At 46.8% G+C, this 63,068-nt stretch overlaps 1 protein-coding gene across 1 annotated transcript; it reads right to left on the bottom strand.

The window, feature by feature from the left end:
- Positions 1–16,064: 16,064 nt before the first annotated feature.
- Positions 16,065–48,344, bottom strand: CTNNBL1 (catenin beta like 1). Its single transcript, XM_040437051.1, has 16 exons — positions 48,227–48,344; positions 35,713–35,883; positions 34,063–34,169; positions 33,808–33,947; positions 30,358–30,455; positions 30,163–30,256; positions 29,783–29,874; positions 27,516–27,588; positions 27,179–27,237; positions 24,309–24,457; positions 23,325–23,506; positions 21,339–21,436; positions 21,141–21,221; positions 18,364–18,501; positions 17,638–17,710; positions 16,065–16,366 (listed from the first exon to the last, which is right to left on the bottom strand). The coding sequence occupies exons 1-16, from the start codon at positions 48,254–48,256 to the stop codon at positions 16,278–16,280; spliced, it is 1,674 nt and encodes a 557-aa protein (XP_040292985.1). The 5' UTR covers positions 48,257–48,344; the 3' UTR covers positions 16,065–16,277.
- Positions 48,345–63,068: the final 14,724 nt, after the last annotated feature.

Below are 63,068 nucleotides of genomic sequence, written 5' to 3'. Positions count from 1 at the left end.
CTGGTCTGTATTGTACATGAAAATAATAATTTATATTGACAGGAGAAATATATGGTAAGCAAAAGGAAGGTTCCCCGTATTTTGCAGGTCCGTCGTTTGCCAACCGAAATACGGATACAGTCGCGTGCTCTCTCTGCAACTGCCGCACCCTATCAACTTTGATTGACAGGGCTTGGCAATGAAATTTTCAGTGCCTGGCCCTGTCAAGTGCAGAGGGCACAGCATTTGCAGCGAGAACTGAGCCTCTAGGTGCAACAGCAACACCCCCGTTGCTCCTAGTTGCTCATTTACATATATTAAACCATAATATCTCTCAGCAATGCGGGCACATATGAACATGGGACCAACGATGCCTTCAGCTGCCAAGCGCCCATGTAACCGGTCAGCCAGTTTCATAGGTACAAATCTGCTGACATACTGTATGTCCTTTAAAGGGGTTGTCCGGGTTCGGTGATTATTAGTAAATAGGCTGCTTTTCACTAACAGCCTACATATATGTGGGTTCTACCTTTATTTCTTTATTCTGATGCCCCCATTCCTCAGACTGGATTTGCGGACCGGAAGTGTTATTTTTGTTCAGCTGGTGACGTACCGGGCTCTTTACTGGTGTGCTAAGCCTCATCTTCTGCTTACCAGAGAACCCAGTGACGTCACCGGGCACAGAGAGGCGTTATTCTGGGCTGAAGGAGGTTGATTTGGAGGCAGGGAACACTGCTGTTTAGCATAGTGCACGCCTCTCATCTGCATGTACACCGCATGAATTCGGTAAGCACGCCTCCCATGTCCTGTAGACACGCCTCCCATGGTTGGGATTGAGACGTCAATCTACAGAGTCGCACTGCCTTGTGGGACCCATAAGGCAGTGCGGCAGGAAATGACATAGAGGGAGCGCTGCAATGTAAACATTACCGAGCGCAGCTTCGGGGACCCGGAGGAGTGAAAAAAATAATCTGCAAACCTTCAGGGGGACCTTACAGATACATTTAACGGTGAATACTAATGTTAGTTAAAAAGATTGTGATCCCGGACAACCCCTTTAAGTAATGACATATTGCTAGGATACAAAAAACAAAATGGCTGCACACCATTATATATACAAACAATAGAGCTAAGAAATGGGGGTCATTATAGATAAAAGTGGTACAATACCGACTATAAATGAGTATACAGTCGTGGCCAAAAGTTTTGAGAATTAGATAAAAATTGGAAAAGTTGCTGCTTAAGTTTTTATAATAGCAATTTGCATATACTCCAGAATGTTATGAAGAGTGATCAGATGAATTGCATAGTCCTTCTTTGCCATGAAAATTAACTTAATCCCAAAAAAAACTTTCCACTTCATTTCATTGCTGTCATTAAAGGACCTGCTGAGATCATTTCAGTAATCGTCTTGTTAACTCAGGTGAGAATGTTGACGAGCACAAGGCTGGAGATCATTATGTCAGGCTGATTGGGTTAAAATGGCAGACTTGACATGTTAAAAGAAGGGTGATGCTCGAAATCATTGTTCTTCCATTGTTAACCATGGTGACCTGCAAAGAAACGCGTGCACCCATCAATGGCTTCACAGGCAAGGATATTGTGGCTACTAAGATTGCACCTCAATCAACAATTTATAGGATCATCAAGAACTTCATGGAAAGAGGTTCAATTCTTGTTAAGAAGGCTTCAGGGCGTCCAAGAAAGTCCAGCAAGCGCCAGGATCGTGTCCTAAAGAGGATTCAGCTGCGGGATCGGAGTGCCACCAGTGCAGAGCTTGCTCAGGAATGGCAGCAGGCAGGTGTGAGCGCATCTGCACGCACAGTGAGGCGAAGACTTTTGGAAGATGGCCTGGTGTCAAGAAGGCCAGCAAAGAAGCCACTTCTCTCCAAAAAAAAACATCAGGGACAGATTGATCTTCTGCAGAAAGTATGGTGAATGGACTGCTGAGGACTGGGGCAAAGTCATATTCTCAGATGAAGCCTCTTTCCGATTGTTTGGGGCATCTGGAAAAAGGCTTGTCCGGAGAAGAAAAGGTGAGCACTACCATCAGTCCTGTGTCATGCCAACAGTAAAGCATCCTGAGACCATTCATGTGTGGGGTTGCTTCTCATCCAAGGGAGTGGGCTCACTCACAATTTTGCCCAAAAACACAGCCATGAATAAAGAATGGTACCAAAACACCCTCCAACAGCAACTTCTTCCAACAATCCAACAACAGTTTGGTGAAGAACAATGCATTTTCCAGCACGATGGAGCACCGTGCCATAAGGCAAAAGTGATAACTAAGTGGCTCGGGGACCAAAACATTGACATTTTGGGTCCATGGCCTGGAAACTCACCAGATCTTAATCCCATTGAGAACTTGTGGTCAATCCTCAAGAGGCGGGTGGACAAACAAAAACCCACTAATTCTGACAAACTCCAAGAAGTGATTATGAAAGAATGGGTTGCTATCAGTCAGGAATTGGCCCAGAAGTTGATTGAGAGCATGCCCAGTCGAATTGCAGAGGTCCTGAAAAAGAAGGGCCAACACTGCAAATACTGACTCTTTGCATAAATGTCATGTAATTGTCGATAAAAGCCTTTGAAACGTATGAAGTGCGTGTAATTATATTTCACTACATCACAGAAACAACTGAAACAAAGATCTAAAAGCAGTTTAGCAGCAAACTTTGTGAAAACTAATATTTGTGTCATTCTCAAAACTTTTGGCCACAACTGTACATGAATAATGGAAGCTCTTAGCGCACATACGTGTCGGGTCCATCTACCAGGCGTTAAGGTGGCTTCCGCAGATGGGTCCCTATCACTAAAGAATCTGCCTCACTTTGGACTTACTTAAGCCTACAATATTCAGGGCAGTGTAGGAACCAGCTACAAAAATATTCTACACTGCCCTGAATACTGTAGGCTTAAGTAAGTCCAAAGTGAGGCAGATTCTTTAGTGATAGGGACCCATCTGCAGAAGCCACCTTGACGCCTGGTAGATGGGCCCGACACGTATGTGCGCTAAGAGCTTCCATTATTCATGTATACTCATTTATAGTCGGTATTGTACCACTTTTATCTAGAATGACCCCCATTTCTTAGCTCTATTGTTTGTATATATAATGGTGTGCAGCCATTTTGTTTTATGTTTGCTTCATGGATATGCACCTATATTGCTAGGATATACACTAAAACACTTTATGACTGGTGAGGGTCTGACCCCTGGGATCCTGAGAATTAAAATGCTCCACCGTTGCTCTAGCACCGATCCCCCTGGTAGGTTTTCACAGCCGCTCTCCTAGCCAGTTTGCTGTGCAGGGAAAAAGTGCTACAACCCCCTTCATTCTCAGGATCGGTGGGGGAAGGTCACACAAGTCAGACACCCTCCCCCACCGATATATGGGGATAGGATATGCCGTCACCGTATGAATGGAATACACCTTTAAAGGGAAGCCTTTATTTGGTACCAACACAGATGTCTTCTGCTGCCAAGCGGACATGCAACAGGTCAGCCAGTTTCCTAGGTACAAATCTGCCAGCCACCCTTTAAGCCATCTTGCCATGGTGCACTTTGAGATCTTCCTTCTCGAAAATTGGCTAAACAGATTTGGATCCTCTCTCTAACTTTCCATAGTGTTTAGGTGTCTTATCACTGATCTGACATCCAAGGAATGGAAGTATTGTTCTTGATAATTTTTTTGGAGCTGTACAAAATGAGGGTAAAACAATGTCCTGACTCCAGTGATACGTAGAAGAAACCTTGGGAAAGACGGCCGGATCCACTTTCAGGATGATTTTATAATCTCTGCTCCGTAGTCTCGCGCAGGCGCAGTGGACACTGTAGTCTGCGCCCGTGCAGACTACTGGCACCGGCTTCCACTTGTCCACTGCGCATGCGCCGCCTCCCTGACCAGCAAGACTACGGAGCAGAGATAACATGACGTCAGGATAGTGCAGTGAATAAATTAAGTAGTAGGCGGTGCTGGGCTCCAGGAGATCGTGGGACAACCCCTTGGGCTCCTGACAGAGGTAATTTACATATGAATAAGATCGGTTTTTATAACAATATAAGGCACACAGAGCATAAACAGAGGGATCATTGTAAACACTGCATGAAGACTAATGGGCACATATAAATATCTACATATCGTTAATCCTGGCGACAGAATCCCTTTAACTAAGGCCCCAGTTCCAGCTGAAGAAAAACAGCCCCTTGGCATGATGCTGCCATCGCCATGCTTCACTGTAGGTATGGTGTTCTTTTGGTGATGTGCAGTGTTGTTTTTGGGCCAAACATATCTTTTGGAATTATGGCCAAAAAGTTTAACCTTGGTTTCATCAGACCATAACACCATTTCCCACATGCTTTTGGGAGACTTCAGATATGTTTTTGCAAAATGTAGCCTAGCTTGGATGTTTTTCTTCGTAAGAAAAGGCTTTTGTCTTGCCACTCTACCCCATAGCCCAGACATATAAAGAATATGGGAGATTGTTGTCACATGTACCACACAGCCAGTACTTGCCAGATATTCCTGCAGCTCCTTCAATGTTGCTGTAGGCCTCTTGGTAGCCTCCCAGACCAGTTTTCTTCTCGGCTTTTCATCAATTTTGGAGGGACGTCCAGTTCTTGGTAATGTCACTGTTGTGCCATATTTTCTCCACTTGATGATGTCTTCACTGTGTTCCATGGTATATCTAATGCCTTGGAAATTCTTTTGTACCCTTCTCCTGACTGATACCTTTTAACAATGAGATCCCTCTGATGCTTTGGAAGCTCTCTGTGGACCATGGCTTTTGCTGTGGGATGCGACTAAGAAAATTTCAGGAAAGACCAACTAGAGCAGCTGAACTTTATTTGTGGTTAATCAGAGGCACTTTAAATGATGGCAGGTGTATGCTGTCTCCTATTTTTTTAAACTCGTTTTATTGAAGTTTAACGAGAGGCATGAAACATAACATGACAAAGCAGTCACAACCCACGCAGGGGAGTCACAAGCTTCATAGCATTCTATACAGTAACATGTAAAAGAAAGGTGGGTACACTACACATGAATCCATCATATCAAAATTTACAGTGAGGCCTGATACAAAGCATGATATTCAAAGAGCGATCAAATCATGAGAATGTACAATACAATGGGATATTACGGTCTGAGCTCCCCCGCCACAGAGTGCATATGCAGAGGGTGCAGGGTTTGAGGAGAAGAGCACCACTCCCCCCATACTTTCAGGAACTTCTGTGGGCACTTCCGATGTATATAAACCACTTTCTCCATGGACATAGCATGATTGACCAATGCTTTCCACTGGTTAATTGATGGAGTCCTATCAGCCATCCATCTCAAAGCCACCGCTTTCCTAGCTAAGAACAAGGTCTCCCTCAGAAACACCCTTTGATGGTGTGTCCACAGGTCCTCGTCCAACACTCCAAGGATACAAATTTTGGGGCATACTGGTATTGGGGCAGGGACCATTGTCGACAGGACATCTACCACACTCCTCCAAAAAGGTCGGTAAATGGTCACAATCCCATATCAGATGCCAGAAGTCTGCCCTCTCCTTGTGACACCTGTGGCATCTACTGTTAGACAATCTTCCCATTTTGTGCAGTCTGAGTGGAGATAGATATATTGCACAGAAGCTAAACAATTGAGTTAGCCTATTATTTATCGAAGGGGAAACCTTAGTGGGAATCAGCAGAGCCTCCTCCCAGTCCTCCGCATTGAGTGAAGGAATGGAAGCTTTCCACTTCCCCTCCACCTCAAGGGGCTGGAGTAGCATGCGACCGCCTAGTAAATATGTATATAGCACAGATAGGATTCCCCTGGGCCCTTGGGATCTCAACACCCCTATCAAAGGGTATTTGGAAATGCTGCGGCCGACACCACTGAACTGAGCGCCTAGGGCACGTCTCAATTGGAGGTACCGGTAAAAGAAAGTGTGAGGTGTCTCAAACTTCTCCTGGATCTGCTGAAAAGAGCGCAGTACTCCTCCCTCGTAAAGATCCTCCAGGGAGATGACCCCGCTTCGTCTCCAAACAGCAGAGCCCTCCAATAAAGTGCAAGAACATGGGATTATCCCAAAGTGGAGCAGCATCAGGCACATCTTTATAGGAGTTTAGTTTGGCAGCCTTCCATACCTGATTAGCCAGCTTATGGATAGGGAGTAATCTCCCAGGTACTAAACCCAGGCATTCTAACACCGGCCATAAGGTAGTCAAGTGAAGGTACTCTTTTAGCCAATACTCCGGTCCCGGTAAGTCCCCCCGTGCTACCCATGCAGCTACAGTTGCAAGAAAAAGTATGTGAACCCTTTGGAATGATATGGATTTCTGCACAAATTGGTCATAAAATGTGACCTGATCTTCATCTAAGTCACAACAATAGACAATCACAGTCTGCTTAAACTAATAACACACAAAGAATTAAATGTTACCATGTTTTTATTGAACACACCATGTAAACATTCACAGTGCAGGTGGAAAAAGTATGTGAACCCTTGGATTTAATAACTGGTTGAACCTTCTTTGGCAGCAATAACTTCAACCAAACGTTTCCTGTAGTTGCAGATCAGACGTGCACAACGGTCAGGAGTAATTCTTGACCATTCCTCTTTACAGAACTGTTTCAGTTCAGCAATATTCTTGGGATGTCTGGTGTCAATCACTTTCTTGAGCTCATGCCACAGCATCTCAAATCGGGTTGAGGTCAGGACTCTGACTGGGCCACTACAGAAGGCATATTTTCTTCTGTTTAAGCCATTCTGTTGATTTACTTCTATGCTTTGGGTCGTTGTCCTGTTGCGACACCCATCTTCTGTTGAGCTTCAGCTGGTGGACAGATGGCCTTAAGTTCTCCTGCAAAATGTCTTGATAAACTTGGGAATTCATTTTTCCTTCCATGATAGCAATCTGTCGAGGCCCTGACCCAGCAAAGCAGCCCCAAGCCATGATGCCCCCACCACCATACTTCACAGTTGGGATGAGGTTTTTATGTTGGTGTGCTGTGCCTCTTTTTCTCCACATATAGTGTTGTGTGTTTCTTCCAAACAACTCAACTTTGGTTTCATCTGTCCACAGAATATTTTGCCAGTTCTGCTGTGAAACATCCAGGTGCTCTTGTGCAAAATGTAAACGTGCAGCAATTTTTTTTTGGACAGCAGTGGCTTCCTCTGTGGTATCCTCCCATGAAATCCATTCTTGTTTAGTGTTTTACGTATTCGCTAACAGGGATGTTAGCATATGCCAGAGACTTTTGTAAGTCTTTAGCTGACACCCTAGAATTCTTCTTCACCTCAATGAGCAGTCTGCGCTGTGCTCTTGCAGTCATCTTTACAGGATGGCCACTCCTAGGGAGAGTAGCAGCAGTGCGGAACTTTCTCCATTTATAGACAATTTGTCTTACCGTGGACTGATGAACAGCAAGGCTTTTGGAGATACTTTTATAACCCTTTCCAGCTTTATGCAAGTCAACAATTCTCAATCGTAGGTCTTCTGAGAGCTCTTTTGTGCGAGGCATCATTCACATCAGGCAATGCTTCTTGTGAAAAGCAAACCCAGAACTGGTGTGTGTTTTTTATAGGGCAGGGCAGCTGTAGCCAACACTTCCAATCTCATCTCATTGATTGGACTCCAGTTGGCTGACACCTCACTCCAATTAGCTCTTGGAGAGGTCATTAGTCTAGGGCAGGCATCCTCAAACTGCGGCCCTCCAGCTGTTGCAAAACTACAACTCCCAGCATGCCCGAACAGCCTACAGGTATCGGCCTACAGCGGGGCACTGTGGGAATTGTAGTTTTACAACAGCTGGAGGGCCGCAGTTTGAGGATGCCTGGTCTAGGGGTTCACATACTTTTTCCACCTGCACTGTGAATGTTTACATGGTGTGTTCAATAAAAACATGGTAACATTTAATTATTTGTGTGTTATTAGTTTAAGCAGACTGTGATTGTCTATTGTTGTGACTTAGATGAAGATCAGATCACATTTTATGACCAATTTGTGCAGAAATCCATATCATTTCAAAGGGTTCACATACTTTTTCTTGCAACTGTATATACTTCAGCTGACCAGCAATGTAATATAGGAAAAAGTCAGGAAGGGCTGCCCCCCCTTGAAGCTTAGATCTTTGTAGTACACTAAGGGAAAGCTTCCTTCTAGCCGTACCCCGAACAAAAGCAGCTGTCAATGAGTGCAATCGCTCAAAAAAGGCTTTGGAAACTGGAGCACATGCATGTGACAGGAGATAAAGACCCTTCGGAAGTAGTATCATTTTGACTAAGTTTAATCTTCCCATTACTGACAGCGGCAAAGACTTCCAAGTTTTAAACTTATCAATAAACAAAGACTCTAAAGGGTCTATATTTCTCGCCAACGATGTGGAGGGATCCCTTGTGGTTATAACACCTAGGTATTTAAAGTGATCCACCACAGGCAGATTGTAAAATCTTGATGGCCAGTCATGTGCCCATAGAGGCATAATAGCAGATTTCGTCCAGTTTATGTGTAAGCCCGAGTAAGTGCCAAACTTCTCTATCACATCTATCGCACTCGGGAGGGTTTGCTCAGGCTCGGCCATAAATAGGAGATCATCAGCATATAGTCCTATTTTTTTTCTTCTCTATTCCCCCTAGATATCCCCAAAAAAGACTCATCCTGTCTAATTCGCAGGGCCAAGTGTTCTATCACCACGGCAAACAACAGTGGGGAAAGGTAGCAGCCCTGCCTGGTGCCCCTGTGGAGCGTAAAGGATTCAGATTGCGTTCCGTTAACAAGTATGTTAGCTGTAGGTCTCTGATACAAGATCTCCACTCATCTCACAAACTTAGGTCCAAAGCCGAAGCCTGCCAAGATCTGCAGGAGGAAAGGCCATTCTACAGAGTCGAAGGCCTTGGCTGTGTCAAGGGACGCCAGGGCCCATTTTCTCCCCTCTGCCGACCCTATCTGTGCCATGACCTGTGCCCTTCTAATATTGTCGGAGGTCGTTCTGCCCGGCATAAATCCGGCCTGATCCTGGTATACAATGGAAGTTATAACCTTGTTTAGGCGGGTAGCTAGGAGCCTAGTTAAGATCTTGTAATCTAAAATTTAATAGTGAAATCGGCCTATAAGAGCCGCATTCACCCGGGTCTTTATCTGGTTTCAGAATTACTACATTAGTAGCGTCATATAAAGTTTCAGGGAGTTGGTGTCGCTGGAGGGATGCTGAATATAGTTTAAGGAGTTGGGGTCCTAGAATCTCTATATATCTGGAATACACTACCTCTAGCCATCCATTCTATCCTATTCGCTTCCGTGGGGATCAGAGCAGAAGGAGGCCTCAGCTTCCCTGCATTTTGCGTGTAAGTCCATCTCTTGGCGGGCAGTGTTATTTTTAACATAGGAAATGGAGGACTTTAAGCAGCCTCTCAGGTAAGCTTTCAGGGTGTCCTAAAGTAGCAGAGCCTCCGTCTCCTCACCCTGCATGTCTAGAAAAACCTGTAACTGATCAGGGATTCTATCACCAGGAGCCAACAGAGAGAGCCAGAAGGGATGAATTCTCATCTTACCCCCCCTAGAGGCGGTCCCAGGCACTTTCAGTCGCGCCAAAACTGGGGCGTGGTCAGAAGAACCCTGCGGTTCATACTGAATATCAATCAGATCCGTGTAGACTGCAGCATTGCCCAGTACATAGTCGATCCTAGAAAGCGTGCCTCTAGCGGGTGTAAAACAGGAGTACCCTCTCAGCTGCGGATTTCTAAGTCTCCATATGTCCAACCATCCCATCTCCGTGGCAAGTCTAAACAGAGTTGTAACTGAAGAAGATCCATCTATCCATGACCATATTAAAGTCCCCCATACAGAGCAAACGGGCCGTTGGATATTGAGCGGCGAATCCCAACATTGTCTGGAGCAGTGAAACCCTATCTGGAGGAGGATTACGGTATATAGATTAATTATAACATTGGGGACATTGTTGATAAACCCATATGCAAAAGTATATTGCCCCTCAGGATCTGCTGCAGATTGCTGCATCTCCCATTTAAGATTCTTGTGAACAAGTATAGCCACTCCTCTAGAGCAGGGGTACTCAACTGGCGGACCGCGGTCCAAATACGGACCGCGGCCGCCAGTTGCCCGGACCCCGGCCATCCTTCAGAGCGCTCCTCCTCCTGTACCGTGCAGGAGGAGGAGTTTACCGGCGCACTTCCTCCTTCCCAGGGGCACAGTGAGAGACGGCTCACTCCACATGCAGGCACCAGCGCTTTCATCCGGCACCTGCACGTGGAGGGAGCTTTCTCCCTCAGTGCGCTCACAGGTCCCTCCTCCCCTGCAGCAGCGGCAGCAGTGGGTGGCCAGACGTCCGGTTTTAGGCCTCCCTGTGGCTGACTGAGGGGAAAAGAAGCACCCCGGCTGCCCCCAGCTTACCTTCCATTCAGAAAGTTCTTTTCTCTCCTCCCCCGTGTTTTTTTTTTCCAGCCGATGGTGGGGGCATGGCTTCACTGGCATGGGGGCGTGGCTTTGTGGTTTGGGTCATTGTGGGAGTGGTTTGGGCTGGTCTGGCTTTCTAGGGTGAAGCCAGTGGCCACCCTAGGCAGCACGTAAGGGAGCTTCAAGCTCCAAAGGACACTTACCAGCTGCTGGAGAGGGGAGGGACATCACCACTGCCACCAATGAAATAAAGTCACATTTGGGAAGGAAGAGGGGCGTGGAGAGGGCTACAGAGAGGCGGGAACACGTCACTGACTGCAGGAAAGTGACGTGTGACAGTGTCGTGTTCCCATCTCTCCTGGGCCATCTTCTTTAAAATTAAAGGTAATCTGATTAAATAAAGTGATTAAGCACCATCAAACCATGATAGTTTTGTTCCGCATCCAATTCCCATTATTGGGGCATTGGATGCGGACCCCTTAGTTTCAATAGAGCGGAATAAGATGCAGACAGCACACAGTGTGCTGTCAGCATCTCTTGTGGCCCCATTGTAATTAAGGGGTCCGCATCCAATCCCCCAATAATGGGAATTGGATGCGGAACAAAACTATCATATGTCTGTTCTGTGGCTTGGGTTGCCACCCGGCCAGTAGTTCACCAGCAAGGCTGGTATTTTAGTTCCCTTGCCGGTGTCAGAATTTTCCTGTCAGGACTGTTAGGCGACTTTCACACTTGCGGCAGGACGGATCCGACAGGCTGTTCACCCTGTCAGATCCGTCCTGCCACTATTTCGCCGGACTGCCACTCCCCATTGACTATAGCGGGAGTGGAGCTACGGCGCAGCATGGCAGTGCACGGCGTGAGGCCGCCAGACGAAAAAGTCGGACATGTAGTACTTTTAGTCTGGCGGCCTCTCACCGTGCTGCGCCGTAGCTCTGCCCTCATCCCCATTATAGTCGATGGGCACAGAGCAGCGGCACGGCAAAGTAGTGGCAAGATGGATCTGACAGGGTGAGCAGCCTGTCGGATCCGTCCTGCTGCAAGTGTGAAAGTACCCTTACTAATGAGCGCTTCCATCATGGAACGCCCATTAGTACAGCCTTTACCTCCACCGCTACTTGTGCTAGTAAAAAAATAAATAAAAATTACGGTACCTCCACCTTCATTTGCTGACGCTGTGGAGAACACTCCCTGCTGACTAGAAGCTCAGGACAGGACCTACAAGACATCATCACGTTGGAGCACCGGTCCTGAGCTTGCAGTCAGCAGCGAATGTTCACCGCAGCCAGGTGAATGCTAATTTATTTTTATTTTTTTGCAAAAGCAGAGAAGGGGGGCACTAATGGTGGCATTACTCTTACTGGGGGCACTAATGGGGACATTATTCTTACTGGCCACTAATGTGGCCATTACTAATTCTGGGACTTACCCGGGGCGCTCCACTATAACTTCAGAGCGCCCCAAGCGCATGGATCACATGATCGCATGGCATCTTTACTGTTGGCGTTCAGCTCGGACCTTCACCTGACTGCAGACCCAGGTATGTGGACCTTTAATAAAACTAGTTGAGTACCCCTGCTCTAGAGTGTGAGGTTCCATACGCCTGTAGAGACCACTGCACCCATGGTTTAATGAGTTTCCTGAAGTCCCAGAACGTGAGGGCTATATCTTCTTATGTGCAAAAATACAGCTATTCTCTTGTTCGGAGCCCCCAAGCCTCTCACATTCCAGGACATCACTGTTTAAGACCCCATAAAGCAGGCGTAAGATTCCCACCTGGACACCACAGCATCTCACTACAAAGAGGGTGAAGACCCTTCTGCCAAACTAGTGATCGCCTCTCATCCCCACCTAACTTGCAGCTATTAAATGACCATGCCTTCAACATCAAAAAGAACACGTAACATAACATGTGGTAGACTAACAACCCTAGATACGCATCTAGTGCAAACATTATTGTGTTAGTTCTGTGGCAAAGTATTCGGGGACCTGTACGGGAAAGTAGATGTTAAACCCATTCAGGTGGCCGAACGTTCCCTGTACATATGCAGTAAAAAAGCCGCGGGAACAGAGGAATAGAAATGGGTGCATAGATGAACACCCAGACCCCCCCCTCAGGCTGCATTCTTAACAACACTAACTAGCCGTGAGGCCACAGAGGTCTGGTATCAAAATGTCTCACATTGTGCTATTAACGGAGATATATATAAAACAGAAAATGTACATGTATATAGTAGCAAGGCTCGCACATTGCACTGCGCAGCGCCTAGATATACTTGCGGTGTCGGGCCTAATAACAGAATTAGCGCGGTCTTGGCCGCCTGGATATCCTGTCTTCCGCTTCCTTAGGGTCAGTGAAAAAGACTGGCCGATCTCCATCAATTACGCAGAGACGCGCCGGGTAGGCCATAGAATACTGCAAGTTCAGTTCACGGAGACGCCTCTTAACTGAAATGAAGGTGGCCCTCTTCTTTTGCAAATCCGCAGAAAAATCAGGGAACAGTGATACATTAGCGTTATCATGCGTTGTCACTCCCTTGCTCCTTGCTTGACTGAGTATTAAGTCCCGGTCCTTCCAGTTGAGTAAGCGGGCTAGTAAAGGCCGCGGCGGAGTTCCCGGAGGAGGTGGTCTGGCAGGGACCCTATGTGCTCTTTCAACTGCATACGCTGCGGAAAATGTAGCATTAGGGAATTGGGCCTTGAACCATAGCTCCAAAAAGTTGGCAGGATCCCGCCCCTCCGCTCTTTCTGGTATGCCTAGGATCCGCACGTTGTTACGCCGGGCCCTGTACTCCAGGTTGTCGCATTTCTGCCGCCACAGCCCAACAGACCGCTCAACCTCCTGCAACCTCGAATCCAATGGTCTGGTGAAGTCTTCTAGAGCTGAGACACGATCCTCTGTCTGTTTCACTCTCTCCCTCAGCTGCTGTACGTCCTGCCTTAGCAGTCCCAGGTCCACCCGCACCTCCTCGATTTTACACGTAAGGGAAGACTGGCAGGAAGAAATTGCTGTCAGGAGCTGTTCCGACACCGCTTTCAGTGAAATTTATGGCTCTCCAGCATCCTCAGGCTCCATCAGCTGCGCGGCTTGACCGCTTGTCACGGCTGCACGTGGAGTAGCGGGAGCCGCTGCGCCATGTTGGTTTTCTTGGCGGGCATACTCCTTGAGCTTATCAGCCGCGGATTGCGCCTTGCTGGGACCCATTTCGCGCTGTCTGGGCTTCCTCCTTCTCCTCTGCACTGGCCACTCAGAATTTGGAGTTGGCAGCTTGGCAGGATTAGTCAGGATTCTGTACAGGGAACGGATCAGCTCTTAAGTGCGTGCGCTCATGGCGGCAGTTAGCCACGCCCCCCAACACCTCCTATTTAACATGATTGTGAATGCGATTGCTTAATTCTGAACACAGCTACATCCCCAGTTATAAGAGGGTGTGCACACTTATGCAACCACATTATTATATTTTTTTTTTTTCTTCCCTCCACCTAAAATATTTCAGTTTGTTTTTCTATTGAGTGGTACAGTTTATAGGTCACATTAAAGGTGGAAAAAGTTATGAAATGATTTATCTTTGTCTCATTTTTTTACATCACAGAAACCTGACATTTTAACAGGTGTGTGTAGACTTTTTATATCCACTGTATATTAATTTCACCTTACCTGCCCCCCTCCTGTCGTCTCCCTCTCTTTGCCTGAAAACTAGATCCCCTTGGGAAGTAACTCAGGCAAGAAGCGAATCCTGAACACTGGGACTCCAGTTGCCTCCGGTCCCCAGGGTCAGAACTTGAAGTGACGACAGATGCCCAATGGAGCATCGCTATTCCATAGCTTCGCCATCTTGGAGGCTGGAAGATGTTTCAGCAAACATCTGGAGCTGGTGGGTTTTTTTGCATAGAAAAATGCAGCAAAAACTTCAGAAGAAAAAATGCACCAAAGCCGAAAATCACCAAAATAAGAGCGTGAAACCCATAAACTTACACAAAATGAGATAGGAGGAAAAGGGAAAGTTTTGATTAGTCTCATTTAGCAACTTTTTTATTTGTCTTTTTTTTTTGTTAGTATAATTCTAATAGTCAATCCCAAATACAATATGGTTTTCATATGGGCAGGATTGTAAAATTTACACATCTTCTAAATGTAGTTTTCGAATTAACATATAAAATAACTCTGTCATTAAAGGATTAGGAATAAAGCTTATGTCACACGGGCGCTTTGTGTGCCTGCATATTATAGCCTCATTACATGGCTCGAGATGATACTATGCATTTTTCAGCACATAGCCAGCAGCTATTGTTACACAAGTGATGATACGCAGTAAGAATACTGTCTACACTGGATACAAAAATGACATCTCTGTCAGAGTGTTCAACCCAAGGGAGCAATAGCCACCAGTCCCCTTTATGAGTTTAAGGGTGAAAGGGCATAACTAATAGAAGGCACCACCAATAACGGCACACATAATATTATATTAGCAGATCGTATTTTCTAATTACTCGCAAAGTTCAATGTAATTTTATTTTAGAGATCAAATTAAAAGCTGTTCAACTATTAATAAATCCCTATAAATTATAAAAGTAAAAATGTACATTCTGGATTGTCATTAAAAAAAAAGTGTTAAAAACCATTAAAGGTAGGTTCACACAGTTTTTTTTGGAGGAGGCTTTGGGACAGATTTATTTTCCTGCAGGTTTTTCAGCCAAAGCCAGAAGTGGATCCAGCAGGAAGAAATAAGACCTTTCTTTATATTTCTGATTTGTGTTAAATCCACTTCGGGCTTTGGCTGAAAAACCTGCTTCAAAAAAACGAGAGAAAAAAAAAAAAAAAAAAAAAACACCGCCAGTGTGAACCTACTCGAAGTGCTTATGCACACAGCCATAGCAGTTTTTGCAGTCTGCAAAGTCCAGATCCGCAAAACACGGATACCGGCCACGTGCGGTCCACATTTTGCGGATCAGTATGTCCTGCCCTCTGTTAGAACTGCCTATTCTTATATGCAAAATAGGACATGTCCTATTTTTTTTTTATGCAGGGCCACAGAACGGACATATGGATGTGAATAAGACATCTTTTGGGGCCCCACTGAAATGAATGGGTCCACATCTGATCCACAAAAAATGCAGATTGGATGCGGACCCAGACTACAGTCGTGTGCATGAGGCCTAAGGGTCCCTACACACACATTTTGTATGCAGTTTTTTTTTAACAAAAAAAAGCCAGAAAAAGAAAACACTTTTTTTGCCACCTGCGTTATTTGCAAAAACACCAAAAATCTACCTTAAAAAAAAAAAAAAAGGCACAAATTCGCGCACCTGCTATACTTTTTTAAAACATGCTCCACAAGGGGTATGGAGCTTAGCAGAAAGGGGTGAACCTACTATGCACCATTTTGTGCCAAAATTGTGGCATATAAAATCTGTCTCAAGGGAAGGTATGGAGTAAGAGGAAAGTGTGTATCCCTGCACCAAATTTATCAGATAGCCCCTGTGATAAATCTGGTGCAGGTTTACACATCCTGTCTAAGCTTATACCATCTTCAGGATTGGTAAATCTGGACCAGTGGGTTTGTCCATTAGCATGTTTGGAATAGCGTTTTCCCTTTTGCTAGTATTAGAAATGTGCTCGTGTTCTTAGTTTTATATTTCCCATGAACATTCCCAAAGACATGGATGTAAAATAATTATGGACAGATGGGATTGAATATTTAATTGTTGGCTTTTTATAAAAAATAAGACACATAAAATTGATCTTCAATAAAGTTCCCAGAGAGTGGGAAGAAGCCTGGTGTCTAATCATCCCATCCCAAACTTGTATATACAAAAGCAAACAGATATTTGAGGTCCAGGACTTGTGCAATGCTCTGCAGACTCCTCACTGCTGTGGGAATGAACTAGAGCGAGTCTCTCACAAGGTCTCTATCAGCTCCAGGATTCGCTTTTGTTCACTCTCCCGGAATTCTGCGCTCTTCCCGTCACCGATGTTCTCAGAATATTCTACAAGAGGTAAAATATATCAAGAAACATTCAAGCATAGTCATTTTATTATTGGCTTACCCGTGCAGTCAGACTTCATCCACTATTTGACAACCACTGTATGAGATTATCTATATATCTACACACACACACACACACACACACAGAGGCAGGGTTCACACATAGCCCTAATGGGATATGTTTCTTTTCAACCATTTTTTGTGAGTGCGCTGCCATTTTTCTCTCTATACATTATAGACACATTTTCCCTTTATAAGAAACACTCATTAGTATGCAGGAGGCGCAGGGAGCGGTGAGTGTAGTGGTGCCAGTGCTTGCTGCACTTACTGCTCCCTGGTCTTCCTCCGGGCACCACACTGCACTGTCCTGACTGCGTACAGTATCAGGATGTAGTGTGCACACTATGACCGGATGCTGTACACCATCATGTCACAGTGCAGCGTGGTGCCCAGGGAAGACCAGGGAGCGGTGACTGCAGGCGAGACCGCTGGACCTGCAGAGTAGCAGCAGAGCAGGAGAGGTAAGTTCACCTATTTATTTTATCTCTCATGGGGGTCTGACAAGGAGTTCTGATCTGAGGGTCATATGGGGCTCTGATCTGAAATCTGAGGGGGGGGGGGGTGATTTTATATACATAATATATATGTTACGTGTCTGAAAAATGATAACAGAACAACTGGAAACCTTAAAGGGGGGTGGACTATCTGGGACACTGATGGCATATCGCTTGAATATGCCATCAATGTCAGATAAGGGCAGGTCCCACCTCTGGAATCTGCACCTATCTCCAAAGTGAACAGAGAGCAACCGCGCATGCGCAATCACTGGTTCGTCTTTTTCCGGCAGTCCTATAGCGGTGAACGGACCAGTATCTGCGCTTGCATAGTGCGCTCTCCATTCGCTTCTAAGGGACTTCCTACAGAACTCCTATAGCGATTAATGGAGAGGACACCTCCTTCACTTCAGGGGCCCTGTTCTGGAGATGGTAGCGGGTTCCAGACCATAGCGTCATAAAAACATGCTGGTGGTTAAATGGTTCCAAACCCACTAACAAGTTCCATTAGTTTTTCTGAATAATTTCCCACAAAACTACATATCCATCTTCTCAGCCTGTCCTGCCCAAAGATCAGACTATAAGGACAGTGTGACAGGTTCCCTTTAATGGCTAGTAAAGGAGGGCACCCCCTTTATGGTACAGCATATGGCCAGAAGTTTTTGCAACTGGAATTAATATGAGAAAAGTGTAATACACAGCACGGTTTATCACTCACCCTTCAATATATGTCGAATTATCTTGATGGAGCTGCCCCTCATGTTCAAAATCTGCATCACTCTCTGTCGTACCTATAGCCAAAAAGATGGACATGCTTAGCAACGGGAAGGCATAAGAGCACAGCACAGTCTGTAACTCACAGATAATAAAATGGTAGTGGAATTGCTATTTATGCAGTTCCCTAAGGTCCCTTTCACACGAGCGAGTTTTCCGCGCGGGTGCAATGCGTGACGTGAACGCATAGCACCCGCACTGAATCATGACCCATTCATTTCAATGGGTCTGTGTACATGAGCGTTGTTTTTCACGCATCAGTTCTGCGTTGCGTGAAAATCGCAGCATGTTCTATATTCTGCGTTTTTCACGCAGCCCTGGACCCATAGAAGTGAATGGGGCTGCGTGAAAAACGCATTGCATCCGCAAGCAAGTGCGGATGCGTTGCGTTTTTCACTGATGGTTGCTAAGAGATGTTGTTTGTAAACATTCAGTTTTTTATCACGCGCGTGAAAAACGCATCAAAACGCATTGCACCCGCGCGGAAAAAACTGAACAACTGAACGCAATCGTAGACAAAACTGACTGAACTTGCTTGCAAAATAGTGCGAGTTTCACTGAACGCACTCTGAACGCATCCGGCCCCAATCCACAACGCCCATGTGAAACCAGCCTAATACAGGATATGAAAAAGGAGCGCTCAGGCTCGGGTCCGGTTGGCTAAGGTTACCTGGGGTAAGCTGCTGTTGGAGATCTCTGCGGTGATGTAGCACAGCAGCTGAAGCAGGAACAGACCAGCATCCAGTCTACGCAGGTAGAACTCATCCTCCAAATCATCGTCTAGTATTTCACCACGCCGCACCATGTCCTAGTTACAGAGGATAAGGAAGTAATAAATTCAAGCTTGACAGCATGCTGAATTTAATGGGAACAGTGTAATGCTTAATTTCCCCTGTAGTGGTGATGCAGGGAAACTGAGCAATTGCTGGTGGTTTCCCCTCACAGAATTAGGGTCCATTCACACGTCCGTGTGTGTTTTGCAGATCCGCAAAACACGGACACCGGCAATGTGCGTTCCGCATTTTGCGGACCGAACATCGCCGGCACTTAATAGAAAATGCTTAATCTTGTCCGCAATTGCGGACAAGAATAGGACATGTTCTATTTTTTTCGGGAAAGGAATTGCGGACCCGGAAGTGCGGATCCGCAATTCCGGATCCGGGCAGCACATAGCACGGCCCCATAGAAATGAATGGGTCCGCCATTCCGTTCCACAAAAAGATGTGTGAATGGAGCCAAAAAAAATAAAAATCCAACATATATGTCTTGATTACAAGTTTCTTACCGCTTTGTTTCTACAGCTCCTATGCAGACCGTGCATCTCCATGGTAACAGACTGCACTGTGTGTAGTCAGATCCTGCATTCACATTCCCTATGACCTGTCCACTACTTCTGGCTAAACAATGTACATGTAAAATGTAAATGTGCACCACACACACTGCCTGCCACCATGGAGACACATACGCTGCTCACAGCTGTGCAAAGCTGTTTCATTTTACATTCACTAGGACATGTCACTGTGTGATCAACTTGTCATCAGGGTATGCTCCAAAAAAAACAAAAACACACATGCAGCCCTAAGTGGATAACCCCTTTAAATGGGTTGTCTGGCCTTGTAGCGGACTTAACTATTCCTCCAAATGTGTGCCCAAACTAGCATTCAGGTGGCCACTGAGGCCAGTGATTGGCCACAGCAGTCTGAGAAACATGCCAATTCCAGTCTGGCAGGAACAGGGCCACCGAGCTGGAACAAACGGCGGGACTGTGGACATGTGAGTTTTTTTTCTTCATTTGAGCACACATTCAGAGGAATGGGAAAGTCAGCTCCTAGGCTGGACAACCCCCTTTAAAGGGGTTTTCCGAGACTAATATACTGATGACCTATCCTCTGCATAGGCCATCAGTATTTACTCAGTGGGGGTCCAACACCTGGGATCCCCGCCAATCAGCTCTTTGAGCTATCCCTAGGCAAAGTGATCAGTCACATGGCCTAGGCGCAGCTCATCCCCACTGAAGTGAATGGGGCTGAGCTGTGATACCAAGCACAGCTGCTATACTATGTACAGCGCTATGCTTTGTGAGCTGAGAGAAGGTCGTGGCGCCTTCTCAAACAGCTGATCGGCAGAGGTCCCAGGTGTCGGAACCCTGCCAATTTAATACTGATGACCTATCCAGAGGATCAGTAAGGCTACTTTCACACTAGCGTTTTTGCTGGATCCGGCAGGGTTCAGCAAAAACACTTCCGTTACTGATAATACAACCATCTGCATCCGTTATGAACGGATCCGGTTGTATTATCTTTAACATAGCCAAGACGGATCCGTCATGAACACCATTGAAAGTCAATGGGAGACGGATCCGTTTTCTATTGTGTCTGAGAAAACGGATCAGCCCCATTGACTTGCATTGTGGCTCATGCCGGATCTGTTTTGCTCCACATCTCATGACTGATAGAAAACCACAGCATGCTGCGGTTTGCTCTCCGGTATGGGAACGCACCCATATGTAACCGAATGCATTTTGGAGCATTCCATTCTGTTCAGTTCCGTTTTGTCCCCATTGAAAATGAAGTGGAAGCGTTTTTCTCTGGTACGGAGATCCTATAATGGAGTAGCCCAAGTCTCGGAAAACCCTTTTAGAGCAGTGATAAGGATATATTACTCTACCTTCTATTACTAACTTCTTTAGTATAAATCCACTTAAATGGGTTTTCCATCTTTGTAATCCACTAAGGCTCTGTACAGATTACATTTTAGTCTACAGATGGACGTATACACTCAGAATGTATCGGATAGAAACATGTGACACATGCCCAAAAAAAAAAAATATAATATATATATAAAAATATATTACATACACATATAATACTGCACTATATACAGTTTTTTTTGTAGTGGCCCTCTGTGTTGGAAAAGACAGTATTCTGTGCGTTCCTATTACTAAAACATGCTGGCCAAAAAGGGGAAAAAAAAGAAAAAAAACAACAAGGTGAAAAGGACACACTTTTGGCCCCCATATAGTGAATGGGGATCTATGGAATCATTAATGTATACGCCAAGGGCTTATCCCTTGTATACATTAGACTACATACACAGACGCAGCGTCCCTTACACTCGAGGGGTTGCAGACTCCCAATGATAAGGCTTACACTGTTCAGACAGCTATGGTTCTGATCAGAGATTCCTTGTCAGACATTGTTATGGGGGGGGTTTGAGTTAGCACAAGAGCAGCTACTGCATCTTTTTTTTATGAGCAGAAATCCTCAATTGTGGGAACAAAATGTCCTTTGCAGGGAGCGTACACAGCCCCCGTCAAGGGTAGGCAGCTAGATGAAGGAGGTAGCCCAATACTGCACGGGTAGAGGAAGCCAGGAAAGTCTGTCCATTGTCCAACATTAAGCGCCTTATGTTCCTGTTTAAGAAATTTAGGTCTGCACTGATACTAACGTGCTTCTCGCCTTCAATCTTCTTGTCAGCCACCCGCACGGCCTCTAAATACTTGAAATACAGCTCCAGAAGGCGGTCCACCTGTTAAGATGAAAGGCTTTGGATAATGAGCAGAGGGTTCCCGAATGACGAAGCAAACATCAGTATTACATACTGTGGGGACAGGTCTTTCCCTGGAGACCGAACCTGCACACCGACCTTCTCACTGTCACTCTCGGTGAACTTGTTGAGCAGCCTGGTCCTCTGCTGTCCTTTCAGATTACGCAGTAAGGAAGCCATTATAGAGCAGACGTGTTCTGTGCAGAAAGAGGCGAAAGTTAGAAAATTCATGGAGTGCTTCTTCCACAACCTACTTCATATGGGACACATCACAAGTGATGCTGGATTTCTTGTAGCCTGAGGTATGGTGCCTCTGTCGTGAGACATGATTTTTTTTTTTTTTTTTTTTAACAGGAATGTGTCATCATAAAATCAGCTAACACGTACATATTTTTAAATCATTTTTTGCTGCTTTTCATTTCTTGGTCGGTACAGATCACTTTGCTGCAGTTACCTGCTGATCTGCATTCTAATCCTGCCTGCAATGTAAAACTACCATAGAAGTCAATGAGGTGCTCTCCTGACCATTGTGTCTATAACCCATGGGGCTGCCATAAAGCAATTTTCTTAATGCTGTTAAACAACTCAAGCAAGATGGCCGCCCCCATAATCATGCACTGGAAATAGAATTTAAAAAAATCTGCAATCAGAAAATAAAAATGGATTAGAAGAAAAAAAAAAAAAAAGTGTGTTGCTATCTGGTTTTAACTGGAAGATAAAAAAAAATTTTTCAACATTTCCTTTCATCTTAGTGGGAAACCCACTAAAATAAATATATTGTTTGTGTGTGTGTGTGTGTGTGTGTGTGTGTGTGTGTGTGTATGTATATATATATATATATATATATATATTTTGTAAGAAGGTACCTGGAATCATTGTGGATGGAAGGTATGTTTCACCGAGGTTCCTGGCCTCGGTGAAGTAAGAGCCGGTAATTTTTGTGTCAGCAGCAGCTATTGCTAATTGACACCGTGAGCTTTAGCATGGCTGTCATAGCTGATCCAGGACGGCTCTTACTGGGAGTAGTCAAAGTGCTGGGTGGGCGACTACTCTCCATGTTCGAGGCTGGGTTTTGCCAGGCATAAAAACCAGCCAGCACTGCCAGGTGTGGTGGATTTACCTCCCTCTGACAGTGGAGCTCAGGAGTCTGTGTGCTGTGAACTGAGGGCTGTGCTGGGATTTGAGGTTTGAGCCGGGCTGGAGGACTCAGGCCCGTCTAAAGGCAAACAGGCTGCCTATGGACTTGATGAGGCTGAACTGCTAACAGGGTGTGAATTAACACCCAAGAGAAATGGTGACAGTTATTGTTTATGGACTTTCCTTGTGTGTGAACAAACACCAAGCCACCTGCGTTTTGTGATACACCTTATCTGCATTTTGTTATACACCAATGTGTGAATAAACACCGCTGTTTGATTCAAGAACTGTGTACTTTGCTTCTATACTTTACTATAGTCCTAACTACCAGAGCGAATCCCATATATATACATTATATACACACAATTAGACTGCAGTCTGATACTTGGATCTCTCTCTCTCTTTCTAAATGAACTTTACCCGCAAATAAAATCCAACACGGCAGAGCCTCAGAAAAAGGTCAGAGCCCTGAATGACAGTGAAATTTCTACTGGGAAAATAACCTGAACACTCAGGGCTTTAGATTCCCGTCATAACAAACTGACTAACAGCTTCACATGGGACCGCTGTCTAAAAGCAATGCGTGGCGGGTGCTCCTGGGTAATCAGATGGATTAGACTGCCCCTGGATACTACTCGTCTTAAGGTCTACAAGGACTTCCCACAAAAGACAACAGATATCCAGCTTAGCAGCAGTGATAAGTGTTTTTTTACCGCATATGACAGGACGTATAATTTCCTGTGCTACATAATTTACACTCTCCTTTTAACCTTGCTTGTATGCATGATAAATGGTCTCCAAGAACCACAGCTGACTGTACTGCCGAGGCTCTGAGCATGCTTCTACTCAATGCAGTGGGTGACAGTGCGCTGCCAGTGCACATTCTTGCGTCACTTTTCGCAGGAGGCAGTGTCGGCATTAGTCATGCCAGTCTCTACGGTTTCTTACCTTCGTGTTCCTTCTCAGAGACGCCAGTTTTCTTCATCTTTTTCGGTGATTTCATAAAGAGTGGAAAGATGGTCCTTAGACCCAAGATATCTACAAACTTGTGACAGTTGTCACTGCCTTCAGGCCCAATCATGGCGTGATCCAGCACGCGAAGAGCACTGCAACGGGACAGTTTCTTCTCTCTGCAATGGAGCAGAGAATAAGGGATGTTCTTAGAACTCTGCAACTACTCAGAAATAGTGTTTCTTATGTGTGTTAAAGTGGTTGTGCCAAGACAAACTTAGACCCACAAGATACCCAGAAAATAAAGGGAAGGACCAACACTAGGACACCCATCAAATCAGAAGAATGGGAGCCCTGTGTCCTACAGTATGAATGAAACAATGGTCCATCATGTGTGCTTGCGCGCCACTCATTCTCTATTGGACTGTCAGGGAAAGCACAGTAAAGCACTTGGCTACATCCATCACTCCCGTAGAGAAGAATCAAAGGGGAAATTAATATTGATGACCTGCCCGCAGGAAAGGTCACCAATATCAGATCGGTGGGAGTCTAACACCCGGGACTCACCGATCAGCTCCATGAGTGCCGCAGCCTCTTCCTAGGCCATGTGATGTCACCGTACATCGGTCACATGGCCTAATTGCAGCTTAGCCTCATTCACGTCAATAGGGCTAGGATGCAATACAAGGCACAGCCGTACTGCGCTGTGCTTAGCAAGCTCCCTGGATGCCACCAGGCTCACGATAGCTCCAAAGCTTCCCGAAACAGCTGGTCGGCGGGGGTGCCGGGACTCGGACCCCTGCCAATGTGATATTAATGACCTCTCAGTCATCAATATTATTTCATGAGTAACCCCTTAAGCAGTAATGTGCATGCTTGAGCATCATTCCAGTCACACAGTGGAGGACACAGGACCCATGCTCTCATGATTGGTAGGGGCCCTAATGGTCACATAACAGACGTCAATGGGAAGCGCCTCACCTAAGCATAAGGTTCATGAGCTGCAGGCCTTCACCCTTCAGGAATCGGTCTCTGTTGCTGCTCAGCATTAAACACGAGCAAAGAGCATCAAACAAGTTCTCCATCATTTCCTGCTCCTCCGCTGTGCTAGGATCATGTCGCTTAAACACCTACATGGAAACAAAATGCTTCTGACACTGAAACCACAAAATTCAAAGCAGAACTTCATTAAAAATACATATAATCGCAGCAGCGGGGACATCAGATTCCCGGAGCTGCTTTCTTAGGAGCTGTCAGCAAAAATACAAGGTACCATCTGATCATAAATGGCACTAGTACCACAAAGGGCAGAAAAGAGGAAATCCATGTACTGAATATTGAGACTTTTCATGCATGTTATAGTAATAAGAAGAAAACCAAACAACAAGACTGAAGGCGCCAATGTGCATTAGATAAACGTCAGCTGTACGGGGGTGCCCTGACTCTTACCCAACAGATGGGCATGTTGAAATCGTACATGCCCAATTCCGTTAGGTCACAGATGGAGATGCTTTGCAGCAGCTTACTCCCCTCTCCTCAAGCCTGAACGTGTATGGGAGTGGTCTGCAGGAGTGTTCGGCCACCTTAAAGGGGTTGTCTCACTTCAGCACATGGCATTTATTACGTAGACAGAGTTAAAACAAGGCACTTACTAATGTATTATGATTATCTATATTGTCTCCTTTGCTGGCTGGATTCATTTTTCCATCACGTTATATATTACTTGTTTAAGGGGTTATGGCCATCCTGTAATCCAGCAGCGGTGGCTGTGCTTGCACACTATAGGAAAAAGTGCCAGCCTCCCTGGTGTGTGGGACTGTGGGAGCTCACATGCGCAGCAGATCCCGTCCCAGCATTGTCATATCTGTGCTGTAGCGGTGGTCATAACCCCTGTATACGAGCAGTGTATAATGTGATGGAAAAATGAATCCAGCCAGCAAAGGAGACAATATGGAGAATCACAATAGTAAGTGGCTTTCTCGACATGATAAATTCATTCTCGTCTTGACTACTGCAACGCATTACTAATCGGTCTCCCTCTCACTAAACTCTTCCCCCTTCAGTCTGTTCTAAATGCTGCAGCCAGGCTCATCTATCCATCCAGCCACTACACTGATGCTACTAGTCTGTGCCAGTCACTTTACTGGTTGCCCATCCACCACAGAATACAGTTCAAACTTCTCACCCACAAAGCTCTGCACAGTGCTGCACCTCCATACATCTCCTCCCTCATCTCCATCTACCACCCTACTCGTGCTCTCCGTTCTGTTAGAGATTAATAACTTCCATAATTCGTACCTCTCTCTAACGTCTTCAAGACTTTTCTCGAGCTGCACCTACTCTCTGGAATACTCTGCCCGGAATACAAGGTCAACTCACAACTTCTCCACCTTCAAACGTGCCTTAAAAACACATCTTTTCAGGCAGGCTTATCAAGCTACCTTAAATGACTATTCCCCGACTATAACTCCCCCACCTCCCCCTCCGGCCTAAACTCGATCCTCTAGTAGTCCCAAACCCAAACCATATCGGCCGGCACCACCGCTGTCAGCTCAATAATGGCTCAAATCCTACTTATCACAATCAACTACCTTATGCGTCACCCCCAATTCCTCATAGATTGTAAGCTCTTGCGAGCAGGGCCCTGACTCCTAGTGTTTGCGTTGCATATTAGCCAGTTACTTTTGATTCGTACATGAACCCTATGAATTTGTAAAGCGCTGCGGAATATGGTGGCGCTATATAAATACATTATATTATTATCATCATCATCATCATCATGTGCTGAAGTGACACAACCCCTTTAAGATATAAAATCCAAGAAAGGCAAGCACGCTTGTGTTTGCAGTGAGCTGAAACAGGTCACAAATGCTGTGATCTATGCCTCTATAACAGATCACTGAAAATTCTGCAAACGTGGGAGGGAGCGTGCCGGTCTGCTAAGTTATTGGGGCCCCTACCCTTTTACATAAGCACCACGGATAAGCGGAGTGCCGGTGAGACGATCTTTTAATACTGACTCACCTTGAAGTAGCATTCCCACAAAAATGGTCATTCTGTGACCAGTTAGAAAGGTCCATGATGTAAACTGTAATGAAGGCAACCTTCTTACCAGCGACTGTGTTTGTGAGCTGGTCACATGACACAGCTAAGGATCAGAAGGGAGGTTATAACTCAAAAATATAGTCACTGGTACATTAAGTACCTTTCTAACAGGTCAGAGAATAAAACTTTTTGTGGGAGTGCTTTTTTAAGATAAGGATGGGGCTGGCGCTGGCAAGTTGCTCAAGAGCTCAATTTTTGATCTTATGATTTTTGATCATAAGAAGCATGAATACCACTCCTCGTGATATTCATACCTTTAAAACTACACTGCAGAGAAGATGTAGTAGAGGTTCAAGCTGAAATGTCTACCCTATACAGACAGATATTAGGCCACTTTCACATCTGCGCTTGTCCTTTCTGGTATTGAGATCCATCATAGTCACGGCTATTTTAGAGATAATACAACCGGATCAGTTCATAACGGATGCAGCCGGTTGTATTATCCTAACGGAAGCATTTTTGCTGATCCATGATGGATCCAGCAAAAAACGCAGATGTGAAAGTAGCCTAATCCTGAACATGCTTTGCAGTACATTGAAGGTATCTGTTGAGGAAATGGGTCTTTACCATACTCAAGAAAGTTAACAAGGCTATAAGCAGGGGATGGGCGGCATGGGTTTGGCACTACGCCGTATCACAGGCAGGTGTGCACTGACATTCTCTTGTAAAAGCTGAGGCAGCAGTCTTCCCCCGTATGCTCGGAGAGATGCCAAGGTATAAGCGGGCAGGGAGTGGGAGGTTCTCACCGATAACTGCTGAAGCAGCACGTCTATTCCATCCAGCTCCCCCAGGAGTTCCCGAGTGTCTGAGCGAAGGGAAGATAATGTCAGCAGAGAAGAATAAATCCATCAGCAGAGAGGATCAATACACAGTGACAGAGGGCAAGATGGTACACGAGGCTGAGGAGAGGAATGGGGTGGGGGGGACGGAGAGGGAGAGGCAAGAGCAGTAGGTGTCAGGCGTGGGAGAGAACAGACGAGACGAAGGTTATGGAATACTTGAACGCAGTCGGCTGAGCAGTATATACAATGTAGGCAAACAACAGGAGGCACAAACAATGCAGTAAAACCATAATCCGCTTACCATCGTTATTCTGTAGAATAATGGCCAGAATTTCACTGCAGTACAGCTTGTTGGCATCAAATGGCAGCTTGGCCTATACGCCAGGAAAAAAGTGAGGAATTACTGCGCTGGCAATCACAAGGAGATGCAATGGCCAGGAGGGAAGATAACAAAATGTGTGAGGAATGCTGGGTATGTACAAAGGAAAATGAATGGTCTAAAATTCACAATCTCCTACTTGTTTAAAGCTGGATAACCGTATAATCTGCCTACCATCTAATGGGTATGGGGGCCTTTGAATGTCCCTGATGGCAGATGTCATGGGTGACGAGGATCGGACTGTTGGATTTTAATATGACTAAACCTTTTGTTCTGCGCAAGAAAAGACGTCATCAGAGGAACATAGAAGCAAATTACTCTGTGTTCACAGAATATGCATGTATATGGGGACGAGGCAATGGTCAAGACCTCACTCCTCGCTTGCTAGTAAAATATACAAGTGATGTGATTATAACCAACGGCTGCTCTGTCTCCTTCCACAATTTAAACCCACATTTGCCAAAGCTATACTGTTTATTTGGGGGAGGGGGGGGGTATAAGATTAGTCTGTGCCTACTAAGCAATAGGCAGAAGACAAGGTAATTTTAAGTATTCCCATCTTGTTAAAGGGCATCTGTCAGCAGATTTGTACCTATAAACCTGGCTGATCTGTCTCATGTGCGCTTGGCAGCTGAAGACACGTGCGTTGCTCCAATATTCATATGTGCCTGCATTGCTGAGACAAAATAAAATGAAGTTTTAATATATGCAAATGAGCACCTAAGAGCAACGGGGGCGTTGCCATTAGACCTAGAGGCTCTGCTCTCTTTGCAACTGCCGCGCCCTATGCACTTTGACTTTAGAAGAAGTCAGGGCCAGGCGTGATGACGATTTTACTGCCCGGCCCTGCCAATCAAATTGGACAGAGTGCAGCAGTTGAAGAGAGAGCAGAGCCTCAAGGTGCAACGGCAATGCATCCATTGCTCCTAGAGGCTTATTTGCATATAACAAAACATCATTTTTCTCAGCAATGTGGACACATATGAACATGGGACCAACACAGATGCCTTCAGCTGCCAAGTGCACATGTAACAGGTCAGCCAGTGTCATAGGTAAAGATCTACCGACTGATGACATTTAAGTAATGGCATATTGCTAGGATATACACTAATATAATTTATGATTGGTGAGGATTTCACCCCTGGGATCCTGAGAATTAAAAGGCTCCACCGTGGCTTTAGCACAGATCCCCTGGTAGGGTGGTTATCTGGACTTCGCCAAAGCATTTGATACTGTACCGCATGAAAGGTTAGTATATAAAATGAGAATGCTCGGACTGGGAGAAAACGTCTGTAAGTGGGTAAGTAACTGGCTCAATGATAGAAAACAGAGGGTGGGTATTAACGGTACACACTCAGATTGGGTCACTGTCACTAGTGGGGTACCTCAGGGGTCAGTATTGGAGAGGTCACTGTCACTAGTGGGGTAACACAGGGGTCAGTATTGGAGAGGTCACCGACACTAGTGGGGTAACACAGGGGTCAGTATTGGGCCCTATTCTCTTCAATATATTTATTAATGATCTTGTAGAAGGCTTGCACAGTAAAATATCAATTTTTGCAGATGACACTAAACTGTGTAAAGTAATTAACACTGAAGAGGACACTGACAAATGTAGTTATGCACACGGGAAGGAATAATGCAAGTCACCAGTACATACTAAATGGTAAAACACTGGATAACACTGACATGGAAAAGGACTATAAAAGAGTTCAAGAGGGGCCTGGATGTATTTCTGGAGTGTAATAATATTACAGGCTATAGCTACTAGAGAGGGGCCGTTGATCCAGGGAGTTATTCTGATTGCCTGATTGGAGTCGGGAAGGAATTTTTTATTCCCCTAAAGTGGGGAAAATTGGCTTCTACCTCAGTTTTTTTTTTGCCTTCCTCTGGATCAACTTGCAGGATGACAGGCCGAACTGGATGGACAAATGTCTTTTTTCAGCCTTACATACTATGTTATGTTACCCCCTTCATTCTCAGGATTGGTGGGGGGAGGGGGGGTCATACAAGTCAGAGATCCTCCCTCACCGATCTATTGGGATAGGGATGTGCCATCACTGTATGAAGGAAATACAACTTTAAAACGGAAGGCTGTATTTGGTAGGGGAACATCCTCCTACTGCAAAGTATTGTGGCTTTCGTGTCCAGCAAGGACTCCAAATAGTCTCAGTCATCCCTCCACCTACCTTTAACCTCTTCAGCAGCCACTGGAGCAATCCTTGTTGAGCTGCTTCAGAACATATCTCGGGACGAAATTCTGTCATGTTTTCAATGATTGCTGAAGGGAGAAGGAAGACGTTACTTGCGGCACTTTACTATAGTGCTAGTAATGGTGACAAAATTATACACACTGGAAATAACCGCACGCTAAAACTTATAAAGGCTCCGTCTGTCTGATCTGAAAATTATTCTACTGCGGGAAAGATTCTGCACACTATTAACCTCCCTCCTCTGAAATGTCTCGAGCCGTCGCACTCTAAGACAGACCAGGCATAGCTCTGATAACTGTAACAAGTCAAGCCCCTGTGTCTTCATCACCAGAACCGACTTTTAGCTGCGGTCCTACCGAGAGTATTGTGCACGCCATCTGCTTCCTCCTTCACAGTTTCATCCAGACGCTCGAGATTCTGCACCAAGAGCGCGATCACCTGTCCTTCCACCTGAGGATTAGCAAAGCCAAATACAGGTTTAAAGACAACATAGCATTCCCTCTAAAATTGAAAAAACCTTTCTAGTAAAACTTTCCAGTCACAATACTCACCAAAGCATCTATGAGCACCTGGGCCCCCTCCTCGCTCTCATGTAGAGTGTCTATGTCGGTCAGCTCTTGAAGCAAGTCAACCACAGCAATACATACATGTAACATGCTAAGGAAAAACGCTCTGGCACGGGGTCGCGATGTGAAATGGTGAGCTCAAAGGGGTATGGCAGTATTGGCAATTCAAATTTTTATGCATTGAAAAGTTATCCCACGTTTTCAGTATATTTTCTTCCTCCGCTTTTTTAGGAGATCTCTGCTCGGCATCAATAGGAACCTATGCTGGTATTTTGCAGTGGATAAAAATATGCCCTGGTCATGGAGACACAGGCACAAGGATCATTATAAACTCATAACTGTACCGTGTGCCCGTGTATCCCGCATCCCATGGCAAGGGTGGGTCTGCAGCCACTGAAAGTTCCTATTCAACGACTGCACTAATCCTCTGGGTGCGGTGGCGGATTAGGCTGCCATCACATGCGGTAGAATTTATTGCGGAAATTTCTGCTACTAAAAATCTGTTCCATCCATCTGTACAGGGTTGCAGAAATCCATGTGCTTGCCGCCAAAACAAACCCATTCAGATAAATGGAACTGATTGGAATTTTAAGTCGAAAAAATGTCTGCAACAAATTCTGCCACATGTTAAGGCGCCCGTAAACGGACCACAAGTCCAGGCAGCCCCCCTGATGTTAGCATCGGAGCATGTAATGCTCAGATGTGCTCCCTTGCCCTGCGCAGGATCGCACAGGGCAAGCGATCTGTTATTTACAATAACACACTGCCAGGCTAGCCGTTTTACAGGCTAGGGCAGCGCTAAAGTCCGCCCATCAGTGCCGGTGATGTCAACGGGCTCACTGCTGGGAGGAAGCCTCCGCCTGGCAGCCCTAAGGAGAGCTCGGTACGTCACCGGAACTCCAGAAAATACCTTTGCCCTGCACGATTTAGCCCAGGGCAAAGGAGAGCATCGGAGCATGAACTGCTCCAATGCTCAAGTCAGGGGGGCTGCCGGGGTGAAAATGGGCATATGTCCGGGTTCAACTGGGAACCCGGACAACCCCTTTAATACAGCTTTAGCCTTCATAGACTGACTACACTCAGCAGCAGTAAAGTGGCAACGAATGGCAGCTGGTCAGAAAGGGGGCACAGTAGGACACACAAAATTACCTTCTAGCCTAAGCACTGCTGGAAGAACAGGTGCCTTCTACTCTGATCTCTATCATCAGAAAACCTCATCAATCTGGGTCCTGGTGCCGTCTACTGCTGCAGCTTCTTTCCAGGCAGCCCCACTTTTCGCTCCCTTTCTTGCTCTGATAAGTGCCACTCCGCAGTGTCTCCCGGTTCTCTCCATAGGTGCAGATCAGGAGGAGGATTCCTGTCCCCTCTACAATAGAGCATCACTGCTATGTATCGATCGTCATAGTGCCGACACTTCGCTTGTGTCCCCACTTGGGAACGGTGCTCCTCCGCTATGTACACTGTGCCCCTTCTACAACTATAAAGGACAGCCCATCAGAGAGCAGAAAACAGATAGTAGGAGCTATCATAAGCTTCCGATACCTACATTTTTGCCAACCATGGGACCACCAGAGCCGCCCAGAATGGACAACATCTGCCAATGTACAGATGTCGTAAACTTAGGCTGTCTTGACCTGCACCGGATTTATCACAGGAGCTCAGGCTGAACGATAAATCTGGAGCAGGGATAGACACTTCTATCTGACTAACAACTATTGCTTGGCTTACTTCGAGACAGAATTTTCCACCAGAATTGCGGCGTCGGCTCCCGTACCTAAGGCTACCAGCACACTTTGCGTATTACACGCATTTTTTGGCGTATATTCTTGTGTGGAAAAGCCACAGTGTAATACAGTACCAGCAAAGTATCAGAGACCGGACAGATCTCATGTACACTTTTTGCATTCTGTCTGTGCAGAAATTGACCCGCCGTGGGGTTTATGAAATCCACAGCATGCCAATTCTTTGTGCGGATTTCACACTTTTCAATGCAAGAGTGAGATCCGCAACAGAACCGCTGGTAACACATGCAGTTTTTGGAAATGCACAGAAATCTACATGGAAATTTGTGTGCCACATTTTAAGCATATTCTAGGTGCAGACACATTAATAAATCTGGGCCAATGAGTCGCGTGCAATCCCGTGGCACACCGCAGTCACGCACTAGTTAAAATCAATCAGTAGCGCTATAAAAGCTCTATATGTAACCCAGGAGTGTGGTCATTAAACTGTCGTATCAGAAAGTAAGAATTAGGCTACATGCACACAAATGTATGCGTTTTGCAGTCCGCAAATTGCAAAAAAACCAAAAAAAAAACCACGGATGACATCCGTATGCCATCCGTTTTTTTTGCAGATCCATTGCAACAATGCCTAAAACGGACAAGAATAGGACATGTTCTATTTTTTTTGCGGGGCTACGGAACGGACATACTGATGCAGACAGCACACTATGTGCTGTCTGCCTTTTTTGCTGACCCATTGAAATGAATGGGTCCGCATCCTATCCGCAAAAAAAACCGGAACGGACACAAACAAAATACGTTCGTGTGCATGTAGCCTTAGTCTTACCGGTAATTTTATTTCCAGGAGTCCAACATGACAGCACCACATGGAGTAATACCAGATTAAAATACAGACCTGGGGAGGGACCACGACTTGGAGAACTTTCCTTCCAAACCTCTGGTCATGGTTTCCATCAATATCTAATCTATAGTGTTTGCAAAAGGTATGAGAATTTGACCATGTAGCCGCCTTGCAAATCTGGCCAATAGAAGCTTCTGCGTGTTCTGCCCATGAAGCTGCAACTGCTCTGGTGGAAAGGGCTCTGATATCTTGAGGACAGGACATTCCCTGCAGCTGGTGGGAGTCCCTAATTGCCGATTCTATCCACTTGACTAACGTTGTCTTCGAAGTTTTCTTGTCCTTGTTTCGGACGGAAAATTAAATGAACAGATTAGAATCCCGTCTAAATCCACTGGTAGCTTCTAAATAGATAAGAAGAGAACATCTGACATCTAACAAGTGGAAGCTTTTTTCCCTGTCATTTTATTTTTTTTCCTATCTATGTAGCCTGATAATTTACATAACTGATCAAAAGCCACCACTGCCAATTTGTTCATTATTATACATGATATATTTAGGAAGGAGTCGGAGGTGAAAGCTTGGCTTACAGACTCCACAGTCCTGCTCTCCACACCCATAGACATGATAGGGAAAATTTTGCATGAAGTGACAATCATTCCCGCACATTTTTTTAAGAGACGGAGATCAATGAACAGACAACAATCTTCCGTCATATAAAGGACAAAAAGATTATGGAAAATGCTCTACAGAAGCACTGGATGCAAGGAGCACTCTGACCAGACAGATACATGCCAGACCCAACAACCTCTATATTCCAAATCCACAGTAATCTCATGCACCGTAGGATATCAGTGTTTTCATGCCCCAGCAATCCAAGCAGAGACTGCACCGAATTAAGCTCCACTAGCAGGTGATATAGATCTGGTATGGTGGCGATTACGTGCATCTCTTGTATGATGTCGTTCAGGTCCAGCTCAGACTCCATAAACCTGAGAGTTGACAAAGAAAGAATCTGGTTAGACGAGTAAAAGGCAGCAATCGACATACACATAAGCAGCTCCGTATCATAGTAGTTACAACAGATGATGACGTTGGGTTTCTCACTTCTCTGGGTTGTCGGGGAATTTAATACGCAGCTCCTGGTTCTTATAAGATCTCTTCTCAAATGTCAGGATCATCCTTTTCACTGCTCCTTCATCCAGAGGCTCCACCTAAGCAAAGAAAGCAGATTTCGATCAAAAACACAGAAAAATGCATCAAAAACCTAAAAAAAACATCAGGTGCAATTGCAGTCTAATTTAGGCATACAACAGGTTCATTCTTATACACCTTGCATTAAAGGTACTGTTTTGCTTGTTGGTCATACACCTGTAGATCTTGTTCCTATAAAGGATGAAACTAGTAGATTCCATGACCTCACCATCTATGGCTTCTAGACTGAATATACTTCCCTCCCCCAATCTCAGGTTCTCTGTGGAGTTTAGTGGCAATAGGCTCTTTAGAAAAAGAAAAGCTTAAAGAGGTTGTGCCAAGCTTACAACTTATCCTCTATCCACAGAACAAGGCTTAAGAAGATCTCAGAGTGGCTAACCTGCTTTTTCGGGACCTATGAGGGTCCCAGGGGTTGGAACATCAGCAGGCAGATGCTTAAAGGGGTTATCCAAGACTTACAAAAGGCCTCAAAGTGGCCAACTCACGGGTAGGGTTAAAACTTACCTGGTCCCAGCCACTGGGTTCCGACTCTATTGCTCCCTGGCCATCTCTGCAGCTCCATGATGCTCTGGCATCAAGTATCCACTGCAGCCAATCATTAGCCGCAGCGGTGACATGTCACCCATGCCGCACGTTGCTGGGTCCATTGATGACTGCAGCAGTCACATGGTGCCCATCAATAGGATGTTGATGCCAGAGCATCACGGAGCTGCAGAGAAGGCCAGGAAGCAATGGTGCGGCAGGGACAGGGTAAGTATGAACCCCACTGTGGGCCAGTCACTCATTGAGGTCTTTCAAAGTCTTGGATAACTCCTTTAAGTATCTGCTTGCTGGTGGCTCAACCCCTGGGACCCCCAATGGTCCAGAGAATGGGGATCCCATTTCCCATATGAATGGAGCTTAATGGAGCTTGCATGCTGCGGCTCAATCAATTATTTTTTTGTCAGACCCCAACTGATCAGATCCTTATCCACTAGCCTGTGGGCAGGGAATAAGTTAAAAACTAAGTAGAAAACTCCTTTTTTCATGGTCCTAAAATTGTATTCTAAACTAACATTTATGGCATTTATACAAGCACATGCCATAAATGTGTGACAGGCGGAGAACGAATAGAAAGGTATCTCTGCATATGTGTGGCTCCCTCCATTTAGTTCTATAGAAGTTACAGAAACAGTGAAGTGGTCACCTCACCAGACAGGGCAGAGACCCCTACTTTCATGTAAGTGGTACCTTTAATGGAGTTGTCCCGTCTTCAAACCAAAGCCGCTGAGATTACTAAACTGATGCAGATCTGACCAATAAAATCCACAGCAATCAGCTAATTTATGGGAGAAGAACTTCAGGCTGTCAATGGATGACCACACAAGTTTCTCTAGAGCAGGAGCAGTCCTTTGTAGAGGCTCTCCACCATTCTAATAAAAGGGAGTCTCGAGAACCCCTTGCAGCATTATGGAGTATTTGCAAATCGGACTGTGTAGATGCCATGCACATTATAGCCCTGTGAAGACCCATTTCACAGATAAAGACATAGACAATACTCACATCCTCATCATCAGCACCGGGCACCCCATCAGCTGTGCCCATCGCTTTCCTCTCATCTTCTTGTGGTGCCCGATCCTCATCATGGTGCCAGTTCCGACCTCCCCTCTCTTTTCTTGATGGCTTCACCTCGTCTGGATCCTCCTCTCTCCCTCGTTTAGCACCTTTGTCGGGCTGAAGTAAGAAAGCAAGAAAAAACTATAAATAGGCAGGGGTGGACAAATCCACGGAAGACTTTAGAGGTCACTCAAACCACTTCAAGGGTTGATTATTTTAGTCATTCAGCAACTATAGAGCCCGACAGTGGGAAAGCTGGAAAAACCTCAGTCTGCAAATATATATGGCTCCCAAATGAAGCCTACTATAACAGTGTGAAGACGACGCAAGACTGGCAGCCCCATTCCTCCTGCTCAACATTAAGACAACCTACCTACTGCTCCAGAGCACCCTCACTGCAATGCTAAAATTATGGCGCTGAGCAGCATGTGGTAACGCTAGGGGTTCATAATGTTCACCAACTACTTACCGCTTGTAACAGAAGGGCGAATAAGTAGAGGTGAGTAGCAATGCCCTCAATATGGTGCTTTTTCTATGCAGGCCTGATACTGTCTTGAGTATGAAGAATCCCCGCATCAATGACACAATGCTCACACATGCTCTTCATGCTATGCCCGTCAGCCACAGTACAGTTCACCTCCACTGCGTTGTGGATGGCACAGATTTGGGTCAGTATTGACATGACATAGGACGAAACAGGAGCATGTCAAGCATGGAAGGGCATATTTGAGGGAGTGGACTGAAGGACTCCGAACTCAGCAAACGTGCATACAATGTGCGACACCTAAAACGTCTTTCTCTAATGTAAGGTTCGTTGCTTATACCATGCATGGGCATCTTTAAAATCATCTACACAATACATAGATATAATGGTGGGTTTAAAGGGGCTTTCTGAGACTTTACTACTGATGACCTATCGGTATCTGATCGGGGGGGTCCCAGGTGTAAGCTGTGTGAAGAGGCACTGTCGCTCTCAGTAGCACCACAGCCTTCTCTAGACCATGTGAAGTCACATTCATCAGTCACGTGGCCTAGGCGCACCCAAGCCCCATTGAAGTGAATGGGGATGAGATGCCCAATGTACGGCACTGTGCTTGGTGAGCAGAGAGTAGGCCACGGCGCTACTGTGAGCGCCGGTGCCTTCTCAAACAGCTGATCTGTGGGGGTCCAGGATGTTGGACCCACACCGATCAGATACTGATGACCTATCCAGAGGATAGAGGTCATCAGTAATAAAGTCTCAGAAAAACCCTTTAAAATCCAATGACAGGGTGCCAGCCTGAACATTTCTGTTGCTGCCCAAACCTACTGGGAAGGCAATAGGAGCATACGGGTGCAAGTCGGGATGCCTCGTACGCATGATTTGGTCACCAGGTTAGGCCGAGATCTAACATGTATGTCAGCTTAAGTTATATGACTTATACACCTATTTATATTCATTTGTCCGGGCCGCGTGATATTTGACGCGAACGTCGCACTGCTACGCTCGGCACATAAAGCTCAGTATTGGAGATAAGACCAACATCAAACAGTTCGATAACGTGGCACCGAAAAAGCAGCTTAATATTTAACTCGCCCCGAATAACAAAGCTGCGTGCTAAACACGAGCGATCAAAACCTGCGGTGCGGGGTTACAGAGCAAGACCAAGCTTGTTCTGGATGCAAATGCTAATTTGGCAATTAATAATTCATGGCCCTCGTTAGACATTCACTAATCTTGGCCTGCCAGCTTACCCGGGCGCACGCATGAAGTACTGGGATTTGGTGTGTAAGTGGATCCCTTCTGTCCGCTCATCTCCCTGCTCTGAGGCCAATTTATGGGGTTTAATTAAAATTATTAATTACATAGCACGAAAAGACCAGTTTTATCTTCCAGAGACAGCGGCGAGGACACATTTCAAGACGGTGCAGAACAGATGATATTTCAGCGCTCCGGCTTTCTGGGTCCATACGCCCTGCCTGTGTGCATCCTCCTCTATGCCTCCGAACCTGCACTCCCCTGACAAAGTGTCTGCAATAAACTCGGAAAAGGTTAACGTTTCGACGTGTAATTGCTATAATCGGCTTTCAAGCCCCGGATGAAATCATTCAGTGTTAAATCGTTAGAGGAGACGCGAATCGTAAGGCAGAAAGATGGCAGGAGGGAGAACGGTTCACATGCGGACGTGCCCACCAAGCGCCGCATCGCAGTCGAAAAATAAAAAGCTCTTTTCCTTTTAGCACTCACTTTGCTCATATAAATAATTCAATTTTCTACCCTCGGGTTCACAGGCTGCTTCGCTAACGCATTGCGCAGAAGTGACTTCGTGAAAATAAACATAAGTGCCGGGAGAAAACTCAACTACACGCCAAACCTGAAAACTCCCGTTAACCATTTTCCTTCAAGTCATAGACATAGGGAGTCATTTGTCAAAGGCTGTTTGTTTTTTACGCTTTCCCCGCTCTGCAGGAAGAAAAGCATAATTATTATTTTTTTTAAGTCGCAAGAAGGGGGCATGCAACTTTTTCTACACCAAAAAGTAGCATAGCGAGGTTAGTAAATGAGCCCCATAGTCCCAGGACTGAAAATCCCCTGGATAGGTCATAAATATCAGATCAGTGGGGGTCTGACACCTGGGACCCCTGCCGATCAGCTGTTAGAAGAGGCAGGCGCTTCGTGAGCGTTCTGCCTCTTCCTAGGCCATGTGTCGTCCCCCTTCTCTCAGTGTTTGTAGGAGCCAATACATTCTAATACTGTACGGAGCGCTCGCTCTGTACAGCATTCAAACGAAGTATTATGCGAATCGACTTCGGATGTTTCATCCGAAGTCAATTCGCTCATCCCTAGTGGTGACGTACAGGTACATAGCACAAAACCAGACAGTGAATGGCTGCTGCAGTGCAGTACATGTATACGGCACAAAACCATGAGGATGGTGCCTGGCTGCAGTGGTGACCTACAGGTATATAGCACAAAACCACGAGAATAGTGAGTGGCTGCAGCAGTGGCATACAGGCATGCAGCATGAAACCATGAAGACAGTGACAGGCTGCAGCCAAGAGTGACTGATGCCAGTAGTGCTGTATGTGATCAATTAGCCACTGATTTGCTGCAGTGGTCACGTGCTAGCCACTTAGAAACAAAAACCTGGTGGTGGATTGGGGTGGAATGTCCGAGTTGATTTTACAGGGGATTGAAAAGGTGCCCCGCTGAGGCCAGTGATTGGCGGCAGCGGTCACACATCAATGTGACATCACCGTTGCAGCCAGGTAAAACAGGCACCAGGGAGGAGAACCTGAGAAGTGCTGCGGGATCTGCCAGGTAAGTAATGATCACCACTTCAATGCAGGCAGAGACTGTGTGCTGTCAGCTTTCCTCCTGAAACCAGACAACCCCTTTATTAAGTTGGGCAATCCCTTTAAAGAGACTGTCTCAGGAAAGACATTGGTGCCACATCACTGGGAGCTGACTGCAGGCCACCAGTCAATCGTCAGGGCAGATTTCTTCACATCTTATACATAAGATCTGACATGCTGGGCAGTTCTCCTAAGGGCTCTTGCACACAAACGTATTTTCTTTCCATGTCCATTCAGTTTTTTTTTGCGGACCGTATGCGGAACCATTCACTTCAATGGGACCGCAAAAAACTAAAAAAAAAACAAAAAACTGTTCTACAATATACGGAATGCGCACGGACGTCATCCGTATTTTTTGAGGACCGCTCAATACATACGGTCGTGTGCAAGAGGCCCAATTCTGGAATCCTCCGGCAGCCAGGAATCTGTGATTTACCTGACATGGCGGGGGTAAATTTCAATAGTGTCATGCCCCTTCTGCCGTCATATACTGCTATTAGGGATGAGCAAATTTCATATTTTGAAGTTCGTGTGCGGGTTCGTGTTGTGGTATTTACTGAATTGCGTTATGGATTCCGTTACTATGGACCATAACGTAATTCCATTATTCATTCCGTCATAATAGAAGTCTATGTGCTGCATAACGGATCCGTCCGGTTTACATTATGCTGGAGTCCTCTCCTGCATAACGGAAACGGGACAGATCCGTTTTGCAGCCCATAGACTTCTAATATGATGGAATGAATAACAGAATGCCTCTTAAAGGGAGTCTGTCAGCACATTTACCCCTTTCTAACAGTTCCCATAGCGCTGTAGCCGCAACACAGATGATTAAAACGGTACCTTTATATGCTTTTGTGGACTTGTAAAACTGCCAAAAACTAACTTTGATGCATATGTAAATGAGGGTTCGCAAGTGCCCAGGGGCGGAGTCCACAGTGTTGGTGCCCAGGCAGCTCTGGGCTTCGCAGTAGCTTATGCGCATGCGCAGGCTAACGGTGCGAAAACTGCAGAAAGGAGGCGGTCCATCAGCGCAGGAGAAGAGGAGGAAAGCCGAGCAAGCAGCTGTCACTGTAGACACAAAGAGCCAAGAGAGGTAAATTTATCTGTTTGATCCGTTAGCCGGCGCATGTGCATAAGCTACTGCGATGCCGAGCCAGCAAGGGGCATCACAGTGCGCATGCCCCGGCCAAGGAAGTTGCTGAGGGGGGAGAGAAAACAGATGGGCGGGCAGAGGAAGAGGGTGGGCGGGGATAAGAGCCGAAGAGGCAGAGCTGCCTGGGCACCAACGCGGTGGATGCCGCCCCTGGGCACTTGCGAGCCCTCATTTACATATGCATCAAAGTTCGTTTTTGGCAGTTTTACAAGTCCACAAAAGCATATAAAGGTACCGTTTTAATCATCTGTGTTGGGGCTACTGTTAAAAAGGGGTAAATGTGCTGACAGACTCCCTTTAAGGCATTCCATCATGGAATTACATTATGGTCCATGGTAACGGAATCCATAACGCAATTCACCTTTTACCAGTAAGCGAAGCTTGAACTAATTTCATAACCTGAAATTCACTCATCTCTAGTTGTCATGATACCAACATTTTTATTCGATTTCGGTACTATAAAAAGTATTGCGATACTTGACACCACGCAAAAAAATAAAAAATACACACAAAGCCGCGTGCATTCAGCAGTTTATGGAACTTCCGGCTATTTTTTGGGGGGGACAAGGTGATTAAAAAAGGAAAATCTCGCGGTTTCGATTTTTTTTCTGTTACGGCGTTCACCGCATAGGAAATATTTTAATAGTTCACACTTTTTCGGGTGTGCTGATATGTAATATATTTAAATATTGTTATAGATTATATTGTTATATAATATTGTAATATTTTTATTGTTTATATATATATATTTATAAAATTGTGAAAGGGGGCGATTTAAACTTTTAGCATTATGGTGATTTGTTTTGTTTTTACTTTTTATTTAATAACTATATACCCCTTAAGGGGCTGGAATCTTTTAATCCCTTGTCCTATTTACCCTAATAGAGATCTATCAGGGTGAATAGGATCTTACACTCTCCCTGATGCCCTGGGCTTTGTGCATACAGCAGCAGGGAGCTTACCATGGCAGCCAGGGCTTCAGTAGCACCCCGGCTGCCATGGTAACCGATTGGAGCCCCGCGATTACACTGCACTGCACCACCAATGAGGAGGAGGGGAGCCACTGCCACCAATGACCAGGGCTTTTTTTCTGGCGGAACGGCGTTCCGCCACCTTTTGACATCGCAGCCTGCCATGCTCCAGCATCGCAGGCTGCGATGTATCAGCGGGGAGGGACTGGGAGGAGGAGCTGGGGGCCGGTGCGTTCACTGTGCTGTTATCGTAATGCAGGCCGGCCGGGCAGACGAGCGGCAGCGTCACTGACTGACGTCACGTGCCTGCGCCGCCTGCTTCATTCATAAAGTAGGCCGGGCAGGCACGTGACGTCAGTCAGTGACGCTGCCGCTCGTCTGCCCGGCCGGCCTGCATTACGATAACAGCCCTGTGAGTAGGATGGATATATTAAATGTTCGACTACAGAGGGGGCCTCATGAATAGAATCATTATTAATTTTACACATTCTATAACTGTACTGGAGCAGCAATGGGGGGGGGTCTGTGGATGGCAGTGTTATGGGGGGGGGGGGTCTGTGGATGGCACTGTTATGGGGTGGGGGGTCTGTGGATGGCACTGTTATGGGGTGGGGGGGTCTGTGGATGGCACTGTTATGGGGTGGGGGGGTCTGTGGATGGCACTGTTATGGGGGGGTCTGTGGATGGCACTGTTATGGGGGGGGTCTGTGGATGGCACTGTTATGGGGGGGTCTGTGGATGGCACTGTTATGGGGTGGGGGGTCTGTGGATTGCACTGTTATAGGATGGGGGGTCTGTGGATGGCACTGTTATGGGGTGGGGGGGGTCTGTGGATGGCACTGTTATGGGATGGGGGGTCTGTGGATGGCACTGTTATGGGATGGGGGGTCTGTGGATGGCACTGTTATGGGATGGGGGGTCTGTGGATGGCACTGTTATGGGGTGGGGGGGGGGGGTCTGTGGATGGCACTGTTATGGGGTGGGGGGGGGTCTGTGGATGGCACTGTTATGGGGTGGGGGGGTCTGTGGATGGCACTGTTATAGGATGGGGGATCTGCGGATGCCATCCCCAGATCCCCCATTAACAGTGCCATCCCCAGATCCCCCATTAACAGTGCCATCCCCATCTTGGGGGTTTCTTTGCTGGGCCTGACTTTTATAGTCCCCCCAAATTTTACTTGCATCCCTGTTCTCTAAAGGGGCGGTTTTAGGGGGCGGTCCTAGGGGTGGGGGGCTGAGTTCCACCACCTTTTCTCTGAGAAAAAAAGCCCTGCCAATGACTATAACAATTATAACAATGAGAGAATGAGGGGGGGGGGGGGGCCGGTGGCCACTGCGCCACCAAATAATTTGAATACTGGGGTAGGGGGGGAAAGAGGGCGCGCTGTGCCATCAATGAATGTAATTAACCCATTAATTCAAATGTAGGCAGCGGGTTCTGGCGGCATCACAGACCCGGCCTCAATAACAGGGCATGCGATCCACGGCAATTAACCCCTCAGGTGCCGGTGAACGCCGTAACAGGAAAGAAAAGATCTGTGATACCACCGCCGACACCTGCTGCATACACTTGAATTAATCTGTTAATTACATTCATTGGTGGCGCAGTGGAAACAGTCTCTCCCCATTGGTGGCAGCGGCACAGTGGGGAGGGAAGGAGAGTCTCTCCTTCTTCACTGTGCTGCTGAGGAGAACATGCGCGCACTGAGAGCGGCGCGTGCCATGTTCTCTAACAGATACTAGGCTGCGCAGCCTAGTATCGTTAAATAGTAAGACCCGGTATCGTATCGATCCAGGTCTAAAAGTATTGATTGGGTATTCTCAGTATAACTACAGCTGTTCTGTGGAGGCCTCAGAGGCTTATTAGAGAACATAAGTGATCAAACAGCATCATAAAAACCAAGGAACACACCAGACAGGTCAGGGATAAAGTTGTGGAGAAGTGTAAAGCAGGGTTAGGTTTTAAAAAAATATATCCCAAGCTTTAAACATCTCACGGAGCGCTGTTCAATCCATCATCCGAAAATGGAAGCAGTATGGCAGAATTGCAAACCTACCAAGCAGGGTGGATTTGATTTAAATCAAAATGATTTAAATCACGATTTATAATCACTAGTCAGTAAGGCTTGATTTAAATCATAGTTTTCTACATAAAGACTAATTCTTGCTGGTATAACTTATAATATGCAAGTAGATGAAAATTTAAACAACTTTTCATATTAGTTTGATTAGGTTGATTCTGCATTCATAGGTTTGTAGAAGTTAGGATTAAGGTATTTTTCTCAACTCTGTTCATGTTATAACATTTTTGCTGTGAAGAAGAGGCATGTGATCTCTGCTGAGTCAAATTCAGTTTTGAGAACTGCAAAAGTAAACCAAGCATCTGTGATAATATCTTGTAGGCAGAGAAACTGCCCAATAATCTTACAAAAACCTCTGGAAGAGCATGACATTGTGAATGGATTAATGGAATTTATTTACCCAAAAAATTACACATATAGAAACATAGATTGTGTCGGCAGATGAGAACCATTCGGCCCATCTAGTCTGCCTAATATACTGAATACTATGGCCCTATCTTATATGAAGGATGGCCTTATGCCTATCCCATGCATGCTTAAACTCCTTCACTGTATTTGCAGCTACCACTTCTGCAGGAAGGCTATTCCATGCATCCACTACTCTCTCAGTAAAGTAATACTTCCTGATATTACTTTTAAACCTTTGCCCCTCTAATTTAAAACTATGTCCTCTTGTAGCAGTTTTTCTTCTTTGAAATATTCTCTCCTCTTTTACCTTGTTGATTCCCTTTATGTATTTAAAAGTCCTCTGTCTCGTCTTTCTTCCAAGCTATACATGTTAAGGTCCTTTAATCTTTCCTGGTAAGTTTTATCCTGCAATCCATGTACTACAGTCATGTGAAAAAATTAGGACACCCTTTGAAAGCATGTGGTTTTTTGTAACATTTTTAATAAAAGGTTATTTCATCTCCGTTTCAACAATACAGAGAGATTAAAGTAATCCGACTAAACAAAGAAAACTGAAGAAAAGTCTTTTCAAGATCTTCTGTAAATGTCATTCTACAAAAATGCCTATTCTAACTGAGGAAAAAGATAGGACACCCTTGCCCCTAATAGCGAGTGTTACCTCCTTTGGCTGAAATAACTGCAGTGAGACGGTTCTTGTAGCCATCTACCAGTCTTCGACATCGGTCTGAGGAAATTTTACCCCACTCCTCAATGCAGAACTTTTTCAGCTGTGAGATGTTTGAGGGGTTTCTTGCACGTACAGCCCTTTTCAAGTCACCCCACAGCATCTCAATGGGATTCAAATCTGGACTTTGACTTGGCCATTCCAGGACTCTCCATTTCTTCTTTTTCAGCCAATCTTTGGTTGATTTACTAGTATGTTTTGGGTCATTGTCATGTTGCATGGTCCAGTTCCGCTTCAGCTTTAATTTTCTAACTGATGGTCTCACATGTTCTTCAAGCACCTTCTGATACACAGTAGAATTCATCGTGGATTCTATGATGGTGAGCTGACCAGGTCCTGCTGCAGCAAAGCAGCCCCAAACCATGACACTTCCACCTCCATGCTTCACAGTTGGTATGAGGTTCTTTTCTTGGAATGCTGTGTTTGGTTTACGCCAAACATGTCCTCTGCTGTTGTGTCCAAATAATTCAATTTTGGACTCATCTGTCCAAAGAACATTATTCCAGAAGTCCTGGTCTTTGTCAACTTTATCTCTGGCAAATGTCAGTCTGGCCTCGATGTTTCTCTTGGAAAGCAAAGGTTTCCTCCTTGCATACCTCCCATGCAAGTTAAACTTGTACAGTCTCTTTCTGATTGTAGAGGCATGTACTTCTACATCAACAGTAGCCAGAGCCTGCTGTAGTTCTCGAGATGACACTTTAGGGTTTTTGGAGACCTCTTTTAGCATCTTGCGGTCTGCTCTTGGGGTGAACTTGCTGGGGCGACCAGTCCTGGGCATGTTGGCAGTTGTTTTGAAAGCCCTCCACTTGTAGACTATCTTCCGGACAGTGGAATGGCTGATTTCAAAATCTTTTGAGATCTTTTTAAATCCCTTCCCAGACTCATAGGCTGCTACAATCTTTTTTCTGAAGTCCTCTGACAGCTCTTTTGCTCTCACCATGGTGCTCACTCTCACTTCAACAGTCAGGAGCACACCAAACTAAATGTCTGAGGTTTAAATAGGGCAAGCCTCATTCAACATGCAGAGTAACGATCTACTAATTATGTGCACCTGGTGTGATATACCTGTGTGAGATCTGAGCCAATTTAAGAGGGAATACATGTGAGGGTGTCCTATCTTTTTCCTCAGTTAGAATAGGCATTTTTGTAGAATGACATTTACAGAAGATCTTGAAAAGACTTTTCTTCAGTTTTCTTTGTTTAGTTGGATTACTTTAATCTCTCTGTATTGTTGAAACGGAGATGAAATAACCTTTTATTAAAAATGTTACAAAAAACCACATGCTTTCAAAGGGTGTCCTAATTTTTTCACATGACTGTAGTTTAGTAGCTCTTCTCTGAACTCTCTCCAAAGTATCAATATCCTTCTGGAGATATGGTCTCCAGTACTGAGCACAATACTCCAAATGAGGTCTCACTAGTGCTCTGTAGAGCGGCATGAGCACCTCCCTCTTTCTACTGGTAATTCCTCTCCCTATACACCCAAGCATTCTGCTGGCATTTCGTGCTGCTCTATTACATTGTCTTCCCACCTTTAAGTCTTCTGAAATAATGACCCCTAAATCCCTTTCCTCAGATACTGGGGTTAGGACTGTATCACTGATTTTATATTCTGCTCTTGGGTTTTTACGCCCCAGGTGCATTATCTTGCACTTATCAACATTACATTTTAGGGTACTTTCACACTTGCGGCAGGACGGATCCGACATGCTGTTCACCATGTCGGATCCGTCCTGCAGCTGTTTCGCCGTGCCCCCGGGCCGCCGCTCCGTCCCCATTGACTATAATGGGGACGGGGGCGGAGCTCCGGCGCAGCACGGCGGTGCACGGCTTAAGGCCGCCGGACTAAAATTACTGCATGTCAGGTTTTTTAGTCCGGCGGCTTTCTCCGTGCACCGCCGTGCTGCGCCGGAGCTCTACCCCCCGTCCCCATTATAGTCAATGGGGACGGAGCGGCGGCCCGGGGGCACGGCGAAACAGCCGCAGGACGGATCCGACATGGTGAACAGCATGTCGGATCCGTCCTGCCGCAAGTGTGAAACTAGCCTTAGTTGCCAGATTTTTGACCATTCCTCTAGTTTTCCTAAATCCTTTTCCATTTGGTGTATCCCGCCAGGAACATCAACCCTGTTACAAATCTTTGTGTCATCAGCAAAAAGACAAACCTTACCATCGAGGCCTTCTGCAATATATATTAAACAATATGGGTCCCAGAACAGATCCCTGAGGTACGCCACTGGTAACAAGACCATGGTCTGAATATACTCCATTGACTACAACCCTCTGTTGTCTGTCCCTCAGCCACTGCCTAATCCATTCAACAATATGGGAGTCCACGTACAGCCTTATTCTACATAATTGAAAAACGAATCTTTATTTCATGATGGAATAACCTTTGGATGGTAATATATTTTCCTCAAAAAGCATTTTATATAAAAAAAAAAAAAAAAAAATCAGATTTAAATCAAAAAAAATCAGATTTAAAATTTAAAAAAATCAGATTTTAAAAAAAAAAAATCATTGATTTTTATCCACCCTGCTACCAAGACATGACCGTCCACCTAAACTGATAGCCCAGGAAAGGAGAGCACTAATTAGAGAAGCTGGCTGCCCATGGACACTCTGGAGGAGCAGTAGAGATCCACAGCTCATGTGGGAGAATCTGTCCACGGGACAAGTATTAGTCGTGTCCTCCACAAATCTGGCCTTTATGGAAGAGTGGCAAGAAGAAAGTCATATTTGAAAGCACGCCATAAGAAGTCCCAGTTGCAGTTTGCCACAAACCATGTAGGGGACACAACAAACATGTAGAAGAAGGTACTCTGGTCAGATGAGACAAAAAAAGCTCAACTTTTTGGCCTAAATGCAAAACGCTATTGGGGTAATTTATCAAACTGGTGCAAAGTAGAACTGGCTTAGTTGCCTATAGCAACCAGATTCCACCTTTCATTTTCCAAAGGAGCTGTCTAAAATGAAAGGTGGAATCTGATTGGTTTCTATGAGCATCCAAAGTCGCTTTGTTCAAAACTTCGCATTAATAATACTGTACAGGAATTCGTCTCCGTACAGTATTATAATGTATGGGCTCCCATGAGCCGAAGGTATTCACAAAGTCGCGCGTGACTTCATTGTAAAACTTCGGTAATTGATTTTTAAAAAGTGGAAACCGAACTCAGCTTCGGTTCCGAGGTACTAGTTGAGTTCATTTTCAAGTTTTAAAGTGGTTTTCCACTTTAAAAATCAATTACCGAAGTTTTACAACAAAGTCACGCGCAACTTTGTGAATACCTTCGGCTCATGGGAGCCCATACATTCTAATACTGTACAGAGACGGATCTCCGTACAGTATTATTCCGAAGTGTTGAACGAGGCGGCTTTGGATTAAGCATCTGAAGCTCGTTTCAATCAACAGTAGTGGACCCCATGTAATACGCAATTTATAGCACAGCCGAACCCATAGACAGTGTTGGATTACAGGAGAGTCTGCCATTAGAAAAACAGAACATGCCCTTTAAATTTTCCTCTGTGTAACATTGGATAATATGGGGGAGTTTACCAGGAATCTGCATGTTATGTACTGTGATATGAATGCACATAAGAAATGCATTGCTGCTGCACACTACATATATAATGGGACCAATCCAGCAAAACAAAAGCTGCATGTACCACTGTGCACACCTGCCGGTAACACAATGCACAGTCACATAGGCGCAGGAGTTCATGCCTCCCGTAGAAAGGCTCACACTGCAGCAGCATGTCCTCAGTTCTGCATGAAAAACCCTACCTGATACCGCAACAGCTCCCCAACATCCATGTCCGCACGCAGTCGTAAAGAGTAACGTAGAAACCTGCTGTGCCACACCGCCGTAAAGCTGGAAGCGTCCGAAAGAACGCAAAATGTCGTGAGACTTGTGCCTCCCTGCCGTAAAGCTACCTGAACGTCATGGAGAGCAGTGTGCGCTTGCGCAGTACAGACTGCAGTGACGTAGTGTTCGCTGTAGCAGGCAGTTGTAGTGGGTGCTGAGAGCTCACTGTAGTGTAGTCCACCAGCCTGAATATCCCAGAAGTATATTTTAAACATAGAGGTGTATCTCTGTGGAGTGCTGAGCATTCATTGATATCTGAACTATGAACTTAAAGGGGTTGTCCATTATTTCATATTGATGACCCACGGGCGTCTAGCCATAGACTCTATAGGGAAGTTTCCTGGTGGGTAGATGCCAAGGGGACCGCCCGAGCTCTCCTCATGGTCCCCAGCAATATACTTAATGATCTGATGCTCTCAGCATTAAAGGGGTATTCCCATCACAGAAAATGGGGGCATATCGCTAGGATATGCCCCCATTGTCTGATAGGTGCAGGTCCCACCTCTGAGACCCGCACCTACAACGAGAACGGAGCGGGGAGAGCTGTGGCTGGAGGACCCTGGATTTCCCGGGGTCCGTCCACCATCAAGCGCTGGTCCCATAGAAGGAATGGAAGCGCCCCTGCTCCTGTTCATTTCTGTGGAGAAGACGGAAATAGCCGAGCCAGCGCCTCAACTGTCTTCGGCAGCCCCGTAGAAATGAATGGAGGGCGGCTGCGCATGCGCAGTGCGCCCTACGTTCATTTCCCCGCTCCGTTCTTATTGTAGGTGCGGGTCCCAGAGGTGGGACCCCCACCTATCAGACAATGGGGGCATATCCTAGCGATCTGCCCCCATTGTCTGTGATGGGAATACCCCTTTAAAGAGGTTATCCAACCCCTATAATGACCCTGGGCATCGTGGGTTATGCTAGGGAGGCTTCTCCCCGTCGCTGCCTGCTATTGGCTGCTCCCCCTATCGCCGGATATTTTGATCTGCGCAACGGGAGATGCAGCAGCAGCTGTGCAGGAATCCGGAGCGATGAGGGAGCTGGGGAGGGGGGTAAGTATAATGTATACAAGGGGCCTGGGCATTGGAGGTGGGGGGTCATTATAGGGGGTTGGATAACCCCTTTAATTAATGAGAGAAGCATCAGGTACTCGTGCACCTGACCAGCGGCCGCAGGTGCCTTCCTGCATTCAACTCTATCACCATCCTCAGTATCGTGATAGGGCAGTTTTGTGCTGCACTGTGGTATTTGGTTCTGCAGGGGCGGTATTTTGTGCTGCGCTATGGTATTGCTGGCTCTACCTACTTCTGTTGTCCCTGCCTACTTAAAGGGAGTCTGTCACCTCCATAAGGCCATATACAGTGCTTACATGGCTCTGTAGCACACCTATACAGGATTGGAACGGTACCTTGGTTATTTTCTTTACACTTGCAGAAGCTGGAAAAACCACGTTTAATTCATATGCGAATGAGCACTCGCAAGTGCCCAGGGGCGGCGTTCAGTGTGTAGGTGCCCAGGCTGCCCTGCCTTCTTTCATGGTTTCTTCTCCCCAGCCTCTGTCTTTGCCCGCCCTCCTATTCCCTTACGTCGTCCCTCGGTCCGGCAGAGATTCTGCGCCTGTGCACTTCCTGGCCGGGGCATGCGCACTGTGGGCACGGCATCGATTCAACTAGTGTGCATGCGCCGGAGAATGGACACCATTCGGGAACGGACCTAGGGATGACACAAGGGAATAGGAGGGCGGGCAAAGGCTGGGGAGGAGTAACCATGAAAGAAGGCAGAGCATCCTGGGCACCTACACACTGAACGCCGCCCCCGGGCACTTGAGAGTGCTCATTTGCATATGAATTAAACACGTTTTTTTCCAGCTTCTGCAAGTGTAAAGAAAATAACGAAGGTACCGGTACAATCATATACAAACTACATGACAAAATAACATGGTCTCAAAAAGCAGGAAATGCTCAACCCTGTATGCTCCCCCAGGTATAGATGCATAACTGCACACGGGGTTGAGCATTTCCTGATTTTTGAGACCACGTTATTTTGTCATGTAGTTTGTATATGTATGTAGTTCGTACATAGACTTCTGGGAACGCGCAACAATGGGCGTTCGCTTTACTTCCAGAGCCACGTATGTGACGCCCGGAGAATCGCGCATACAGAGCGCTCAGGTCAGTACGCTCAGGTCTGAACCCAGCGTCAGCCTTGGGTGGTACTCACAGCCTCCTCCCATTGTATGTGTGCTTTCACACTAGAGGTAACGAGGAGCTGTTTGCTGTAATTTGCCCACTGACCCCTGGTACTGCCCATATGGCACAGGTAGGTTAGCGTTAGGTCCCGTGCCACCTGAGATACCTTGACGTGGTGCGCTGTCTCCGGTATGTCCTTTATATAAGGATATATTGGCTAAAGTCTCATGTTTAGGGAGCATTCACACGACCGTGTTGGTTTTGCGGTCCGCAAATAACGGATCCGTGTGTTCCGTATGTCTTCAGTTATCGTTCCGTAAGTCCGTATAATACGGACGTGGTGCTTCCGTGTGTCATCCGTTTTTCACGGTCCGCAAAAAACTGAAATGGGGTTTCCTAGAATGTTCTCAGTCCAGGGGTCTGCAAAAAACGGATGACATACGGATGCATTTCTGTGTGCTATCCGTTTTTTACGGACCCAATGACATTCTATGGGGCCACGGACCGCAATTTGCGGCCAAGTATAGGACATGTTCTAAAATAAAAGCAACGGACACACGGAACGGATGGCACACGGATGACAATGAAAGGCATTCCGCAATTTTTGCGGACCCATAGAAATGAATGGGTCCGTGCATTGTCCGCAAAAATTGCGGAACGGACGCGGAAGAAAAACACTGTCATGTGAATGCTCCCTAAACGTGGTGCATCCACCACAGTAGTGCACCTATTCGTGTAAAAGTTTATACCATTACATTCATGTATAGGTTTGCAATAGGACAATGTAAGTGCTGTATATGTTCATATTGTGGTGACAGACACCCTTTAATGGCTTGTGTTATCCCACCTTCTGTCAATTTGGACTCGCCTACAATATGGGGCCACTTCTATGTTTCTTCCCCTGGATGGACCACAGGCTATCAGATTAGAGGACCCCCACTGATCAGCTGTTCAAGGTAGCTCTGGCGCCAGAAGTAGGTGCCATAACTACACATCTCTGTCTACTGTGAATTGGACAGAGCAAGTTACTGCAGTACCAGATCCACCCATTACAGAATGGATGGCGCTGTGTAGTTCAAGCATCCCGAACCGCTGAACAGCAGGGTGCCAGATAGGATTTCCAAAAAGAAAAAAAAGCGCTAAGTGTACATGGATAAGAATGGGGTGTGGTTTTAGGGCCGTGGCTTAACACAGGGTGTTATTTGAGTTTTGTGCCCTTTTTTAAAGTAAAACAAATGTTTTGCAGTAATTTTTAATATAAACTGCAGCCAGAAATGATGCACCGGCCTTGTGTGAACAGGTGCATGGTTGTCCAATTTGCCAGGACTGTCCCTGATTTTCAGAAAGAGTCCCGACAAATCCATGCTGTTTTGGGCTGGGTTAGTGTAAACTCGGCAGGGTTAGTGTAAACCTCACCTATAAGTGGGCATTCCCAGGGCCGGGCTTAAATGCCCCAATTATACCAACTAAAATGTAGGTAAGTAGGTAGACGTAATGAATGAGCTTTTATGGAGAATCACATAACCAGAAAGCCAGGAGAAACCATCCCCTTTACTATTTCAGGGCTGCCCCCTGAACTGTGTGGCCCTATGCAGAAGCCCAGTTTGACCCGGTTTGTCATACTGGTTTGGTTTGTGAAAATAATTGAAAACAATCGTTTATGACAACATTCAGTGAAAGAAGATGTCTGTCCTGATGGACTCCTTCTACATCTGTCAGAAATCTATTAGATATTCATCTTTAGTGATAGTTGCTATTACTGCGTGTAACGGGTATCACTTGAGAACCACTCCGCATGTTTTATGCTAAATATCCAGTATGTCCATAAGGACGGTGATGTCTGTGTGTTTGATACAACTGATTTGACGCCATGATACGGACTCTGGTAAATGTATCCGTCGTGGCATCAATAAAACAGTCTAATTCTGCACAAGATGGCAAACGCTCCTCTCCTCTCTCCTTTTCTGGAAAAAAAAGACCCTCATAAGTATGCTGTGACTGATTAGGCTTGATCCACATCTGTATTGGAGGTTCCGTCAGAAGCTTCCATTGCAGACTCCATCAAAAATAGCGCAGGGCTTTTTTTGTCCGGTAAAGTGCCTGGAAATCAGATCCCATTGTAGTCCATGTTGTCCATCAGGTGGGGTTGGTTTCCATTATTTGATGTAAACACCGCCTCCATTATATTTGTTTCTTGCTTCTGTAATGGAGCAGAACATTAAAAATAAACATGCCAATGTGAAGCCAACCTTACCTTTCCCTGTTACACAGGTACAGGCAGATCTATGCATCTCCTCTTGTCTCTGGAGCCTGTCAGCATGACCCCTACTGGCTCCGCTCTCCTTCTTCACACCGTCTGAGATCACAACTAGCCGAGGCAGGGGATTGCATCAAACCGGAATATCTCAGGCTGTATTACCTGCAGATCTCACTTCCAAAAGGATTTTAGCATTAAGGTTAGCATGAAAGCTTAGATTTCTAGCTTTAAAACAAGACATGACTTATATCTCTAGCTGCTATACAGCCTGAGATATAGCTGGTAGCAAGGAGGTATCTCATACCTTCTTGGCTACTGAAAATTACCAGCATTTTAATGTGCCAGCAAAAATAAAATACTGGCACTAGTCTCATGCCAATATTATCAGCTAAGCTAATAATTTACTGGCTAGGTGGCAACCCTAGTGGGGCCCCGGGACCTCCACTGATCAGCAGTTTTTGGCAGCCTTTGGTGCCATATACAATACAGTGGATGGAGCCAGAAGCAAAAGACTTTGTGCACTGTGTAGTGGCCTCACCAGCCTATTGCATCTTATGACTGGGTTGGTGTGGGCACTTTGAAGTGTTTCATACATGCTTTGAGTGCAAGGGGGCGCCCACCCCTAGTGTAGGAAGCGGCAGCTGAGGGGGATCGGGATCCGGGAAAAGACAGTGGTTCATACCTGCATAGTGTGACCCTGACAAGAAAGCACTGATCCATGTGTCCCACCATATCATGTTAGCTTAAGTTGTCAGAGACTATAACCATTGTGTTGTGTGCCCCCAGGGGGAGATTTATAACCAAATTGTTATGTGCCGTGAGTGAGCGTCTGAAACCATTAAGCTGTTTATCCTCATAGAGAGACTGTTCAGTGGCCACTGGTAACCATCAAGCTTTGTACCCAATTGTGACTATAACCACTAAGCACTGTCCCTCCTGCTGGAGTAAAGTCAAGTTGCAAGTTCAGCTAAAGTGTCCATCTCATTGCTGAGCCATCCTCAAGTGGGGCCCCAGAATAAGGTCAAATGTCACACATACAACTGACCCTATTACAAGCTCAGCTCCCATTCAATTGCCCATGGGGATAGTCAGAAAAATATTTTTATCTGGAAGCATATTATCTGTTTGTGTCACGTGCCGGGGGCCCAAGGCAGACCTCCGGGACGTCTTGCAAACAGGACACAGGCAAGATTCAGACCAGGGACCAACAGAGTACTTTATTACACATGACAGTACAGCATGTTAAGCAATAGTTGTAGAACTACCACAGAACCAAGTGCACCGGCAGACCAGAGGCAAAATCTAGAGAGCGGAGGGGCAGTGAGCCCCGTTCTTCACAGAGCCCCTGGTGGTGGGGATGAACTGGGCCAAGGTATCACCGGTAGCACCTCCAGGAAGGTCCCGGTACATTTGGCCCCTACCTGCAAAGAACCATGCAGGTGGAAGCACCAGTGGAACAGACAACAGATCTAGAACCCAAGCAAACACAGAACATGGATCAGACAAGACCAGCACAGAAGCAGATGCCTTGACCCCATGCAGAATGTAACCATGGCGGTCTCAGGCAGAGCTGCACACAGACTAGAGATCCTCCTGGAGAACCCAGGGGCCCTCTCACGAAGGCAGGACAAACACAGGAACAGAAGCAGTAAGGCACTGCAGGACAGACAAGGAACAGACTAGATCAGAAGCAGTAGGCACTGCCAGGCTGGACAAAGGACAGGATCAGAAGCAGTTTAGCACTGCCAGGCTGGACATAGGATAGGATCAGAAGCAGTTAGAGCACTGCTAGGCTGTACATGGAACAGAGTGGATCCAGACAGAGAACAGGTACAGAAGAACAGGAAAGGCATGGACAAGGATAACAACATAATCACAGGACAGGTACAGAAGAACAGACAAAGCAACAACAACACATAATTAGGCGACACCACAAACAAGGGCAGATGGCAAAAGCCCCTGGTCAGCAGCAAGGGGCTACACCCAGCAGGGAACAAGACAGACTGACCCCCTCAGTGAGCAGCAAGGTGCAACACCAAGCAAGGCAGAAGATAGACTGACCCCAAGCCCCATAGCTCACAGATGGATATAGCTGCGATAACGAGGGCACCTGATAAGCCACACCCAGGAATAGATCAGGGAATGTTGATCCCACCAGAACTAGGAGTACCAGAACCATAGAACATACAATCCCAACTGAATCCAAACTCAGTCCCTGTTCACTCTCAAGGATTCTGTTGGTGAGTGCAGCCTCCGTGTCCTTAAGTAGTATCGGGGGTTGAGGCGAGCCACTTAGCGTTGGTGTCAGTCAGTGCTTACACACACGTGGTTCAGTGGGTTACTTTCGTCATACAGCGTCGGCAGGGGTTGTGAGGAGCGCTATTAGGTCAGGGTAGGGGTGCCGCAGCAGTGATACGTTTGGTCACCTATTTGTTATTACTTGTTTAGGTTTCAGTTCGGCCAGCTACTCTGCTGTGACATTTCCGGGGTAGGTTGCTGACATGGCCGCCAGGTGAGTTAGGCGCGATTCTCACATATGGGCTCCCTTTTGTGCTTCTTGGGGTTGGCAGGGGTGGTTGAGGCCACCGTCCTGGGCATACGGGCACGCAGCCCCACTTTTGCTAGTTCCGCATGGTGGCGCCTACTGTCGTGGCCACTGGGGGGGGGGTTTAAAAAAAATACATTCCCCCCCCCCCCCAGGCAAGTACTGCCAGGTCTGTCACGACTACAGACTCGTTATAAAGCCCTGCCACGACTGCAGGCATTAGTCTGTCACGACTACAGACTCGTTATAAAGCCCTGCCACGACTGCAGGCATTAGTCTGTCACGACTACAGACTCGTTATAAAGCCCTGCCACGACTGCAGGCATTAGTCTGTCACGACTACAGACCCGTTACGAAGCCCCACCACGACTGCAGGCATTAGTCTGTCACGACTACAGTCCCGTTACGAAGCCCTGCCACGACTGCAGGCATTACTCTGTCACGTCCACAGACTCGATTGGCCTCCCGTCACGACTTCAGGCACCCGTCTGTCACGTCCATAGATTCGGCTAGTCTCGTCACGTTCATACACGCTAGTCGGCCACGAATTCTTCAGTTAATCGGTCACAGCATTAGGCATGTCCTGTCACGCCCACAGTCTCCCAGCATGTACAAATCTCAGTGCCACCCTCGTCAACGCTGATAGCCGCTGCGTCTGCACTCTATCACGTCATCAGACTCGGAGCTTCACGCTGGCACGGCCATAGGTTCAGCGGGATTAAGTCCTCCTTAACGTTGTCCACTTCCTGAGTCGGTAACCGGCCAGGCCGACAGACCTGGCAGCCTTGTGGATACGACCATGGGCGCCCTTGCCCTTAGGCACGGGTGCAGTAGCTCCTTCGTGGTGCACGTCTGAGGCTGACGTGGCCTGTGGTTGATTTGTAGGTGTTGGTATGGTCACTTGAGTCTGTATTTTCTTTTAGTAGGGAGATGTCTCAGGCGTTTCTTCCTGAAGGTTCTCCGTCCTCTCGGGATAGCGGGGAGCAGCAGTCTGAGCGGATGGCGGAGTTACCAATGAGGTTGTGGACTGTCCCTAAACTGACGGCTGAGTTGTCTAGGAGGAGAATTCCATTCCCAGCTTCCGCGAGGAAGGCAGAACTCTACCGCCTTCTTTCAACACACCCAGTGGCTCCTAGCCAGGATAAAAAGTTTCCCTTAGCACCATCCTCACATTGCTCAATCAGCTACATGCAGCTGTCAACACGATGGGTTCGTCCATGTCAGACATGCAGGCTAGGCTGGAGACTATTGAGGCCAGCCCTGCGGTATTCCGCACAGAAGTGCAGACATCATCAGTCGCCGGCTCGTCAGCCTCCGGTGCTCCTGGTGGGTCCGGTCTTTCTCTCACGATAGCACCGTCCCATTTCGTACCCGCTAATATTTGACAGGATATTTTGGAGGGCAAGGACATCAATCTGGCGTCTCTTCTCGTGGCTGCACACGAAGCCCCGGACAACAGGACCATTTCATGTGGAGAGGTCTCTGTTGTCCTTAAGTCTAGGGACGTCAGGTTGAATAGGAAGCTGAATATCGCTGAATTTGTGTTGGCCTTCAGCCTCTATCGGGACGTGGTGTGCACTGTTAACCCCCTCAGAAGGGAGGAATTCGATTTATATTTATTTAAGGTGGTCGATTTAGGGTACAAATACGGTGGCACCGCGTTTTACGACTACCACCGTTCCTTTTCGGCCAAGGCAGCAGCCACTCTCACCCAGTGTAACCATTCCGTGGATTGGTCACAGGTTGATACGGAGCTGTTTTGCCGTCACTTTGCGGGGCTTAAGGCTCCGACTTGCTCAGGTTGCGGATCCTACGCCCATACGGCCGGCTGGTGTTCAGAGAGTGGTAGCTCGTCAGGGCCTTCTGTAGCTGGCACTTCCCCGGCCCAGCCGGCTAGTAGGATTCTCTCGTCCTGCGACAGGTTGGGTCGCCCGGTGAAGTATCTCGGCAAATCGCCATTATGTAATAATTTAAATTACTCAGTGTGCCACTACAATCAATGTAGGTTGCTTCATTTATGCACGCTGTGTTTCAGGGCCCACCCCCGCGCTGCTTGCACGCAGAAGGATAGTAGTCATGCATGACTAAGCGTGGTCAACGTGGATCTCCTCGCCTGTTTTCTAGCCGGTCATCCAAACTCAGTTTGGGTACAGTTCGTACTCACCGGCCTATGTTACGGCTTTCACACAGGTTTGCTTGCCCTTCCTCAAGCCCCGCATGAGTGCAGGAACTGGTTGTCGGCAATTAGAGATCCGGAAACAGTCACACAGTTGTAGTGTCCCACTACGTAAAGGTGGGCACTACTCAAGGGTCAATTGGGTCATGTTGTTCTCCACCTCCTGTGGAACATGGTCATGGTATTTTATATTGCATTGTAATGTATATTTTCATGTTAATTCCTGTGTACCAGGCCTGCTAGGGGTGTAGTTTCTCCTCCTAAGCTGTAGAGGGAGCTAGGGAACCCCCTATTATATATAGACAGGTCCAGTCCAGGAGAGAGGTGTGTGTGGTCAGAAGCCAATATTGACTTCAGCCAGGCAGGAGCTGAGGTCCAGCTTCTAACATGCAGCTAGATAGCCCAGGATCCTAACCTGCTTCTAGGAGAAGAAGTTTCCTCCTGAAGTTATCCGGCATCTTGCAAAGTACAGAGCAGTGCTAATTGTATCCAGCCAAGTAGAAAGCTGAAGGGCAGAAGTTTATTGACAGCAAGTGGATTTATACCAGAGGAAGGTTTCCCTACCCAAGGATAAAGCCAGCTATTAGGCATTCGGGCCTTGGAGAAAGTCAGACAGGATTCTGCAGAAAGTACAGCCTGATCTGTGAGTTTATTCCCTGAGTTATCTTGCTAGGATTCTACCTGCCATTTATGTAAAGCCTGCCTTATACCAATATTCTTTCACATGGAACTGTCTGAAGCCTGTATATAGTTGAACTGTTCAGTAAAGAGGAATTCTAGTTCACTACAATCGTGTGTACCTGTAACGGATCCGCTTCCGTTAATGGACGCTTCCTAGCTTGCACCGAGGACCACAAGCACCGCACTGGACACCACAAGCACCGCAGACTCCACAACCGCCGTAGCTTAACTGGAGCCGCGCCGTCTTCCTTCCACCCTGAATGAACCTCCAGCATTCAGGACCGTGTGGGAAAGATCTCTCCTCTAGGGAATATGCAGAGCATAGCAATCCCCAGCGTGATACAGCAATTCTCTCCAATAACGAGACAAGGCTGCGTTTTGAAGGGTTAAAACAGGAACTCACTGTACTTCACGTACAGCCTCTTTTATTCACAAACCAAAAACATAGTACTGCCCACAGGGGTTTGAAATACAACCAATCAATATATTACAACACATCCCCACAAAATCCTCCCCTCTGTTCGTGATAGAATTACCTCACACTGGGTTGATGCAATCACCACAGACAGACGAATACACAATATCCTCTGTCCTGGAGACAACTGAGAAGTAATTCAATTATCTCTCAGGACAAAGGACATCGCCAATACACACAGAGAGACAACAGGAATCCCCACCCAAACACACAAAATCCTCCCTTTCTGTCTGTGATATAATTATGGATTAACATAACTATCACAGACAGTAAAAATACAGTTTTTAAACATACACTGTAACTTTAAAACCATACATTCCATCTCCATAAAAATTACATATTTAAACTCAGCTTACATCAAACATAAACACTTCCAAAAATCACACAAATCCCTCCAGTGGATCAAAAGTTTAGTGGAAGTCCTTTATGACCGACCGCAAGCACAATTTCCTGCCCAAAACAGTTCCATAGATTCTTTAGTATACACTGCTGACCGCGTTCGGTCCTAAGAACAGTCCAGACATGCGGCATAGTTCTGTTCTTGAAGGGTAATATGTCCCGGGGCCATAGTCGTAGGGCAGGAGGCTAGCCATAAGTCCTCTACAATGCCCAGTGGCAAATGGCAGTTTGTCACACATCTCCCCTTTGGGGGGAAGACTAACCAGGCACCTGACCTTCTGTCGGTCAGTGCCTCCGTTAGTCGATCCACCAACCCACAGTAACCAGATGCCCGAGTAGCCCACCCACAACAAACAGGTACAAGGGTGACCCACCCACAAGAAACAGTTACTGCACCTGGGTATTTTGCTGTGGTGATGGGGCAACATGCTGTGGGGACTTGAGGGAGGGCAGAGGCCGACTGCACTCTGCCCAGCTGCCAGCTCTCCTGCTGGGGTGCTGAGACCATAGTCCGGCTCAGTAGCCAGAGGAACATGGGAGTCAACAGGGGTTAACATCGCCTCTGTTAACCCTGAGGCCACGTTAGGAGTTAACTGGGAGGGGAATTTGTACTCACCCCCTCCTCCTGTTGTCCTGGTGAGGGTAGTGGAGGATCTGGACAGGCTGTCCAGCATCCCTGTAGGTCAGGCGCAGAGACCACGGTCCCATCTGCGCCGTCTGTGCGATTGGTGTCTCCCCTTGTTAGGGTAAGCTGCCGCTGGGGAGAGAGGGTGCTGCGCTCCTCTCCCTGAAACACAGGCTGCCGCTGGGGAGGAAGGACAACACCTTCAGCTCCCTGGGGTACACCCTGCCGCTGGGGGGGAAGGACGACACCTTCGGCCCCCCGGGGTACACACTGCCGCTGGGGAGGAAGGAGGGCACCTTCAGCTCCCTGTAACACCCACTGCCGCTGGGGAGGAAGGATGACACCTTCAGCTCCCTGGGGTTCACACTGACACTGGGGGGAAGGACGACACCTTCGGCCCCCTTGGGGTACACACTGCCGCTGGGGGGGAAGGACGACACCTTCGGCCCCCTGGGGTACACACTGCTGCTGGGGGGGAAGGACGACACCTTCGGCCCCCTGGGGTACACACTGCCGCTGGGGGGGAAGGACGACACCTTCAGCCCCCTGGGGTACACACTGCCGCTGGGGGGGAGGGACGACACCTTCGGCCCCCTGGGGTACACACTGCCGCTGGGGGAGAAGGACGACACCTTCGGCCCCCTGGGGTACACACTGCCGCTGGGGGGGAAAGACGACACCTTCGGCCCCCTGGGGTACACACTGCCGCTGGGGGAGAAGGACGACACCTTCGGCCCCCTGGGGCACACACTGCCGCTGGGGGGGAAAGACGACACCTTCGGCCCCCTGGGGTACACACTGCCGCTGGGGGGGAAGGACGACACCTTCGGCCCACTGGGGTTCACACTGCCGCTGGGGAGGAAGGACGACACCTTCGGCCCCCTGGGGTACACACTGCCGCTGGGGGGAAGGACGACACCTTCAGCCCCCTGGGGTACACACTGCCGCTGGGGGGGAGGGACGACACCTTCGGCACCCTGGGGTACACACTGCCGTTGGGGGGGAAGGACGACACCTTCAGCCCCCTGGGGTACACACTGCCGCTGGGGGGGAAGGACGACACCTTCGGCCCCCTGGGGCACACACTGCCGCTGGGGGGGAAGGACGACACCTTCGGCCCCCTGTAACTCACGTTTTTGCTGGGGCGCAGGGACGGAATACTTTGCTATCTCTGCCCGATATTCTGCTTCCTGCTGCAGATACTCCGCCAGTTCTCTCCTCACTTCCAGTACAAGTTCCTCTGTTAGGAGGGGCCCGTAGATAGCCAACCGCCTCTTCAGCATAGCGTCAAACCGTACGTGGCTATACCAATACTCCAGCTCTGCTTGGTGTTCCCAGGATGCTGCTCCTCGCACTAGGGAAGCCATCCCACCGCTTGCCACCAATGTAACGGATCCGCTTCCGTTAATGGACGCTTCCTAGCTTGCACCGAGGACCACAAGCACCGCACTGGACACCACAAGCACTGCAGACTCCACAACCGCCATAGCTTAACTGGAGCCGCGCCGTCTTCCTTCCACCCTGAATGAACCTCCAGCATTCAGGACCGTGTGGGAAAGATCTCTCCTCCAGGGAATATGCAGAGCATAGCAATCCCCAGCGTGATACAGCAATTCTCTCCAATAACGAGACAAGGCTGCGTTTTGAAGGGTTAAAACAGGAACTCACTGTACTTCACGTACAGCCTCTTTTATTCACAAACCAAAAACATAGTACTGCCCACAGGGGTTTGAAATACAACCAATCAATATATTACAACACATCCCCACAAAATCCTCCCCTCTGTCCGTGATAGAATTACCTCACACTGGGTTGATGCAATCACCACAGACAGACGAATACACAATATCCTCTGTCCTGGAGACAACCGAGAAGTAATTCAATTATCTCTCAGGACAAAGGACATCGCCAATACACACAGAGAGACAACAGGACAGGAATCCCCACCCAAACACACAAAATCCTCCCTTTCTGTCTGTGATATAATTATGGATTAACATAACTATCACAGACAGTAAAAATACAGTTTTTAAACATACACTGTAACTTTAAAACCATACATTCCATCTCCATAAAAATTACATATTTAAACTCAGCTTACATCAAACATAAACACTTCCAAAAATCACACAAATCCCTCCAGTGGATCAAAAGTTTAGTGGAAGTCCTTTATGACCGACCGCAAGCACAATTTCCTGCCCAAAACAGTTCCATAGATTCTTTAGTATACACCGCTGACCGCGTTCGGTCCTAAGAACAGTCCAGACATGCGGCATAGTTCTGTTCTTGAAGAGTAATATGTCCCGGGGCCATAGTCGTAGGGCAGGAGGCTAGTCATAAGTCCTCTACAATGCCCAGTGGCAAATGGCAGTTTGTCACAGTACCTCCATTATTCCTCCAACAAATCGGTGTGCCACCGTTACCGGCATTGGCGTCACGAACTGTAAGGGATCTTGCCACCGGCACAATAAACTTCCAATACCCAGGGCACCTCACCTACCACCCGGCCTGGTCCCTATATCCAGAGAGCGCCCCAGAGGATCTATGTGCCAGCCTCTTCATCACTGCTGTACGCCTGCCCAGGGTATACTACAAACTGTGAGTACTAAGAGCAACCCTCGGTCTGTTAACTGACCCCCGTGACCTCACATTCGCTCACCCTGAAGGACTGGCGTTCTGCATATTTTGGCGTCACGAACAAGATGCAAATATTTCTACGCCATAGTGGAATCTGAACTGTGTGCCATAATTGCCTATTAAGTGATAAATGCCCTATCTGTTTATTTGAAAATTTGGGGCCAAAGAACTGTGGAAAAATTTGCGGTGTGAAACTGTACATTGTGGACTGTTTGCTGCTTTCTGAGTCACCGCTTGCTGTCAGTGAATTGACAGCGTTATGCTGCAAGATGGCCACCTAAGCTGACTGGAATTATTGCTGCGCCATCACTACCTTTTGTTGGCGGGAAAAATTTGGCGCCTTCCACTGAGAGAGCGGGAAGGACTGTATGTTCGCTCCACCGCCTCTTCATTTAATTTACATGTATGTCAATATGGACTCCGCTTCCCCCATGTTGCAGTACCTAGGGGGCGGCCTCCTGGAGCAGTAGGAGGTCCTGTGCGAAGTCCTGCGTGCCGCCCTGCTGTGTGCAATAGAGGGATCGGACATGTCGCCAAGTGGAGATTCTCCTGCCGGAATGTCATTACCTGCGGACAAGACCCCGGAGCCTGAGATGGTCGGCGAGGGAGAGGAGCCACCCGCCTACACTCCGGGACCGGAGAGGCCACCTTGCTCCCCATCGCGGTCGCAGCCCAAGCTGTGGCCTGGCTCGCGCGGAGGATTTGTTAGGCCTTCGGCGCAATGGCCCCTGCTGATGGCCGAGATACGTGCTGCCGCGATTCGCAAAACTACAGCCAAGAAGATTTAT

This window comes from Bufo bufo, chromosome 6, assembly GCF_905171765.1.
Source record: "Bufo bufo chromosome 6, aBufBuf1.1, whole genome shotgun sequence".
In the NCBI taxonomy this organism is placed as follows: domain Eukaryota; kingdom Metazoa; phylum Chordata; class Amphibia; order Anura; family Bufonidae; genus Bufo; species Bufo bufo.
The sequence above is the reverse complement of the archived record's forward strand: the minus strand, read 5'-3'. Positions and strand labels throughout refer to the sequence as shown.

Coding starts and splice junctions, on each gene's coding strand:
- CTNNBL1 (XM_040437051.1), bottom strand. CDS start 48,256: ATGGATGTTGGGGAGCTGTTGCGGTATCAG. Junction 34,170..35,712: donor CCGGTGCTGATGATGAGGAT/GTGAGTATTGTC, acceptor TTCTTTGCTTAG/GTGGAGCCTCTGGATGAAGG. Junction 18,502..21,140: donor AGATTGAAGGCGAGAAGCAC/GTTAGTATCAGT, acceptor CTCTGTAACTAG/GACATGGTGCGGCGTGGTGA.